Below are 72,089 nucleotides of genomic sequence, written 5' to 3' on the forward strand. Positions count from 1 at the left end.
CCATAGAGTGTACTCCATTATCAAAAAATGAACAAGGACAAGGTGATTATCCACAATATCGTGGACAAAGGCATCGGTCTCCATTGCCAAAAAATGGACAGGGGGCCCCAATGCTCCAGGGCCCCAAACCACAAATATATGGAGCACTGGAGGAACCCAGCAACCCCAGCAACCCCACCAGGGTAGTGCCCAGGAAATCAGATGCCTCATCAGACAAACCAGAGGGACCGCTGGGTTGGACATCTGCGCCTCTGCCAAATCAGTACTAACTCCAGAGATGGGAGTTCAAATCATTCCCACAGGGGTAAAAGGACCTCTTCCCAAAGGAACAGTAGGCTCATTATTGAGACGCAGCTCTTCTACTCTAAAAGGACTTTTGATAAGTCCTGGGGTAATTGATCCTGATTATGAAGGTGAAATAAAAATTATAGCCAGTTCTCCAAAGGGTATATCAATAATTTCACCAAGAGATAGAATAGCACAGTTACTAATAATACCAAGCCTACATGATAAATTTTCCAGTCATGCTATAGAAAGAGGTTCCAAGGGATTAGGCTCCACAGGTGTAGATTGGGGATGCTTTCTTTAAATTTAGATTCTCGCCCCATGCTAAAACTAAATATTCAAGGACATGAATTTAATGGGCTACTGGATACAGGTGCAGACCTTAGCATAATCTCTCGTCAAGAATGGCCAAAACATTGGCCATTACAACAAGCCACTCAAACGCTTCGAGGCCTAGGAGTGGCGACTAAGCCCCATAGAAGTGCAATGGTATTAGATTGGAAGGATTCTGAAGGATGTGAAGGAACTATACAGCCATATGTATTGGATCATCTTCCTGTAAATTTATGGGGACGAGATGGCTTAGATCAATTAGGTTTGACATTAACAAATAATATCAATCAAAATGCACCCACTATTATGGCTAGACAAGGTTTTAGGAAAGGAAAAAGATTAGAAAAACAAGAACAAGGTATAGCAGCACCAATACAAATAAATCAAGGAACAGACAGACATGGGTTGGATTTTCACAAAGGGCCACTGAGACAATAAAAATTACATAGAAATCAGAAAGACCAGTATAGGTTCCTCAGTGGCCCTTAACTAAAAAAAAGATACAAGTAGCCCATGATCTGGTCAAACAACAATTAGTGGAAGGACATATACAACCTTCTGTATCTCCCCATAATACTCCCATTTTTGTCATCAAAAAAAAATCTGGTAAATGGAGATTATTGCAAGATTTAAGAGCCATTAATAATGAAATGGTCATTATGGGACCTTCTCAATCGGGGATTCCTCAGTTGTCTGCTTTGCCAAAAACTTGGTATGTTTTAGTTATAGATATTAAAGATTGTTTTTTTTTTCAATTCCAATTCATCCTGAGGATAGTCCACGTTTTGCATTTACTATCCCTACACTAAATCACGAAGGTCCTGATCAGAGATATGAATGGAAAGTACTCCCTCAAGGGATGGCTAACACCCCAACTATGTGTCAAATTTATGTTAACAAAGTAATCCAGCCACTTAGAAATCAAAATCCTGAGCTACAAATATTTCACTATATGGATGATATATTATTAGCACACAAAGCTAAAAACACATTGCTAGAATGTTATGCCACACTTACAAACTTATTAAAAAATTATAATCTAAAGATAGCAATGGATAAAGTACAATTAAATTTTCCAATTAATTATTTAGGAGTTCTATTATCCTCAACCATGGTCCATCCACCAAAAATTCAAATACGAGTACATCAACTCAAATCACTTAATGACTTTCAAAAGTTATTAGGAGACATAAATTGGATAAGGCCTTATCGAGGTATTCCAACAGGAGAATTGGGACCTTTATTTGACATCCTAAAAGGTCCATCAGATCCAAATTCACCCCGAATGTTAACGCCTGAAGCAAGAAAGGCATTAAAAATCATTGAAACATATATGGAAAATATGCATTTGGATAGAATTGATATAAGTTTGCCTTTATTATTTATTTTACTACCAACAAAAAATATTCCTACAGGAGTATTTTGGCAAGAAGGTCCATTATTATGGATACATTTATCTTATTCTCCTAACACTATTCTTACTAGGTATCCTGAGGCTGTAGGACAATTAATACTCAAAGGAATAAAAACAGCAAAGGCAGTGTTTGGAATTTCTCCCAATAAAATTATTACTCCATATACTATGAATCAAATTGATGAATTAGCTAATGAGTTAAATACTTGGGCAATAATCAAGTGCAAATCTAATGTTTCATTTGATAACCACTTACCATCTAATCCTTTATTGTCTTTTTGGTCATCGCATCCTGTAATTTTTCCAAAAATGACAAGAAAAACACCTATCATGAATGCTCCAAATATATTCACTGATGGGTCAAATAATGGTACAGCAGCAATAGTTACACCTGATCAAACTTTTACATTTTTAGTACCCAAACAATCATCTCAAAAGGTAGAGCTTAATGCAGTATTACAAGCTTTTGTGATGTTTAAAGATTCTGTATTTAATTTAAGTGGCAGGATATAAAATCAAAACGAATAAATCAAAGGCATTCCTGTATATCAGTGACAAATTCTCTGAAAAGAAAATGAGGACAACTACTCCATTCACAATATCCTCAAAAAAAAAAAATACCTGGGAATCAACAAAAGAGGTGAAAGAGCTATACAATGAAAACTACAGAACCCTGAAGAAAGAAATAGAAGAAGACCTTAGAAGATGGAAGGATTTATCTTGCTCATGGATTGGTAAAATTAATATTATTAAGATGGCCATATTACCAAAAGCACTTTACAGATTCAATGCAATTCCCATCAAAATCCCAATGACATTTCTTGCAGAAATAGAAAAAGCAATCATGAAATTCACCTGGAAAAACAAGAGACCCAGAATAGCTAACAGAATTCTAAGCAGAAAGAATTAAATTGGTGGTATCGTGATTCTAGATTTTAAACTGTACTATAAAGCAATAGTAACAAAAACAGCATGGTACTGGCACCAAAACAGGCTGGTAGACCAGTAGTACAAAATAGAGGACACAGAGACAATCCACAAAATTACAACTACCTTATATTAGACAAAGGTGCTAAAACCATGCAATGGAGAAAGGATAGCATCTTCAACAAATGGTGCTGGGAAAACTGGAAATCCATATGCAACAAAATGAAATTGAATCCCTTTCTCTCACCATGCACAAAAGTCAACTCAAAATGGATCAAGGAGCTAGGAATCAGACCAGAGACTCTGTGTCTAATAGAAGATAAAGTTGGCCCTAATCTCCATCATGTAGGGGCAGGCCCCAAATTTCTTAATAAGACACCTATAGCACAAGAGTTAAAATCAAGAATCAACAAATGGGATGAATTCAAACTAAAAGGTTTTTCTCAGCAAGAGAAATAATATGTGAGGTGAATAGGGAGCCTACATCCTAGGAACAAATTTTTACCCCTCAAACATCAGATAGAGCTCTAATCTCTAGAGTATACAAAGAACTAAAAAAGTTAAACAACAAAAAAGCAAATAACCCAATCAACAAATGGGCCAAGGACTTGAACAGAAACTTCTCAGAAGAGGATATACAATGAATCAACAAATACATGAAAAAATGCTCACCATCTCTAGCAATCAGAGAAATGCAAATTAAAACTACTCTAAGTTACCATCTCACTCCAATAAGAATGGCAGCCATTATGAAGTCAAACAACAACAAGTGCTGGCGAGGATGTGGGGAAAAAGGTACACTCATACATTGCTGGTGGGACTGCAAATTGGTGCAGCCAATTTGGAAAGCAGTATGGAGATTTCTTGGAAAGCTGGGAATGGAACCACCATTTGACCCAGCTATTCCCCTTCTCAGACTATACCCAAAAGACCTAAAAAGAGCATACTACAGGGACACAGCCACATCAATGTTTATAGCAGCACAATTCACAATAGATAGAATGTGGAACCAACCTAGATGTCCTTCAATAGATGAATGGATTAAAAAATGTGGCATTTATACACAATGAAATATTACTCAGCACTAAAAAATAACAAGATCATGGCATTTGCAGGCAAATGGATGGCATTAGAGCAGATTATGCTAAGTGAAGTTAGCCAATCCCTAAAAAACAAATGCCAAATGTCTTCTCGGATATAAGGGGGAGGGGGTGACTCAAAATGGGACAGGGAGGAAGAGCATGAAAAGAAGACTACCACTAAATAGGGAAGAGAGTTGGGAGGGGAAAAGAGGGAGAAGGGGAGTTGCACGGAAGATGGAAGGAGAACCTCACAGAATACATATATGATGTTGTAATGAGAAAAAGAAAAAAAAAGTGTGTCACATTAGATTGTATAGAGAGAAGTGATGGGAGAGGAAGGGAGGAGTAGGGAGGATAGAAAGGGAAGCAGAATAGGATAGACAATATGATTGATGGTATGTACATTCCATGTATATATTATATGTCAAAACACATTCTGCTGTCATGTATGACTAAAAAAAATAAAAATAAATTGTATGGTAAAAATAAATAAATAAGGCTAAAGTAGCCAATTAAATAATCTTATCATGAAGATAATGATTTTCTACTTGGCCAGGAAAATTATCAAAAGCTACTTGCCAAGAATTTGAAGATTGCAAAAGCCAATTTTTTTTGTTGCACTGAAAATAGTGCCACAAAGGTAATAAATCTACAGTGGATAATTTTAGACTGGCCCTCAGGCAATTGATGTCCCCAAACAAATTTTGAAAATCATTAAGGTTATGTAAAACATCAGTTCTGATTTGTAAATTCTGTGAATGAATCATGCATCCTTCAATTAAGCTGCCTAAATACTGAAAATGAGTAGTAGCCTTTTGTACTTTTTCAGTTGCTATGCATAAACTCTCTGTGATAAGTGAGGTTTCTAAGGGAGCAAACATTTTTTAAAAGCATATCTGAATTAGGATGTGCCAAAAGTATGTCATTCATATTAATAATAATATTAATAATATTACTCTTTCACTGGAGCAATGTCTTGAGCTACAGAAGTCTGACATAAAGTAGTACTATTGGCCATTCCCTGTGGCAAAACCTTCCAACAATATCTTTTAACTGGCTACTTAAAATTAATAACTGGAACACTAATGCAAAGCTCTTACAAACGGCTGGGCGTAAAGGTATGGTGAAAAAACAACCTTTTAAGTCTATAATTATTAAATGATAATTAAAAGAAATAATTGCAGGATAAAAAAAAGTGCAGGCTGCAAAGCACCCATTAACTCCATTGTCCAATTAATTTTTCTGAGATCTTGTAACAATCTTCATTTAGCAGATTTTTTTCTTTATTACAAAAATGAGTATTTCATGGGCTAAAAGTAGGTTCAATATGACCAACTTGAAGCTGTTCTTACATTAGCATAAGAACCACTTGAAGTTTCACCCTTATAAGGGGCCATTGATCAACCCAGACACAATCATCTGACAGCCAATTAATTTTTTCTGCTATCTTCTGGGACAGAGAAAAAAATTAATGCCCCTACCAAAAATATGGATTAGGTAAATACTCCAATCCATATCATCCTTGTCAAAAGGATTGTGCCACAGGTAAATAACTTCCTTGTTGGTTTTTTTCCCAACCCCCTAATGGGGCTAGATCCTTGATTAAGCATTTGAGAAGTAACCATTGTGGTAGGACACATCAGTAAAACTCCCATGCTGCTTACTACATCACAGCTCCATAAATTTACTGGAGGATATATCTCAAGGATATAATGTTTGAAAGAGCCTTTGTTACTTTCAGCATCCTGCCATTAAAGATACTGAGCACTATCTTCAGGTTTAGAAATATGACCCTGCCTTCTAAGTCAGCAGGGGCCCTGTGTAATACCATCTTTTAGGTCAAGGCCTTGTGAAAATAACAGACACATCTGATCCTGTATCAATCACACCCTTAATTATCATTCAATTTATTTTAAAATCCAGATGGGACTGCTCTTGCTTAACCAATTGAGTCCAGTATGCCCTGTCTGACAACCCAGATCTTTATCACCTATTGGTTTATCTGGTAAATTTTTTCTTTACATTTACACCCATCTGTTTGTAAGTGCTTTACATTAGTGTAAATTAGCTATTAATTTGAATAATAAGGCAAAAGAAGAATTTGAGCTATGGTAATAATCTCTGGATGTACTTGAACAATGGAACTATTTGAGTTATAATTTTATCTCTCTGGTAAAATCTGAATTGATCAACTTGAAATCCTTTCATAGTCAAACTACTTTTTCCCAATATAAGTCCCACTGTGCCAGAGGGCAAAGGGCCACAAATTCCCATAGGAATGGCCTGAGGCCCCATCTCCAAGTTAATACACATATTTGATGATGGAACAGAGGTCCAATGCCATGCTCCCACTTGTGGCCCTGTAAAGGTCTCAGATGAAGAGACATGAGGCTAGGCTGTAATGTATGGCAGCTCTGAAATGATACCCCATTGTCTGAGGGGCCCTGGGTAGGCCCCTTTTCCCATTTCCCAACTGAAGGATCAAAGATCCTCCTTTCACATATGACTGTAATTTGCATTCACTGACCCAATTCTTGCCACCACAACAATGCAGACTCAGCCCTGGTTTATTTCCTTATCCTGGCTTTTGCCTGCAATCTCTGGCCTCCTCTCCAAGCTTGCCAGAGTTTAAACACTCCCTTTTGGAATTTTTAGTCTTCCAGGGAGACTGAAATTTTTCTTTCAATGCTACAGCCATTACTATGCTTTGAGAATTTGCAATTTTTATATCTGCACAGAGGTGGATAAAATATGAGACTGTCCCTTTCTTTCTATGAGGGTAGACTGCCCCTTTGCAGGTCTTATTAGCATTTTCAAAAGCCAACTATTTAACTAATAATTCATCAGCATCAGGGTCTTCTATTAAGTGATTTACAGCTTGGTATAATCAAAGAACAAAATCTGTGTAAAGCTCATCAAGTCCTTTGCAGATCTGAGAGATGTTCATTTTTCTCTCCTTTAATAGGCAACTCTCTTCATGCCCTTTTAGCATGTTTGTAAACCAAAATTTAACTGATGCCACAAATCAGCAAATTGTCTGATTCCAGTGAACATCTCCAGAGTAACATCAATCCCCATGAGCTCGATTTCTTTCATGTGTTCTGCACTAAACTCCATCCAATTAGATTTCTACATTAAATACCACCTGAAAGACAAGCTTTAGCCAGCATAATCCAATAATTAGTCAGTAAGACTTCATTAGTAAGAGTTTCTAACAAACTCAGAACAAAGAGAACCTTGCCCACACATAGATCAGGCAGACTTAAGCTCCTTAAGACATTTAAAAGGAATGCTTCATATGATCTAAGTAGCTGTTTAGGATTGTTCCAATCAGCTCATTCAAAGAAATAACTGAAATCTCCAATGTTCTCTCCAGCTGACCTTATAGTCGAGGGATCCTGCTGAAGTGGTGCTAACTTTACAAATTTAGATAGATCTGATGAGGGAGGGAGAGGTGTGATTGGCTGAAGACTTTTTTGTTAGGTATTTAAAACCATTAACTGTATTCTTAAAGGCAAAAATCAGATCCGAAGCTGACCAATTTATGCTGTCCTGAGATGGATTGAGACAATCTCATATTAAAGACCATAAAGGAGAATTTCCACAGAAATCTTGTCCAAATCTTTGGCCACATTCCTAATAAGCACCTCTTTACCAAGTCTCTCCCAGATTTTTAAACCCGTGCTTCCTTCCTCCCATTTCAATAACAAGTTCTAAAAACTGTGTCAGCTGCACCTTCTTTATGGAGTTCCCCCACAATTTCAGCATACTTTTAAGCATTGTAACAAGGTTTTCTTTCTTTTGGGTTAGAATATCCCATTTTTTTTTCAACAAACTATATAAAAACTCACTCCTTCCCTTCTTTTCCAGAGTACTGCAATTAAGGTCAGAGCAAGCAGATACAGGCAAAAGGAGTCTCCCAGATTCTTCCCCCCAGGGAACTAAGGTCCTTCATGGAAGGGACAAAGACAGAGCCTGGGCAAAAAGAGAGAGTAGAATCAGTAAAAGAGGAGAAATTATTTTGAAGTATATAAGTTGTGGAAAACAGTACACAGAAAGGCTGATCTGGAGGATCAGATAGTATTGTGGCTTAGATATTGGGTGTCCCCTAATGAGCTCATATGATGGAGAATGTAGCCAGGCTCAGAGGTGAAATGATTAGATTATGGGAGTATAACCTACTCAGTAGATTAATTCATTTGATGGATTAAAAATTAAAACAGATGTTGATGCTGATTGTAGGCAGGTGAGGCATGGCTGGAGGAAGTAAGGAAGTGGGGAATGACATTGTGTCCTTGGCTCTAACATCTCTCTCTCTTCCTCTCTCCCTCTCCTTCTCTCCTTCCTGGCTGCCATGAGCTGAACAGCTTTCCTCTGCCATACCCTTACTCCATTATGTTCTGCTTCATCACGACCCAGAGCAACTGAGTCAGCTGACTGTGAACTGAGTTATCCTCTAAGTTTTTCTTGTTGGATATTTTGGTCACAGTGACAAAAAAAAGATTAATACATATAGATTAAGAAAGTTTCCTGAATAGAGCAAAAAGAAAACACCACATTTAAAACAGAATATGTAGATAAACATGATAACCAGAAATATATGAAACTAAGCTCGGATCCTGAGGTCAGAAAAGTTGAAAGAAGGCTTATAGTGTTACTGGCTTCCAAATCACTCTCAGGTGCCCTGGGTTTGTTATGATGTCTTTCAATTTTCCAGATGGCACCCTGAGGCCGGGGGGAGTAGGGGTTGGTCTCATAGCAGAAATATCTTGTTGATCATATGATGTATCATCTTGAAACCAAATATGTTACCAAATTTTAACCCCAGACTGGGTCTTTTTCCTTCTTGGAATTATGGAACAAATAATACTAAGTGTCAACTAAGCAGAAAAGCAGATTTTTGTTCTTAGCCAAAATAGGAGATGTGTAAAATAAGCTTCTGGATCAACTTTTCAACACCTGAACATCAAAGTAAATGAACAAGGAGAAAGGATTGGCTAATAAAGAAGAGAAATATTTGTGTCCTTCCTGGAAAGGGGTAGAAATTTCCTAGAAATTTGGGAGTCACCTATTTATGCTTCTTTTTTAATGTTTATTTTTTAGTTGTAGTTGGAATAAACACCTTTATTTTTTATTTATTTTTATGTGGTGCTAAGGATTGAACCCAGGGCCTCACATATGCTAGGTGAGCAATTTACCACTGAGTCACAACCCCAGCCCCCATTTATGCTTCTTTAATGGTTCCTTTCTTTTTTCTTTCTGAGATAGACAACTGAAGAGAGAATACAAATGGTGTGGCAAAATAAATATTTGATAAGATTAACAGGCCATGTAAGGTAAGTAAATTTGGGGAGGTAGGAATTCGGCTGGGTATTGTAGGCAGTATAAGATTAGGGTGGGGTAACATTATCAATAAACCCATGTGCTATCCTTCAGAATAATGGAATAACTCCTGAGAAAATTCAGAAATCAGGTCTGACATTCTCATCATAGGCCCAGAGTGCAAGGGCCTCATGGAACAGAACGGAGAAGCCACAAGTGACTGCTGCACTCTGTGTAGCACCACCACACATCACAGCCTGCACTTCCTTCACTCTGTTACCATGCTTCTGGGTGCAATTCAAATGGATCCAGTGCAGCAGAAGTTACAGTGATCATCATTCTAGAGGACATAGGCAGTAAACTTTGACAGTAACCATGTCACACTATCTCCAATTCAAAGAGTACTTGCAATGGGGATATGGATGTCTCATCCATTTCCAAGGACAAATATGTCTGGAGCTACCAAGACATAATCCAAGCCCAAGAGAAGTTTGGGGGTGGAGACTTGCCAGAAAGTGCCTGAGGCAACCTGCAGAGCTAACCTGTGGTGACATTGCCATTCCAATGAACCTAGAGGACAGAAAACATCAAGTCAATGAGAATTGTTCTCAAAACTTCAGATCTCATGGACTGAACTCACTGCTTTTTGTACTACAGGGGAACATGTAGCCCTTTTGTTTTTCCAATTTCTTCCCTTTGGAATGGAAATGTGTGTCCTATGCCAGTTCCATTGTGGTATTTTGGAAGCACATGACTTGTTTGGTTATACAAGTTCACAACTGAAGACTTATTTGCCTCAGGATTTGTATCTTACACACATCTCGTGTAATTGATTTTTAGTGGGAACTTTGAATGTCAGATTTAGGAGTTGATTCCAGAACTAGGTAAGACTGTGGAAGCTGCTGAGATGGAATTAATATATTTTAGAATAATATGAATATTTTAACAATATCATTCTTCTAATTCATAACAAGGAACTTGTTTTTCATTTGTGTGTTTGTATGTGTCCTCTTTAATTTCTTTCTTTCTTCTTCTTCTTCTTCTTCTTCTTTTTCTTTCTCTCTCTCTCTCTCTCTCTCTCTCTCTCTCTCTCTCTCTCTCTCTCTCTCTCTCTCTCTCTCTCCCCACCCCCATTTATCTTTTTTTTTCTAGCACTGGGGATTCAACTTATTGTGCATGCTAGACAGTTACCATACAACTGAGCTACATTCCCAAATCTTTTGTATTTGAAGCAGGGTCTTGCTCAAGTGCTGACACTGGCCTTGAGTTTGCAATCAGCCTACCTCAGACTTCTGAGTAGCTGAGATTGCCAAGTGTGTACATCTGGTTCATTTCATTTATTCATTTTTGAATAGTTTTCACTGTAGAGATTTTTGGTTGAATTTATTCCTGTTTTGTGTTTTGTAGCTATTATAATAGCTATAAAAATTATTATAATAACTACAAAAAATATTATAATAAGAGATTTTTTTAAATTTCATTTTCAGAGAGTTTGCTATTGGCATATAGAAATGTCACTGGTTTTATATGCCACAGTATACTAAAACTCATGGATCTGGCAAGGGGCAAAGAGCAATTACAAAAATAAAGATGCAGATTCTGAAGATAAATCTGGGGTTAGGTGGAGTGCTGCTCTCTGATGGAGAAGCAGATCTCAAGACTTACACAAGCAATCTTTATTTATATATGTCTCGTTATCAGGTTAAAGACTATGCAAGCATTATTTTTGTATTCAGAAATGTTACAGAACTAGAAACATCTATACAGCTTGTCCATAATTGTAATCCACAGTTGCAATGTGCAATGTTAGAAGATTTGTGTAGCACTCAAGAAGGCCCTTTGTTTACAGTTACTGTTAAACAGGCAGGCTCAGGAGTGGCAGAGTTAGTGAAACATTGTGGTTATATGGCATGAGAATTCATCTATTCCCAGGGAAATATGTGCCTGAGATCAAGGTTGAAGCTGACAAGACTCTTGCACAAATCCTCCTTAGGCAGGCTATTACCGTAGCAACTGGGAATCCTATGTTCTGGCACAGAAACATTCCCAGAAATCAGGCATGCCCCAGCCATGAGGTCATCAGAGACCCCCAATCTCAGTCACTGCTTTCCCATTCTCTGTCACCACTGTGTGTGTGTGTGTGTGTGTGTGTGTGTGTGTGTATAAAATAATATCACTTTACAGAACTGCTTTATCACAAGCAACTTGGGAGGCTGAGTCAGTAGGATCACAAGTTCAAAGCCAGTCTCAGCAACTTAGCAAAGCCCTAATCAACTTAGTGAAACCCTGTCTCAAAATAAAATTTTAAATAAAAACAGTCTGAGTTTGAAGCTTAGTGGTTAAGTGCCCCTGGGTTCTATCCCCAGTACCAAAACAAAACAAAACACAAAATTGGGTTATCAATTCTAAGAGTCTTTTGGTGGAGACTTTAGGTTTTGCTATATATTAGTTTACATTCTTATAAACAGGCACATTTTGAATTTTTCTTTCCAATTTATATGCTCCTTATTTTTATGACTATAAATTTGAATACTATGTTAAATAAAAGTGTTGGAATTGGACAGCCTTTTATTTCTTCATGTCTTAGAGAAAAAGTTTCAACTTTTTCTAATTCAGTCTGATCTAAGTAGTTGGTTTGTACACATGGACCTTATTGTGTTGGGGTAAGTTCAAGATATACCTACTTTGTTGAGAGTTTTTATTATGAAGAGATATTGGCATCAAAAAACAGGCAAGAAGACCAATTGGTATGGTTTAGATATTATTGGCTCCCCAAAGCTCATTGTGAGATAATGCAACAATGTTTAGAGGAAAAATGATTGTATATTGAGAGCCTTTACATAGTCAGTGAATTAATATCCTAATGGGATTACTGAGTGGAAATTGAAGCTGGGTGGAGTGTGGCTGGAGGAGGTGTGTCATTGGGAGGCATGCTTTGGGGGTATATATTGTGTATCTGGCAAGTGGAGTCTCTCTGCTTTCTTATTATCATGTGATCTATTTACTTCCACCCCACTCTTTTACCATGATATTCTCCCTCACTTTGAACCCTGAGGAATGGAGCCTGCTGTCTTTGGATTGAGACCTCTGAAACTATAAGCCCCCAAAAAAACTTTTTCTCTTTCAAAATTGTTCTTGTCAGGTCTCTAGCTGAATAACACAGAATTTGGTACTGAGAAGTGGAGTCTTTGCTGTGACCATGTGGTTCAGAAGCTTTTGGACCTTTTTGGAATTTAAGGGAAGAATTTTGAGATGTTTAGCATTGCAAGCAGGAACTGTTTTAGATTGTTGTAAGCAGAGATTAATGGCTAATTCTAGTGAGAGTTCAGATGACCAGAATGTCAATAGGACCATTGACAGTAAAGACAGGGCTTAAGAGGGTTCAGAAAAAGAAGACTTTATGGGAGTTTGGAATAGAGGCCATTTGTGTTGTGTTCTGGCTGAGAAGTTGTCTGCATTTTGCTCATGCCCTGAGACTATTAGGCTGATTTTAAAGTGAGGATTCCTTTAGCTGGTAGAAGAAATGTCTAGGCAGCATAGTATTCAGGAAATGGCATGGATGTTACTGGAAGTTTTCAGATGAAATTATTGTGATAGGATCAGAAAGCAGAACAGAAAGATTTGAAAACCTTGAATTTTTAAGGCAGGGGTGAAATGGCCTAAGAAAGTTGTCATTGTTGAAGACATTATATCCACTAAAGAAATGCTAGACTATTTCCAGAGACAATAAGAAAGATGGCTTGAATACATCTCAGAAATTGGCAAGGTCATATCCATCTCAGACTCAAGGAAGTAAAAGTGAAAATTCTCTTGAGGAGAGACCAGTGGGGTGCCTTTCTTGAAAAAGGAGGCCTAGGAAGTTTTTTCAACATGCTTAGCTACTCAGGCACTCATAGGCTGCTCCAACCAGGGTCCCTGGAGGCTTGACTACTGCTCAAGATGGTGACAGACCTTGGTGTCCATCACTGTGTTCTGCAGAAATGCAACAGACTGGAGTTCAGGAGTCATGGAGGCTTCCACCAAGATTTCAAAGAAAGGTATGGGTGGAAGGAAAATTTTGAGCAGGGTCAGAGTCTCTCCAGACACCCACTGTATGCAATGCATAGAGATATAAAAAGGAAGCCAAAGCTGCAATGGACACCCTCAAGTATAAGGAATGCCAATACCATGAAACATTCACTGAAGAAGCCTGCAGCAATCAAGGCGAGTCAAACCAACAGAAAGGCCACTTGGGCTGCAACCAACAAGGCCACAAGAGCGGAACTGAACAAGCCCTTTGGACAGAACATCACGCCATGTGCTCCAGATGCCAGGTGTGGAACTACAGAACTTGTTTGCTAAGCAAAATTTCAGTCATGCTGAATTCTCTGTACATTTATATATTGGATACTTATACATCAGTTTTGATTTTTACAGGAGCTCATGATGCAAGTTTGTCCTGACTATCAAGAGATTTTGGACTTGGGCTTTTGGGAACTCTTCAACTTTTGTGACTGTGGAGACTCTTAGAAATAGACTAAATGTATTTTACATTGTGAGATAAGAATGAGCTTTTGAGGGCCAGGGATGGAATGGCATAATTTAGATATTAGGTGTCCCCAAAAAACTCACGTGTGAAACAATAAAAGCAAACTGGAGCAGGTAGGATGCGGCTTCAGGAGGTGGGTCATTGGGGGTGTGTCTTTGGGGTATATATTTTGTATCTGGCAAGTGGAGTCTCTCTCTGCTTCCTGATTATCATATGAGCTGCTTCCCTCTACCACACTTTTCCACCATGATGTTGAGCTCCCCGCCCCCAAAACACAAAATTTCCTCTTATAAAATTGTTCTTATCAGGTCTTTTAGTCACATTAGCAAAAAAAGTTAACAAAAAAAAAACAATAGAACAGAATAGAAGATATAAAACCAAAACCACAAAGATATACAATCATCTGATACTCAAAAAGGTGCAAAAAACATAGGTTAAAGAAATGATGATCTTTTCAACAAACACTGCTGGGGAAACTGGATATCTATATGTAGAATAGTGAAACTAGATTCCTACTTTTCACCCTGACAAAAGTCAACTCAAAGTGTATCAGATGCCTAGGAATTAGACCAGACACTGCAACTGCTAGAGGAAAATATAAAGTCAACACTCCTATACTGAAGCAGGCACCAATTTCCTTGACAAAACCTCTAAGACTCAAAAAATAAATCTAAGAATCAATAAGTAGGATGGCATCAAATTAAAAATTTATGCAAAAAAGGAACAATTAAGAGCATAAAAAGAGAGCCTATAGAATGGGAGAAAATGTTTGCCAGCTACTCCTCAGACAAGGGATTAATGTCCAAAATATATAAAGAACTCAAAAAACTTATCACAAAGGAAAAATCCCAATCAATAAGTGGATAAAAGAACTAAACACATGTTTTTCAAAAGAAGAAATATAAAAGGCCAACAAATACATGAAAAAAAAATGTTCAACATCTCTTGCAAAAAGGAGAATAGAAATCAAAGCAACATTGAGATTTTATTTTACTCAATTTATAATTACAATCATCAAGAATGCAAATAATAATAAATGCTGGAAAGAATGGTACACTCAAGTCAGATTTGCCTCACCAACCTGCACAGGAACCAGGGCCCAGGGTAGGTCTGAGTCCATCCCGACATTGACAGAGCCCCACCAAAGCTCATGCCCAACCCAGGACTACCTCCACCCACTGGCAGACCCCCCACCAAAGCTCAGGCCTTGCCTGGATCGGCCTTGCCAACCTTCATAGGAGCCAATAGACTTGAGTCCACCCCACCACCACCACCACCTGGGAGCCCAGGTCTAAAAGTTAGCCCAAAATGCTATTTCAATGAATCAATAAATCTGATTAAATAAACTATGGCATAAAAGTACTGTTTCCTTCTTCCCTGCACCTTATTTCTTATTTCCCTATTTCAAAAACTTCAAAATCACTGTCACTATTTAAACTGAATCAGAATCTCAGATACCCACAGTTAGCCTTTACATTCAATATTCCACTTTCCTTTATTATAACCAAAGATATTTTTCAGTAACTTAGCAAAAATTCAGTTCTAACCAAGAAAAAGCAATGGTCTGTTTATACATTAATATCATAAACATGTTTACATTTGAGATTTCAGTATTCCTTTTCTGAAAAGGACAGATCATGGAAAGCTATATTTAGGGTCATGTGGAGATTACACCCACTGAAAGTCCACTGTTGACTTCTCAGAAAACTCAAAGATCAGAATCATTCACAGAGTAATCTTTTAAGCAGGTTCAGTTGTCTGCAAGTAGAATTCTCTTTGCCAAATATTTCTGTAACTTTACTGAATTTGTCTCCCTATCTAAACCCAAAGACTCTGAGGAGATCTTTCCATTATTTTGCAGCAGTAGACAGAACCCCTCAAGGAGAAAATTGAATGGGGATCAACACCACATTATAGGTCTTGGTGAAAGGAAGCATTTTCTCTTTCTGAATCTACCTCCATAAATTTATTCCTTTAGGTGATCCCCTGTTCAGCCTCAATGTCCTTTGATGAGCTCTTGGATCAAGCTGGAGGCCTGGGAAGATTCCAAATCTTTCAGCTAGTTTTCTTTTGTATCACCAACATCCTAACATACCCTCATTTTGTACTGGAGAACTTCACTGCTGCAATTCCTGATCATCGCTGCTGGGTTCAGATTCTGGACAATGACACTATCTCTGGTAATGACACTGGGACCCTCAGCCAAGATGCCCTCCTGAGGATTTCCATTCCACTGGACTCAAACTTAAAACCAGAGAAGTGCCATCGCTTCATCCATCCCCAGTGGCAGCTCCTTCACCTGAATGAAACTGTCACCAATACAACTGAGGCAGACACGGAGCCCTGTGTCAATGGCTGAGTATATGACAGAAGCTATTTCCCCTCCACCATCATAACTGAGGTAAGGTGCTTCATCCAAATATACTGTTTGTATGATCAAAGAGTTTGGAGGTAATACCAAGAAGGGACTTGCTTTATACATTTAGTCCCAAGATGTGTACTGTAATTAAAACTTTCTTCCTTCCTTCTGCAGGTAGCAATTGCTTATCTACACTACAATGCTGTTGAGAATATATAGTATTGGAGTTAATGAATTTAACCTATAATTATCATTTAATCTAGTGAAGAATATCTATGATTTTAAAAGTGATCAAATATTTTACTAAGTCAGTGGTTCTCAATACTTGCTGAAAAACTGACACTGAGCAAATAAATCAGAATCTCTGGGCACAGGCAAGCACTCGTGTTTTTTATTTTCTTTAAGTATTCAATGTGTGGCCAAGGATGAGAGATACTGTAGTAATTGAAGTATGGACTGCTAAGAAAATCAAAGGCAGGACCCTAAGTCACTTAGATGATGAAAAAAAATAAACTTTCATATTTTTGGTATCTGAAATTTCTTAAAATGTGTTTTTATATGTTTTAAATTGTAGTAGCCAAAGAATGTGTATAAGTTAATAGAATAAAGGGAATTGGTGACCTGAAGGTAAAAATGAATAAAGACATGTAGAAAAAAAGGTGCAGAATATTGGAAAGTTATGAGGCAAGAGAGAGGCAAGTGCACTTGAAGGGCTGAAATAAGTGGAGGACGGGCGACCAGGGGAGAGTGACTGTTGGCGAAGCTGGGGATCGGGGCAGGATCCACAAAGCAGAGGATCACATACATCATATGTGGAAGTTTTTCCACGGAGGGCAAAGATTTTAAAGACTTAAAATCTAAAACTCCACTGTGCTTTTTTGATTCTCTTCCAGTGGGACCTGGTTTGTGAATCCCAGTCATTAAAACCAATGGTTCAAACTCTGTTTATGACTGGGTCACTGTTGGGAAGTCTGATATATAGCCTTCTTTCAGACAAGTGAGTGTCACCTCACTTTCTTTTGGACTGTTGGTCAGATTAAGTTTTCAGTAAGTATTCATTCCTTTATTTAAGAAATCTTGCTGAGCTCTGTCGGCTTTGTTCTGAATTGTGTACTGGCCTCACTTTCTGACTCTAGGAAACTACAATCAAATACTAGTGCTTGATACATAAACTGGAAGTTACAATTTGTTGTGAGAAATTCACTGTGCTACATTAAGGAGAATAGAAAAGGTCATGTAAATCATATCAGTTTCAGGAAGTAATTTGCAGAGCCAATGCAGAATGTGAGGTGTATGAGTAAGAGTTAATTCAACAAAGGGAGAGGAAAGAGAGTTGCATGTTTAAAAGTATGTTCCTGGTCTTGGCAATATTCTGAACCACCTAGACCCTATAAATGAGTACAGATATTTTTATACTGTTCATCATTTCACACATGCAGTCTAGGCACACATACAGAGAATAATCACCATTATAAAATCTGAGAGTTGAGTAGCACCGTGGGCCTGATAAGATGGTAAATCACTGGACCTTTAACCTGGATGATGGTCCTTGTGAAATGACTTTAATAGGTAATGTTTGTAACCAGTAAAGGTAATTATTAAGAATTTAGGAGGATGCAACTTGGAGATGAGAAATTTGTGGCTTCTCGCATCCTGGCAGAGCTTCTAGAGAAGGCAATCAACCATGGCTCTCACCCAAGCATGTCTCCCACAAGAACATTGATGGGAATGCAGATGTTCAAAGCCACCTAGTAGTCTTAGTTTAAAATTATAACTTAGTGCCTGACACAGTTAATTGTTGCCTGTACAGATTTCTGAGTCAGCAAATTTATTTCCTCTAATTTTCAGGCCTCTGTACTACCAATCTGAATTGTAGAAAGAATTAACAAAACAGTTGAACGAATAGGTAGGTTTTTTGAGCATACATTCACATTAATATCTATAAACAGTAGAATTAAAAATATAGTATATTTATATAAATTCCTATTGAGCCATGAGAAAGAACAAACTATTGCCATATGCAATAACATGGGGAAAACATTACATGACACAGAACTACATAATACATAATTTCAACTTTTAAAAAGATCCAAGCATACAGACTAATATATGGTGATAAAGCTCATGATATTAGATATGTTTGGTGGGAATGGTGTCCAGGAAAGAGTCTGAGAAGGGTTTCTTAAAAATGATGTTCTATTGATTGAGGACTGATTACAAAGGTACAGTGGTTTTGTGGAAATAATTAAACTTGTAAACATTTGAGATCTGCATATTTGTGTGTTATGTAAAGCTCAAAGAAATGCTTAATAAGAGATTTAACAATGGTGGGGATGTGACTACTGGATTATGAGTATAATTTGATAGAAGGCAGTAGTAGCAGCCAGGAGATAAGTTTAAGAGGATTGATTTCAGTACTCATAACAGAGATTTGTAAGATGGCCCTATCAGATCTAGGAAAATAGGAAATTATTGAAGATAGTAAAGAAACATTATATTAATTATTTTAGTTGTAAAAATTTATGGAGTGCATAAATTTGATGTATTTATATACATTGAATACATACAAATAGTGTGTAATGATCAAAACATTGTGGTTAACATTTCGATCACCTTAAGCATTTAAAAAAATTATAAACACATAATAATTATAATTGAAGTACTATGTGATATTTATTAATAAAATGAGGTTAATGAACATTTCCATCTCCCTGTATACAATATATACTGATAAATATAAATGCATACAATATATACTGAGAAAATCAGAATAATGAACATTTCCATCTCATTATTATTATTTTGGTTTGCAACATTCAAGCTCCTCTTTTCTGGTGATTCATAATATATACTAAAGTGTATTGTGAAATATGGTCCTCAGCCAGGAACATAGCACCAGAAAGCAGAGAAAGAGAGCTTGCCTCACCAGGACAAAATATAAACTCCAAAGGGACCTATCTCTCCCAGGCTTACCCTCCTCAACTGTGGTTACCACCCAGTTAATTCATTCAACTGGATTAATGTACTGATTAAGTAATACTCTCATAATCCAATCATTTCACCTCTGAACTTTCTTGCATTATCTCACACATACCAACTTTGGGGGGAACAGCTCACGTCTAAACCATAATGGACATACATGTGGAGACTCAGGTAGCCAGCTGTATATGTGAACATTTAGGTCACAGAAGAGTTCAAGGATGTGGACAACTTGAAATTTGCTAGCATAAGAATATTTGTATAGTGAGAGGAGTGAGGACAGTAAAGAAATATCAATACAGCCCTGTGAAATCAAGTAGTTTAAACCTGCCTATAGTAATAACTCATCATGTGTGCCATTCTATATCACTGTAACTGAATGCGTGTTGTTCTCTCACAAGATCACTCAAGTTTTCCAGTCTTGATATCTTTCTTTTTCAGATTTCAAACACACCCAAATTTATTTATTATGTTCAATGCAATATCCATCTATGTCTTTATACCTTTTTTAATAGCATTTACTTTTACCCTAAGATAGGTCTTTTCTTTCTACCCATCTACAATATCTTTAATGGCTTTGGCAAAGACTCTTTTCCCTGTGTATCCCCATTCATGTTCATGAATTCCCATTAGTCTTCATTCCCATCCTTCACCACAGAGAAATGTTTCATGTGTGTACTATTTACATGTGTACATGCCAGAAAATATGTAATAGGTTTGAGTATGCTGGTATTTAAATCTATATAAAATATACCACGTTCTTTGGCCAATCTCTTTCTTACTTTTTATTGATTCACCACTAAGTTCTTTTATGTCTATTTGTATATCCATGTATCTAGTCTTTTGTTTCAAACTACTCTGAAGCTCTCCATAATGAGCCCACAACACTTTTTCCTATTCTCTTTTCCAGTGCTAGTTATTTTGATTCCCACAGCATTCCTAAAACCACATCTAATTCTAATATTAACACTGCAACGTATGTCCTCTTTACTCTGAAAATTTTTTTCATAATAAGCTTTAATTTTTGTGGTACTTGGAATTGAACCCAGGAGCACTCCACCACTGAGGATTCCAGCCTTTTTAAAAAAAAATGGTTTTTTTGAGACAGGGTCTTGCTAACTTGAGGCTGACCTTTAACCTCAGCCTCTTGAGTCACTGGAATTACAGCCAGGAACCACCATGCCTGGCAATAAGCTTTAATTTTTTTACACCAGTTTTTGGTATAAAGAAATATTGAGTGTGAAGTACAGAGAGTTCCCAATAACCCCTCCCACAAACAAACTCACATATTATTAACATCTTACATTAGTGTAATATATTCATTATAACTGATAGACCAATATTTATATGGTATTGACAAAAGTACATAGGTTACCATAGGTTACAGAACCTTTGTGTTACCTGGCTTTAGTTGTTTGGGCAAAAGTATAACATCAAGTAGGCACCCTCTGAGTATCTCCCTAAAAATTCTCTGTGCTCTACCTGGTCATATCTGCTTCTGACGCTCCAGTAACCATTACCATGAGAATTTATTTATTTTACTTATTGTGTTTTCATTTCTCAGTTTTCCATGTTTCATCATGTCCTCAATCATGGCTTGTAAAAAGACAGTTCTATTCTGAATTCTATCATACAAGTTTAGTAACAATGTATGTTGCATGAACCTACATTTGTTACAGAAGGTAACATATTTCATAAGATTTTTATGACTTAGACTGCTAAAGTAACAAATATTATACACAAATATTCAAAACTGAATTTTTGTCCATATATTAATGTTTTAGTCAGCTTTTTTGCTGCTGTGATTAAAGGACTGAACCAGAACAACTGTAGGGAAGTAAAAGTATATTTGAAGGCTCATGGTTTCAGAGGTCTTATTTCATAGAAAGCAGGCTCCATTCCTCAGGGCTTGACATGAGGCAGAATATCATCGCCGAAGAGTGTGGCTCAGGGAAGCAGCTCACATGGTGATCAGAAAGCAGAGAGAGACTCCACTCACCAGATAAAAATATATATACTCCATAGCCATGCCCATAATAAACCACTTCCTCCAGCCACACTCTGCCTGCCTCCCGTTATCACCCAGTTAATCCTACCAGGGATTATTTTAATTAGGTCATTTCTCCTCTGAACCTCCTTACATTGTCTCACAAATGAACTTTTGAGGGACACCACATCTAAACCATAACAATTAATATTGCTGAAAATTTTGTATCAGCTCATGGAACTTTGTCCAAGTTAACTCCACAATGAGCCCATTCCCTGCAGCTCCATGACACAAATATTTCTCATTATTTTTGTGTAATCTGCCCTTCTGTTTCTTATTCTCTATCTCTCCTCTTTCTCTCCTCTGTGGACCTCTTATCACTTCCTGTAGTAAAGAGAATGGTTGCCAAGTTGCCTTCTGAAACACATTTCCTAAGACCTTTGGACACCTCCCATATTTTCTCTTCTTGATATGGCTCCACATGGCATCAAGGTCCTCTTATGCCATGTGCTTTCATGCTCATTCTGGCATCACTTGAAGATGAACCGACAGGGATGCTTACATCTGTAATTTTCGTTGTTGACTAGTATTATGATTCTACCAGACCTCAAGTATAATGTCCTACTTGTTAAACATTTACACTAAATCTCAAGTTATTTTCTTTTGTTGTTTTCTCCATATTATTTTTGTTCTGAAATAAGCTTAGCTGTTTTCCAATCTTTCTTAGGTTTGGGCGGAAGGTGGTCTACCTGTGGTGCTTACTCCAGCTGGGCATCGTTGACACCGTGGCAGCCTTTGCCCCCACCTTCCTCATTTACTGCATATTACGCTTCTGGGCTGGGTTGTGTGTCACGACTATTATGGCAAATGCTTTTTCTCTTAGTAAGTCGATAATTTGAGACCTTCATTTTCTCCATGCCTGAATTGACCGTTAAATCAATTATGTACATGTTTTCTTCCAGTGTCAGAATGGTCAACATCCCAAAGGAAGTCTGTGGGAATAGTCCTGATGATGTCTTCCTACAGTATCGGGCAGATGTTCCTCAGAAGACTGGCTTTTGCCATTCGAAAGTGGTACACACTCCACCTAGTTGTGTCCATACCCTTGCTTGTCCTCCTCTTGCCCTTCAGGTATGAACAGTCTCCACATTCTTTCCAAGGGAGGCCAACATGAGAACATAAGAGTTGTGTCACTGGGAATTTATATGTTCCCAATACTGGTCCTAAGCCATGTCCCCATTAACACCCATTTTGCCATTCAAGATGGAAGAGATGAAATAGAAAGGAAGTTTAAATGGAGATTGGCAATTTGCAGTCACCATTTTTGCATACTAGGCACAAAATTATCATGAAATAATTGCAATAGAAAAAAATCAAAAATTTTATTATACTTTCATGAGTGCAGAATAATGATACATAAGAGTGGGGATCATTGTGACATACTCAAAAATGCACATAACATAAAATTCATTTCCCAGAGCCTCTCTTTCCCCTGCCCTCCTACCTCCCTCTGAATGTCTTCCTCTACTCGTCTGGTCTCTCTTCTACATGTTTACTTTCTTAATTGGTGCACTATGATTATATATAAAAGTGGGATTCATTGTGATTTGTTCATACATACACATAGCACAATTTGGTTAATTTCCATACCCAGTATTTCTCCTTGGCATCTCTTCCTCCCTCACCCTAAACTCGTCCTTTACAATACTGTTCACCCTTCTATTCTCATGAGCTCCTTTCATTTTATTCCTTTTATCTCTCTACCTTCCACATATGAGAGAAAACATTCAGTCTTTGACTTTCTGAGCCTGGCTTATATCACTTAGCATTATGCTGTCCATTTACCTGCAAATAACATAATTTCATTCTTCTTTATGGCTAAATAAAACTCCTTTGTGTATATGTTCCATGTTTTCTTCATCTGTTCATCTGTTGATGGACACCAACAATGGTTGCATAACTTGGCTATTGTGAATTGCCCTGGTATAAACATTGAAATGCATGTATCATTATAGTATATGTGAAGACTGAACAGCTGATCATATGGCGTTTCCATTCCTAGTCTGTTGAGGAATCTCCGTAATGCTTTCCAAAGTGATTTTACCAATTTGCAGTCCCACCAATGGTGAACATTATTTTAGTCAACTTTTTCACTGCATTTCACTTTTAGTCATTTTCACTGTGACTAAAAGACCCACCAGAAAAATTGTAGAGGAGGAAAAGTTTATTTGCGCGCTTACAGTTTTAGAGTTCTTAGTCCATAGAAGGCTAGATTCATCCCTCAGGGTTCAAGGTGAGGCAAAACATCATGGAAGGAGAGTGTGATGGAGGCACGTGGCTCACATGATGATCAGAAAGCATAGAGATACTCCACTCTCCAGATAAAAAATATATACCCCATAGCCACACTCCCCATGGACCACTTCCTCCAGCCACACCCACTTGCCTCCAATTATTATTCAGTTGATTCCATCAGGGATTAATTTATTGATTAGTTTAAAGCTATAACCCAATCATTTCTCCTCCAAACCTTCTTTGTCTCACATGTCAGCTTTTGGGGGACATCATATCTAAAGCATAACAAATAAAATGCATCATGTTCTTTGACCAATCTGTTTCTTAACTTTTTGTCATTCACCACTAAGTTCTTTTAGGTCTACTTATATATCCATGTATCTAGTCTTTTGTTTCAGACTACTCCAGAGCTCTCCATGATGAGCCCACAACACTTTTTCCTATTCTTTTTTCTAAACATAACAAACATATTCCTTTCTCCCCATGACATTGCAAGTGTTTATTATTATATTCCTGATGCTTGACAATCTTACTGGGGTGAAATGAAATCTCAGTACAGTTTTGATTTGCAAGTCCATAGTTGTTAAGGATGTTGAACATTTTTTCACATATTTAATTGCCAGTTTGTATTTCTTCTTTTGAGAAATGTCTATTTAGTTCTTTTGTCCAAAGTTTGATTTGGCTATTTGTTGAGGTTTTTTTAAGTTTTTTGAGTTCTTTATATATTTCTTATATTAATGCCATGTTGAAAGAGTAACTGGCAAAGATTCTTCTCCCATCTCTAGGATCTGTCTTCATGCTTTTATTTCATTAGCTCATTATTTTATTCCTCTTTCCTCCATAGCTTCCACATATGAAAGAAAACATTCAATCATTTACTTTCTAAGGCAATTCTGTAGGCTCTTTCTTCATTTATTTTTTTAAAGGAGAGAGAGAGAGAGAAAAAAAAATCTTTTTTGTAGATGGACACAACACAATGCCTTTATTTTTATGTGGTGCTGAGAATCGAACCTGGGTCCCACCCATGGTAGGCGAGCACTCTAATGCTGAGCCACAATCCCAGCCCCTTTCTTCATTTCTTGACAAAGATTTCCACATCTGGAAAAAATGTATACAAATAAATATCTTTTCAAGTACTTGTATACATCCTTTGGATAAATGCCTACTCCAATTTTGGCCCTTTTTTGAATTGTTTGATTTTTGTTGTTGCTACTGACTTTTGGGTGTCCTCTATATATATTCTGAATTTTAATCCCTTTCAAATATATAATCCCTAAGTATCTTACTCATCCTTTATATTACCTTTTTAAATATGATGAGAATTTCTTTTGGTACAAAACTTTAATACTTTTTCATGGTCAAATTTGCTTCCCATTTTGGTGGTGTATCCTGTGCTTTTGACGTCCTATCCAAGATATCATGCCCAAAGACAATGCCATGAGTATTTGTCCTGTTTTGTTATAATTTTGTTTTAGTATTGGGTTTCACATTTAGGTCTTTCATTCAATTTGAGTTAATTTTTCTATATGGCATTAGGCAATAATCCATCTTCATTCTTCTTTATGTAGATATCAAGTTTTCCCGGCCTCATTGTTTAAAAGACTGTCATTTCTGACCACTCCCCATTGAACTGTCTTTACATTCTTGTCAAAAATCATTTGCCCATACATGTGAATATTTGTTTCAAGGTTCTCTACCCTATCTTACTAGTATGTCTTTATGTATGCCTGTACCATGTTGTTTTGATTACTGATGCTTTATAGTAAATTTTGAAATCAGAAAGTGTGCGTCCTATAACTCTACCCATTTTCAAGAATATTTTGGCCATTCACAGTCCTTTGAGATATCATACAAATTTTAGAATATGTTTTTCTATTGCTACAAAAATCATCATTAGTGTTCTGAAAGGGAGAGCATTAAATTTGTAGATCACTTTCTATAGTATTGCTATCATAATGACTTATAATCCATAAACATGAGATGAATAGCCATTAGTTTTATCTTTTCTTTCTTGTTTTCAGCCACTTTTTGCAGTTTTTGTTTTATAAGTCCTTGGTTAACTTGTAATATTTTATTCTGATTGTTGATATTGTAAATGGAATTGTTTGTAATTTTCTCTTCACGTTGTTCACTGTTATTGTATATAAATGCAACTGACATTCTATGTTGACTTTGTATTCTGCTATTTTGCTGCATTTCCTATTCACTATTTAAAATAGCTTTTTTCTGGAATCTTCAGGATTTTTCACATGGAAGACCATATAATCTGCAAACAGATAATTGTACTTCTACCTTTTTTACTTAGATGCCTTTTATTTCTTTTCCTTGCCTAATTAATCAGTCTGTAACTTTCAGTACTATGTTGATAATAAGTGGTGAAAGTGAACACACCTGCCTTTTTTCTGATGAGAGAAAAAGCTTTTAGTTTTTACCATTGGGTCTGATGCTCACTGAATAGGGCTCTATAAAAACATTAATTTATGATATTTGAATTATATATCAAAACAAAAATTGAAGTGCAAATGAATGATTTATGCCATTTGATTCTTGTTTATTGATCTCTATAATTATTTTAACACACTAATGGCCAGATATGTCCCTTATCTTAGTGAAAGCCCAGGCCAGTTGAAGAGGAAAATTTGGTTAGAAATTACACTGCCATATAAGAAAGTATGTATAAATGAAAGGGTAAAGAAATCTCAAATTAAAGGTTGTATAGAAAATAAGTAGTTGAGCATTTACTGTACCTTCCTTGTCTTCATTAATCAGGAAGCTGGTGGAGTCCTTCCGGTGGCTGACTGTCAGAAATCATCTAGAAAAGGGTGTAAAGGAACTTAGAAGAGTTGCACACATAAATGGAATAAAGAATGCTGAAGAGACCCTGACCATAGAGGTGATCTGGAAGGGGGACTGGGATGAAATGACATGACCTCATAATCACACTAGGCTGCATCTCTGTGTCCCTGGGGTGACTACAGGCCCTAAATGGGAATTCTGTGAGTGAGATCTTAACATCTCTGTCCTGGTTCTCCATGGATTCATCCTTGTAGAGAGGCAGCATTGAAAAAATGTATCTTTGCTTTCGTCATGTATTTGGACATAGATGTTGCAATTTGCTGATGGAAGTTCACTAATTCAACACTAATTCATTTCTCATTATTTAAATAAACATGATCCATTTTAAGGGAAATCAGAAAGCCAATAATAGAGTAATTGAACATGCAAAAGATAGCATTAAAATTATTACTTTAATTCCATCCATTTATTCAGTAACTCAATAAATATTTAGTGTGCAACAAATATGACTCATATGCTCTTCTACAAAATACAGGCATGACAGTAAAATATAAAAAAGTTCTCCCCCACTTCTGTTGATATTAAATATTGTTCTCATTAGAAAGTGCTAACATTGCACCTCTGGGAAAACTCTCCCTCCCACCTCGAAGTTTCCTTCCTCATGACTAGGAGCCACATTCTTATGTGGCTCATTCAAGAATACTCTCATTAACTCATTTAAAAATACTTAGGCATCTATTGTGTGCCAGCATGCTAATATATATTAATGGAAATGAAACAGAATCTTTGCCTTTGAGTACTTACATTTTAATATAGGACCCCAAAATTAAGAGGCAATTACAAAAAGGGTGTTATGGCAAGTCACATCAAAAGAATTTTTGAGAGAACAGTGAGAAAGTAATCACATTAACTTTAATGGGCCAAAAAATATTAGGGGTTAACTGATAAAAAAAGAAGCTAAAAAACATTTCAGGCATCATACAAACTGCTTGTTGGAGGGACAACTGATAGACTCTCGCACATTAGCCCTGAAAGAAAGCAAATGCCCTATAGGATAAAATGTTGATAAAGAAAAACACAAAGAATAGCTTCTCTGACTACAACATTATTCCATCCTTCTGATCCACTAAATAAATTGACACATGCTCAATGTCCCCAAAAGTCTTATTTTATTATAGCATGTGCTTGAAGTCCATTATAATTGTTTTTACTGCTAGAAATTAAACCAAGGGCTTCAAACTTGATAGGAGATAATATAACTAAATATTATAATACTAGGACAAATAAAACATTAAAAAGAAAGATCAAATCTCAATCAAACAATAGGACTTCTGGGATACTTAGATGTATTTTCTCTCAGCCATTTCAGGAATCCAAAGTAGAGAAGAACTTATGTCAATTGTGTGTTACAAATTTTTTTTTGCAAACCCCAGTGAATTCATAGCAAGTCCACAATATTTTTTAGCGATATTTGTCAGAAAAAAAAACATTGCCAACTTGACTGAAGGGAACAGAAATAGTATCAAATGAGAAAGGCTCCCCAAAATGCTACCACTGAGAAGTTAGCTGGGAACACATTTTAGAGGCAAATATGTTTGTATCCTTCATGAAAGAAAAGAAAATTCAGTTGGAGCCAAGATGCAAGAGGTTGTGAGTGAGAGCCAAATTGTTTCAATTTTCCAAGCCTTGAGACCTACTTGCAGAATTTCTAACCTTTGCCTAGCTTGATTTCATAATTGCTATGGAATATTTTTTGTCTCAAATCTCCTTTTTGAACAGGAATGCCTACAGTAGTTATTCTATGCTTGTATCATCAGTATATGTTGGATAAGTTTGGGACAAGTGTTGTCTCTTTAGTTTCATGTATTTACAAATACAGGTTCTAGGATTAGAGAACAACACATTAGTAGTCTCATCCACACTTGGGCCTCATTTAAGTGTTAAGGTTCTGGGGGTCAGGGTATAGCTCCATGTGATGATACAAGCATGGTGGGCAGGAGCAGTTCTCTGAATTTGGATCTTCCTGAGATCTTGAGAAACTTTGCACCTGAGGTGATGTGTATGTTAATTATTGAATTTTTCCATGTATACAAAACATACATTGTACTCCATAAATATGTAAAATTATTATGTCAATTAAAGTTATAATTAATTATTAAAATACTATTCTCTCATATGCTGGACCATATCTCTAAATTAGGCCTTATTTTCAGCCATATTTTCCTGAATTCTCAAAACTATTCCTCTATTTGCTTTTGGAGGGGTTGTTTGTTTAGTACTGGGGATTGAACCCAGGGCACTTAACATGCTAAGTTGCTTAGGGTCTCACTAAGTGGCTGAAGCTGGCTTTGAACTTGTGATCTTGCTGCCTCAGCCTCCTGAGCAGCTGGGATTACAGGCACATTCCACAGTGCCCAACTCAGTATGGCTTTATTATCAGAAATAAAATATTATTATTTTGAAAATTATTAAGAGACTTCTCTTGTATTGAATACATTTGATATTTACATGTATGACATTGAGTAAACTTTAGATGACCCCTGTAAGAAAAAGAGCAGCTACTTTCACTTTTTAACTGATGCACAATAAATTTATATATTTGGGGATATTATGTGGCATTCTTATGCACAAATTCATTATGTAATGTTCACCTCAGAGTAAGCATATTTATTCCTTGTAGCAAGAACATTAAAAATTCTTTATTCTAGCTTTTCTTGAAATACATATGTGTTACATTATCAATAGACACCCTGCTGTACAATAGATGCCAGAATTGATTTCTCCTATCTAACTGTAACTAAGTACCTGTTGACCAACTTTCCCAAAAATATTAAGTAACATAGTAGTGGCAGAGATAAAAAGTTCTAACTCTAAAACCAAATGTCTTTGCAACTATTATATTTCACCTGTCATTTCACCAAATTTTATCTGCTATAACATCTGGTCAATGCCACAGTCTGGCTGGGCACAAAATCACGAGCCACTCACAGCTTTGTAAATTCAAACAGCAATTCTTTATTCCCGAACTCACACCGGCTCTCTACAAACACATTCTGGGGAAATCCATGTTCTGCCGCAAAATTCACATACTCCACCAGGCTTTGAATCCCAAATACTTTCTGAATCCCACGAGAACCCGACGGGAACTCAAGAATTGGGCGTGCCTGATTCCTAGCAGGGTACACCTTAAACCTGAAACCGCCCTAAACCCAAGGAGCGGGATGCTCCCTAAAACCTGATCCGTCCTAATCCAGTAGGATCCTCCTTAAACCCGGATCCACCTTGGTCCTTGAGCAGGGTCACCTTTCTCAAATATAAATGCAATGTCACTTCAAATGTCCAAGGCAAGTCCATTTCCATGAGTCCTTCCTCTAAGCAACATGGGATACGCTGGCAAGGAAATTTTGATGCGTCATTCCTACTTGGCAATGGCTCTCAACAGGGTACAAATCACACTCCATAATAGATCCCCTGCTCTTTTCTTCCCTTTAACTCTGTAAATTCAATCATGAGTGAAGGCTGCATGCCTATAATCCTAGAAAATGTTTACTCAACACCAAACCATAAAGTGGACCTAGCTTTCATAAATTCTATTGATTTTCAGAGATAAACTCTAATTCTATCACTGGAGGGACAAGTCTCATTTCCAGTCAACAGAAAAGAAACTTTAAACCCTTAAACATGTACCTTTCATTGTTTTTGATTTACAGTGCAAATCTTTTGGCCAATGCTTTTTCCCTCTCATAAGCTCAGTATTTAAACTGGCTTTATTCATATATAGTTCCTATTTCTCCCCACAGTTTTCGTAGCTCTCCCTACAAGAGATAGATCACTTAACATCCACATTCCCCATGAGGCAGAGATTTCAAGGATGGTGAACATACTTATCTCATCCTCTAGTACTTACCACTATACCTGCCCATTGCTGACACATTATAAATGCCTGTTGTTTTTGTTGTTTCAGTATGTGAAATCCACCATACAGAAGGAGTTGGATGCAGTCCAGATCAAACCATCAATTTTTCAATTGTTCCATGCACCCAAAGTGATTATGACAACCTGCTGCTTTAGCTTTTTCAGGTAAGTTCCATTTGGTGCTTAGTAACTTTAAAATATTGAAGATGCAACTACATTTTTTCTCTCAAAAATATTAACCATGAGGAACAAATATGGTAAAGCAGAAAAAGGCTGCACTTTCCAATTTATCTGTGGCTTAGAATTGAAGCAATGGAATACTGCTTCTCAGTAATCAATCAGAAAAGATAAAGAAGGCTATTACCTACTTATAAAGGGAACAATCCAATAAGAATTATAATAATATCAATATTTATTTCAAAAATACATATTGGTGTACCTAAGTACATAAAACAAACTCTTCATGACAGTTTACCTAAGATAAACCTAAATGCAATAATACTAGTGATTTCAACATATCCTCTCATTGACAGATAAGTAATCCAAATATAAAATCAATAGCTTCTCTTTTGCTGAGTCTGGCTTTGAAGTTGTAATACTCTTGCCTCAGTCTCCAGAGCTGCTGAGATTACAGGCATGTGCCACCACACCCAACTGGATTAATAATTAATCAATAATTTGAATGGACTAACTGGGGTAACTATAGGCAGATGGACCATGGCTGGAGGAAGTAGATTTATGAGAATGTGACTTTGGAGATTATATCTTGTCCCCCTGGCTCCTCTTTCTTTTTCTGTGTTTTCTGACTATGATGAGGTAACCAATATTCCACTGCCATGCTGCTCTTTCTGCTCTTGGGCCCAGAGCAATGGAGACAGCTGACCATGGATTGAACCTCTGAAACCATGGGACTAAGTAAACTTTTTCTCCTCTAAATTGTCCTAGTCAGGGTTTTGGTCACAGAAAAAAAAATAACACTTATGATCTAAAGAATACCATAAATAAAATGTATCTGACAGTTATAGGCTATTTCATCCAATAACAGTTCACTCTCTTCTCAATAGCTCACAAACCTTCTCCAAAATAAACCAAACTTTACGTCATAAAGCAAGTCTTTGCAAACACAAATGATCAGTATATTTTCTTACATCTTATCAGATCATAATGGAATTAAATTAAAAATAATCAACAAGAAAAATATACAAATCACATAAACACATGGGGAATAAACAATTATCTTTTGAAAAGGAATGGGTCATAGATGAAATGAGAGGAGAAACTAAAAATTCCTAATCAAACAAGAATAGTAATACAACATTAAAAAATCTCTGGGACATATATTGAGGTATTGATAAGAAGAGATTTTACAGAAGTAGAGGCCTACATTTACAAAAAGAAAAAAACAGATACCAAATAAACAATCTTACTGTGGAATATAATGTTCCACAATAATTTATGGTAATTTAAGATCACTGCCTAAAAAACAATTGTTCCATTATTCTATTCTATAATTATCATTACCACACTCCATCTTGGGCCGATATTATCATCAGTTGTAGGAGTCCTCTTCAAAATCTTAGGGAATGTTCCTTAGGCTCTAAATGTTATTAAATGTCTCTTCTCCTTTCACTTCAGATTTTCAAATGCTGTATCCTTTTATGGCCTCATACTCAACCTTCAGCAAATGGGGAGCCATATCTTCCTGTTCCAGGTTCTCTTTGGAGCCATCATGCTCACAGCCAGATTCATTTCCCTTTGGACTCTGAAATACATGGGTCGTCAGACAAACCAGACACTGTTCTCCTTCCTGGCAGGAGTTTTCATTCTGGTCAACACATTTATGCCCCAAAGTGAGAGAGAACAAGGTTTGGGAAATTTCCTTAGGAATTACATTATCTTACCTTCCTGATGCCACAAGAATATCATTAAAAGCCAAAGATTCTTTGCAGTTAATATGAAGGTTTGAATTGGCAAACTCTTAGCAGGACTTAGATTCTGACTGTGACTATATCCTTATGGAATTGTTCAGACACAAAGCTGTCCTGACCACATCCATGATGAATCTGAACATCAGTTCCAATGGTATGAAGAATTTCTTTAGAAGAGGAACTAACCACATGCCTCTGGCTAATTACACTTTTTTAAATTTCTTATATATGACAGCAGAATGCATTACAATTCATATTACACACATAGAGCACAATTTTTCATATCTCTGGTTGTACACAAAGAGTCACACCATTTGTGTCTTTATACATGTACTTAGAGAAATGATGTCCATCTCATTCCACCAACTTTCCTACCCTCATGTCCTTTCCCTTTCCCTCCCACCCCTTTGCTCTATCTAGAGTTCATCTAATCCTCCCATGCCCCTCCCAATTACACTTTTCATAACAATCATGGAGGTGGTAGGCCTTGCAATTACATCTCCAAGTGGGCATGTGATACTCTCCCTGGGACTCTTCCTGGTTTTTAAAGCCTCTCAAACTCAATATATTTTTAGGAAAGCCTTCTTGAATTCAATGAAATAAAAATCCTGTGTCTTCAGGCAGAAAGCAAGAGCACAGGAGGAATAAAGCAAGAGTATAATCTTAATGTCTTCTAATAGTTTTTTAATTTGTCCCTAGGCAAGAAACAAATAATGAATTCCACTTTTATGTATAATTAAAATGTACCAATTAAAATCAAAAAATAAATAAAAGACCAATAAAGTAGAGAAAGGGATCAGAGGGATGGAGAAGGTGACTGAAAGGTGAAGTTTAGGGATTGAAATGGAGCAAGTTATGTCATATACACTTATGAATGAATCAAAATGAACCCCACTATTATGTGCAGTAATAATGCACTAATAAAAACACTAGAAACAGATTAAGAAGCTAGCCAACTTACTTTCCATGGTCTCCATGCTCCACCACGTTCACATAGCAGACACATATTTTCTAGGATTTCAGACTAGAAGTCTTCACTCTTACCCCCAACAGGAGAACAATCTCTATTTTTTAAAGTCCTATTTAGAATATTTTACTGAATTAAAAATAAACCATTTAACCTTAGTCAATTCAGTTATTCAAAAGTATGTGATTAATTCCCAATATGACACTATTCATTTCTGAATAGGATTCCTAATGTAAGGCTTTAAAATCCTGAATTGTTTCCTAATTTTTTGCCTCTCTTCACATTGTCCAATCCCTTTGTCACTGTGTGGAGGAGGACCTACCCCACATCACACATTGCTCCCATACTCTTAGTTCTAAGCTGTTCAAGACACAGGTCATAAACTCCTCAGTTTTCGTTCACATATAGTTCTAGGCCCTCCAGAAAAAAGCCCTGAAAAAAAAATTGACAGAGTAAATAAAAACAAATATTTCCTGATTTCTCTATTCCCACCATTATGAGCAATACTCAAATGTTCAAAGAAAATTGAAGCAAGAGATTTAGATCCTTTGGTTCAGTGTTTCAGCCCAGCATTCAGCAGCTCATCAACCTCTCCGTCATCTCTGAGGCGTTGCATTTTGTCTGTCATTTGTTTCTCACCTGCAAACCCTACATCAGAATCACCTCACAATTAGTTAGGGAAAGACAGATTTCTTCAACCAAGATTTTTTTATTCTCCCTGGTCTCTTCTCTCCAGAAATGCAGACTCTGCGTGTGGTTTTAGCAACTTTGGGAATTGGAGCTGTTTCTGCTGCCGGCACTGGTTCTGCTCTCCACCAAATTGAGCTCCTCCCCACTGTATTCAGGTACAAGAGCTAAACGACTTTCTGTCTGCTTTCTAGACAGGACTTTCTGAACTAATTGACACTTACTGCAGGGAGAAAACTGAGACTATTTATGTATCCAAGACATGAATTGTAATGTAAACTTTAAAAGCAACTAATAACCCACAATTATTTAAAACAAACTTTATGCCCCACAATGTACCACATCCTTTTCTGCAGCATTTTGTTTAGTCTTAAGAGCCACTCTACAGGGTCGGTGCTATGGATATTCTTATTTTAATAATAATGAAACTGATTAATTAGGAATCAATAGAAGTCAATGCCACAATTAAAAGCTGGTTGCCAAAGCATTATACTCTGCTGTATTATCTCCCAAAATAAAATGGAGTTGACAAGTGAGAACATATATGTATATACAGATTTCTACAAGATTTTCTTTGTATTGCTATTTTCATCCTAAGGTCAACACTGGAAGGCATCATTACAGTATTCCAGAGAACAGGGGCAATACTGGCTCCTCTCCTGATGACCTTCCTGGGGTATTCTCTCCATCTGCCCTGGATCATCTATGGAGTCATCACCCTCCTTGCTGGCCTTGTTATCTTGCCCCTTCCAGAAACCAGGAATCAACCTCTTGTTAACACCCTCCAGGATGTGGAAAATAAGTAAGCAGATGCCCTGGTCTTCTTCTAAATAGGAAGTGGCTTTGTTCTATAGCTCAGTGATGAGGAAACAAATGACCATTTGCAGCCATCTGTCCTTCACATAGGCTCAGATCTAAACTATTTCTGCTTGACCCCATGTCTTTTATTGACTGGCAGCTCTCCTCTACCCACAAAGCTGTATCACTCCTCTTGAGACTAGATCGCATAGACCATCTAGCACTAGTCCTTTAGCAGTGAAAAGGTCAAAATTAGTCCTATTGCGAATGGCACACATTCTCTACCCTTATGGGAAGCACACTGCTGGTGTTTTCCTATAAATATGTGAAGGCTCAAATACTTAATTCTCATACCATGGTATTATCAGGCATCAGTCCAACCAGTGCTGGATATGTAATGGGGAGGAAATAAATAAGTTTGCATCAAAGATACAAACTTGATTACTGCTTCAGTCAGAAAGGATTATGAGACTAAAACAGAACAACCTTACTTACAAAAATGATAATGTATTGAAATGAAGTGGATCCAATTGCCATGGGTAGTAGAAATTTGGGGGAGAGAGAAACTGAGGAAATGGGATGACAGAATTTGAAATGAGGAAAAATACCCCTAGAAATTTCCATTTTCCCTTTGAATTTTCCAAAGATGTCATTGGTCAAATGTCTAAAAAGACAAGGGTAAGAGTAGCAATACTCAACACTGTCTTCTCAGGTATTCTTAGGTATCAAGGCACAATGGTGTCTAGGGAGTCTTGGATACAAAGCTATCAAAAAGAGCTTGTGGGTTGGAGTTGTGACTCCGTGGCAGAGCACTTGCCTCACACGTATGAGGCACTGGATCTGATCTTCAGCACCACATAAAATAAATAAATAAAATAAAGGTACTGTGTCCATCAAAACTAAAAAAAGAAAAGAAAAAAATTTTAAAAGAAGAGCTTGTTACAAAGCTTGTTATGTAGCATGCAGGGTCTGTGCATTTATCCTACATCTCTGTTCCTTTTATTATTTCTTCTTTCCAGCACAAAATATTCAAGAAAAGTAAAGCAGGAAGATACTTCCGCAAAAGTAACACAGTTTTAAGAAGTCCCCAAGAGTTGATCCAAAGAAGAGCAAAGTAAGGGGGGAAAAGTCAAGATTATTTCTTACATCTATAAAACCAGCCAAAAATATAATGGACAAATGGATGCCAACTACAATCACTAAATACACAAATTTTTTTCAAAATAATTCATGAGTTCATGTAATTTCACCAATTGGTTTGTCCTAAAACATTGTAAAAATAGTTTCAAATTATTCTTGAAATGAGCAATAGAAAAAGGAACTTTGTTTCTGTAATCCAGGAAATCCCATTACTTAATATACATCCAAAAGAGATAGATAGAGTTTGTATGCCAAAGAGATACCTACATTTTCATGTTAAATGTAGCACTCCTCAGTGTCCATCAAAAGGTGAATGGATAAAGAAAGTGTATTGTATTACTGAAATGAAACACTACTCAATCATAAAAATGAAGAAAATTCTGCCATTTGCAATAATACAAATGGACCTGGAGGACCTTATGTTAAGTGAAGTACACACAGAGAATAACAAATACTGTGTAACTCACTCATATGTAAAACCTGGAAATATTGATCTCAGAACAGAATGGTGATCTCTAGAGACTGGGGCAATTGGGTAATGGTAGTAGATGAAGGATGATCAAAGGTCACAAAATTACAATTAGGTAAGAAAACTAAATTCAAGAGATCTGTTGTACAACATAGTGACTATAGTTAAAGACAGCATATTGTACTCTTGAAAAATGCTAAGAAGATGGTTAAGTGCTATCACCACAAACAAATGACAGTTATCATTTCATGTGAGGTAATGCATGGGTTAATTAGCTATATTTAACTATTACACAATGACTATGTACTTCAAAACATCATATTGTACATAATAAACACATATAATTTTATATGTCACTGTAAATAAATAAATTTGAACACAAGAAAAGAAAAAGGAGTAACAAAAGGGCTGGCTCATATATCATGAAATGTGTGCTACATTTTATAAAATTACAGTTATCCAGACAGTAGCAGCATATGCCACCATAAATCATAGTAATTCCAAAAACATATTCCTGAATGAATAGACACTTAATATATGAAATTTAGGGCACCAAAAATCACTTATCAATTGAAATATTATGTAATAAATAATATTAATGAGCTCTCTGGAAATAAATTCACAAAAAATTTTGCAATGACTCTTTTGGTAGTAATATTTTATTGCTTTCCTCTGGATTCTTTCTGGATTCATATTTTAAACAAATAATATGAATAATTTTGAAATATTGTTAATATTATAAATATTGTTAACTGGGAGATGTACAATTCTTATTACATATATTACAATTCTTATTACAATTCTTATTACAATTCTTATTACACATATAGAGCACAATTTTTCATAGTACTTCCAGGGACAGGGCCCCAGTGGGCTAAGGACCTTCTACTCAGTCCTTAAAGGGTCCAAAACCTCCCACTACTACAACCAAGTTCCTAACAGATGAACCTCTGGGAGACAGACAACACCCAAACCATAATAAAATCTATTGCCAGTTTTCTATCAGTTTTGTACTACTTGTTTGTTTGTTTGTTTGTTTTACTCTTGAGTTGTTTGAGTTCCTTCTGTGGTATAGATATCAGCCCCTTGTCCAGTGTATAGCTTGAAAAGACTTTCTCCCATTCTGTAGGTTGTCTTCAGTCTGTTGACAGATTGTTCCATTTGCTGTGCTGAAACTTTATAGTTTGATGCAATGCCATTTGTCTAGTTTTGCTTTTGTTGCCTGTGCTTTGGGGATCATATCCAAAAATTTCTTCTCCCGTCCATCATACCTAAGTATTTCATGTATGTTTTTCTCTATAAACTTCCTAGTCTTAGGTATTACATTTATTTCTTGTTTCATTTTGAGTTGATTTTTGTGTGTGACAGGAGATAGAGATCTGGTTTCATTCCTCTACATGTAGATGTCTAATTTTCTTATCATTTATTGAAGAAATGAATTTTATTAATGTGTGTTCTTGGCACATTTGTCAAAGATCAGCTGATTGTTGATGCATTGGTTTATTTCTGAGCTCTTTATTCTGTTCCATTGATCATTGTGTCTGTTTTTGTGCCAGTAATATGCTATTTTGCAATTGAGGAGCTTCTGTGTAACTTGATATTTAAAGAACTGTCTAATAGAATTCTTTAAATTACTTCCAGGCAATGCATATGGTAATGGATTAATATCAGTATTTAGCAGTACCTGCCTTCATGAAAAGACAATTGCAAAGATTAAATATGCACAAGTTCATTATGGATCACTGTGGGAGGCTGCTATGCCATGTGACCAGCATTTTCCTTCCTGATTGGCTGGGGCTCTGTCAGTCATTTCCCATGATCTGGCCACATTAATGTGGCCCTAGAGGGCCGGGGCTGTAGCTGTGGCAAAGCACTTGCCTAGCATGTGTGAGGCACTGGGTTTGATCCTCAGCACCACATAAAAATTAACAAATAAAATAAAGGCATTCTGTCCATCTATAACTATAAAAATTTTTTTTAAGTGGCTCTAGACAGTGGCCCTGATCCTGGAAGTCATAAAAATGTTGCAAAATGTGTCTTCATGCATAGGCTTGCCTTTCTACAGCCCCAGGAGTTGAGTTACCTTACCTGTCATTGAAACCTTTGTTTTGTTATGTAAATACTTACAAAATAGCTTCAACTTTGCACCTTGGGCTACAAATCTTAAACTGTTTATTATCTAAATGTACATGTCTTATACTTTACAGGAAACATTTGCTAATCCATTATATAAGATTCTTCAAGTCAGTTTTGAGCTCCTGTCTCAAGACCACTTCCAGAAAAGAATCTCACTTTCACTTCCTCAATGTGCAGTTATTAAGCAACTGAGTAATGAAAACATCTGATCTGCAAGATCATTCTTTTGAAATCTCTTCTCCAGTTATGCACCCTCTGTTGAAGTACTGAGACTTGATCATGTAATAATTAATAAAAAATACTATTCAGATGAGATTAGAATATTGCTTAAAACCTAGTAGGTGAGAGAGAAGCTGGAGAAGTTCAAAAACTGATAGAAGTTCAGTAATTTTTAAGTTTAGTATTCTGAGGAAAAGCAGCCAAAGATAAGGATAGAAAGAAATGGTGCCATATTAGTTTCCTACGGCTGTCATAAAGTACTACAAGCTTAGTGAATTTAAAAATGTAAATTTATTCTTTCAGAATTTTGGAGTCCAGAAGTTCAAAGCCAGGGATTCATCATGGCTATGCTCCCTTTAAAAGCTCTTAAGGGAGGATCACTCAATTCCTCTTCATAGCTGAAAAATCTTGGATTTCTTTGGCTAATTAAAAAAAACTCAAATCTCTACCTCCATCATATCAGTGTCCAAAGCTCTCTTCCAATAAGGACACCAGTCATTGGAGGGGCACACTCTGATCAGTATTAACTTCTTGATTACATCTGCAAAGACCCTGTTTCCAAATAAGGTCACATTCATGGGTCCCAAGGTTTAGGATTCATCATATACCTTTAGGTGACATGGTGGAACTCATAGGAGCCAACCCTCTGGCATCCCAAAACTCACTCTTCCCATGTTAATTCACCCCCAAAATCTTAACCCATTACAGAATCAACTCTAAGTCCAAAATTTTAACTAATCATCAACTCAAAAAGTCCCAAAACTTATCATTTAATCATCTATATTAGGAATGGGTGAGAAACCTGAAAACCCAGGGAAAAAGTTATCTGCTTTCTAAATACAATGGCGGAACAGATACAGGGTAGATATTCTCATTCCAAAAGGAAGAGATTGAGGGACTGGGGTTGTAGCTCAGTGGTATAGCATTTCCTTAGCCTGTATGAGACATGGGATTCAATTCTCATAACTACATATATGTAAGTTAAATAAAGGTTCATCAACAACTAAAATATTTTTTAAAAACCCAAGGAAGGGAATGAGAGAAATGAAGGATTACTAGCATCAGGTATATTTGGGATACAGCAGAACAAATTCTACTATATTTTAAGACTTGAGAATAATGCTCTGGGACTCAGTCCTCTGTCCACTGAGCCCTCCATTATCACAGTCAAACCCCTGGCTTTCACATCAGTGGCTCTGCATTTGAGAGAGAAGGTGGAGCAGTTCAAAAACTGATAGAAGTTCAGTAATTTTTAAGTTTAGTATTCTGAGGAAAAGCAGCCAAAGATCATTTCTCTTTTGTTTTCTGTTCCTGTTCCTTTCCAACCTGACAGTATTCCTGCTGGTAAAATTCCCCAAAAAAACCTTGTGTTTTTTCCACAGGTGTCAAGGAGATTTACTCAATTAGACAAGAGGGTTATCCACAAATCCTACCAGATAACCCCATCTCTATGCCTGGCTTGTGCTGAATGGTTGATTCTATCAACAAGTCACATATTTATTCTCTTTAGCAAATGGCTGTTCAGCCACATCCTGGGTTCTCTTTCCAGAACATGCTATCTGAACATCTGAACAAGCTCAGAATTTTTCTAAATATAAAGTGTTGGTTCCATTTTGGATAAAAGTTTTTCTGCCACTTTATAAAAAGGATTGCCTTGTAATAGTTCAGAACAATTGTGACTAATGGATCTATTAACCATTCAGCAGAAGCCAGAAATAGAAAAGACATTATCTAAACAGAGATATGGATCTCCTTGATACCTATGGAGAACAAACAAAGTTTGGGCTAGGTGGGGAGTGTTTCTTTTTTTTCTTGTTTTGAGGGGGAGTACTTGGGTTTGAACTCAGGGGACCTAAACCACTGAACCACATCTCCAGCCCCATTTTGTATTTTATTTAGAGACAGGGTCTCACTGAGCTACTTAGCACCTTGCGTTTGCTGAGGCTGGTTTTGAATTTGTGATCCTCCCAGCAACATGGTTTTTGATAATTTCACCAGCAGGAACACTGCATGACTGAACTTTAAGGGAGAGATACCTCACCATCAGCACTTTTACTATTCATATTCTAGATACCAACATTCTGGTTATGGAGATGGAAGCTTTCTGTGTTATCCTATGTCTGTCTGAGACTTCATTGGAATAAGCTTTAATATCTGTTTTTTTCTCTCCAAGGGAATTTAGACTTTTTCTACTATATACCACAAAACTCTTACATCCTCTACTTCTCCTTGAATTCCAGTTCCACTTCCTCATTTTTAGGCATTTCTTATAACAGCATTCTCAATACTAAATATTAATTCCCTAAGTGCTAACATAAAGAGCACCACTAACTTCATAGCTTAAAACAACATAAACTGCTTCTCTCAGATATCTTGGAACTAGATATCTAAAATCAATGCATATTCTGCTCCATGTTCCAATAAATCCTCTAGGAAATAAATGATCATTGCTGGCATATTCCTAACACTTTATGATTGCCAACAATTCTTGGCTTCCTTAGGTTGTAGATGCATTCATTACCCAAGCCCCTGCCTCCATTATTACATGAACTAGGGCACAAACCAACCCAGTATGAGCCCATTTTAACTTTACTACATCTTCAAATACCCTATTTCCAAACAAGGCCTCCTTCACAGGTACCTGAGGTTAGAACTTCTAATATCTCTGAGAAGGAAAAGTCAACTCACAGGACCTCATTGCAAACAACCTTACAAGGTGTGTTAGGGACATTGTAGTTAATTAATATTTTAAGTACTTAAACTTGTTTGGGTCATATTTTTTATCTATGACCAAAAGACCTTATAGAACAATGTAGGGGAGGAAAGGTTGATTTTGGCTTACAGTTTCACAGGTCATGGTTTTTGGACATTCTACTTTGTAGCTTTGTGCCCAGGGTGAGGCAGAACATCATGGAAGAAGGACATTGCAGAGAAAAGCAGATTAGGACATAGCGCTCTCTCTCTCTCTCTCTCTCGCTCTCTCTCGCTCTCGCTCTCTCTCTCTCTCTCTCTCTCTCTCTCTCTCTCTCTCTCTCTCTCTCTCCCCTTCTCTCTCTCCCTCCCTCCCTCCATGTCTCTCTCTGTCCCTCTCCCTCCCTCTTCTTTCTTCCTTATACCTCTTTCTTAACTCATATAACAAATGTTATTGAAGACAAACTTGTGCTTGGATTATAAATTTGAATAATCAAATTATTTTTCTTCCAGTGAGCTTGTGGCCCAGAAAAACAAATGGTTAAGGTCAATTATCACTGAGCAGTATGAAAATAATTGGATATACATATGTACATGTAAAGACTCCCTGAAATTATTGCCCTGGGAATTCAGAAAGGAATAATATGGGTTTTCTGCTCTCCTGTAGATTATATTTTAGTTGGATGAGTCAGTCAAGAAGCAGGTAAACAAAGAACAAAGAAAAAGTCTGATAGTGATAAATACTCTAAAGAAAATACATAGGCTAATGAGACTAAGAGCGGCTTGGATCAGGCATGGACCTTCTTCAGATAGATTGGTCAGGGAAGTTTCTGAAGAAGAGGCATTTGAACCAAGACATGAAAGATGATGGTGAGGATATTGTGGAATGGGAGATGATCAAGGGTTCAAGGGGAAAAGGGAACAGCACATGGACATTCTCCAAGGAAAGGACCAGCTTCATGACACAGGCAGAGGAGGAAAGTGTGAACAAAGGAGTGGGGAAGAGGAGATGGTGAGACAAATGAAGGTAGAGTCCAGATGCACAAATACGAAGGCCTGGTCAGACTGGAATGCCAAAAGATTTCTGCTGCAATGTTTATGATTTAATGTTTTAAGCATTACTCTGACTGCTTTACGAAGAATAAAGAGAAAGAGAGTCCACCAGGCGACCAGCACGCTGGTTTCATTAAAGAGGTTCATGGCACAGAAGTTAAGTAGTGAGATCAAAATAAAACACACAGACTCAATTACCTTTTTCTATGACCAGGTCCGAGACGGCTCTCACCTCTCTGGCTCTCACCTCGAACCACCCAGTGGGGCAGCAAGGCTTACTCAGGGCTAGCAGGACAGAGAGAGAGAACAACCAGGGAGTGGCCTTTTATTGGGGAACAAGAAATTCAGGGGAAAATTCCATCCAATGAAGGTCGAGGGAGCAGCATTCCAAGGTCAGGGTCAGTGATTGGCCTCAGGGTCAGTGGTCAGTCACACCCCCACACAGACAGGCTGTCACACCTAGAGAGGGTGGGGATAGCTCCGACATAGTTTGGCCAGAATGCCTCACACCCAATCCAGGAGGTGCCCAATCACATGCGAGAATGGCTTCCCACATATTCTCCCTTTTTTCTCTTAAAAATGAGGCGGTGGGGATTCCAACATGGTGGCTGACGCGGAGAGATCAAGTCTCTGACCTCTCCAGCTGTGCGGGCATAGGGAGTCGTAAACAATCTAAATTCGGTTTGCTCAGGATCACTAGGCAATGCTGAGCTGACATGGATCTGGGGCGATCAGTCTGGACCTCTCAGAACACACACGGAGCCCAGATCGGCTGAATTCAAGCTCCTGTTTGCCTGCTTCCTGCAGACAAACAGCTGTGACTCAGCACTAATCCATCCAGCTGAAACAACTGGTCAGCCCTTCTGATCCTTTGGAGGTAAATGCCTACCGAGCCTTCATAGGTCCTTCATAGGTAGTGGCCACAGGTTTGAAACGGGGCTTGGGAGAGACAGTAAGGACCCACCTGTTGCATTGGTCACCCAGCAAAGGGAAATGAACTGTCGCCATTTGCAAGAGATACCACCATGGCAGAGAACTGACGTCACCAGACTGCGGCGGAGGAGATAACTTCATTGAAACCTGCGGCTAAAGGTGTATAATCCCCTAGCCTTCCCTCTCCACACATTGGGGAAACCTTAAGGGCCCCTTCCAGCTCTCCCGTAAGGGCCCCTCCCAGCTCTCCCGTGAGCGCGATACCAGACCGAGGGAATCAGACGTGGCATGGGACCCGCGGCGCAGAACGCCCAGCTACCGCTCCCACCAGTGCTGACACCTGAGGTCTCTTGCACCAGCTACCGGGGGCGTGGCTACTGGAGGGCAAGTAAAATTCGCTGAGGATTCTCAGCCCCAAGCTCCAGGTCTGAGGGAATGGCAGACAGAGAGAGTGTGCCCAGTCGTTCTTGAAAACAGGGTTCCTGGGAGCAGCAGACCTGGTGTGTAGCCAGTATTGTGGTGAGCAGCACCCATGAGGGGGCCTGGCTAAAGGAAAAGTGGGGAAGTGACTAGACACAAGAGGAGGACCTAGGCACTCAGGATTGGAGACTCACCCAGTCTGGGAGGAAGAGCTGCTACACAATTCTCTGCATATTGACAGGAGAAACTTGACCTGGAGGGCACAGCGCCACCTACTGGAAGAGAAGTTAATCAAACTCTAAGACTGCATTTATTAGTTTTTTTTTCTCTTTTTTTTTTGATTTGGGTTTTTTCTTTCATTTTCATTTTTCTTTCTTGTTGTTTTTTAAATTTTTTTCAATTTTTTTCTTCTAATTTTAATTTTTATTTTTTTATTATTATTATGTTTAAAAATTTTTTTTCTTTTTTTATTTCATATTTTTTTCTTCTTTTGTCTTTTCATTTATTTTCAATTTTCTTATTCCCCCTTTTTTGAATTCTACCTGCTTACTCTCATTCGCCTTAGTGACTTCTTCCCTTCCCTTCTAATACCTTTCCTCCCAAGCATCAAATAAATTTATAGGAGTAAAGAGTAACTTAGCAGTCAAACAGAACAAGAAGTAACATGAGCAGCTTAAAAAACCAAGGAAGAAAAGAAGTACAAACAATGCAAGACAGCCTAAATATTCAGGAGGACCTAGAGTCATCAGAAAAATGGTCATATAAAGAACTCAAGGAACACCTTAGACAGATGGAATGCAACCTTAAAGAGGACATGAGATAGCAAATTCAAGCAGTGAAAGAACACATTGAGAATGAATTATATAAATAGATGAAAGAAGAAGTTAAGCATCTTTATCAGGAGATAGAGATTATAAAAGATAATCAAACAATAATTCTAGAAATGAAGGAAATGATAAACCAAATTAAAAACTCAATTGAGAGTATCACTAACAGAGTGGAGCAAGTAGAAACCAGAACCTCAGATAATGAAGACAAAATATATCATCTTGAAAAGAGTCTAGCCAACTCAAAAAGGCTGGTAAAAAATCACGAGAAAAACATGCAAGAGTTATGGGATAACATAAAAAAACCAAACTTATGAGTCATCGGGATAGAAGATGGTACAGAGTTTCAAACCAAGGGAATGAGTACTTGCTGAATGAAATAATTACAGAAAACTTTCCAGAAATAAAAAAGAAAACAGATATACAAATTGAAGATGCATACAGGACACTGAGCACACAAAATAACAGTAGACCACCGCCAAGACACATTGTTATGAAGATATCCAATATACAGAACAAAGAGAAAATATTAAAAGCTACAAGAGAAAAGAGGCAGATTACATTCAGGGGTAAACCAATAAGGTTAACAATGGATTTTTCATCACAGACGCTGAAAACAAAAAGGTCATGGAACAATGTATTTCAAACACTGAAAGACAATGGATGCCAACCAAGAATTCTGTATCCAGCAAAATTAAGTTTCAGGTATGACAATGAAATAAAAATCTTTCATGATAAACAAAAGTTAAAAGAATTTGCAGCCAGAAAACCAGCATTGCAAAGAATTTTGAGCAAAACACTACACGAGGAAGAAATGAAAAACAATAACCAAAACCATCAGTTGGAAGTGCCTTGGTAAAGACAGAGGGCGAGGAGAAAGATAATCATGGAGAAACAAACTAATTTTTTTTAAAAAAAAGGATAAATAATCAAACATGGCTGGAAGTACAAACCATATATCAATAGTTACTCTAAATGTTAATGGCATAAACTCTCCAATAAAGCGACATAGGCTGGTATCATGGATTTAAAAAACAAATCCAACAATATGCTGCCTCCAGGAGACACATCTGACTGGAAAAGACATACACAGGCTGAAGGTGAAAGGATGGGAAAAATATACCACGCACACGGTCCTCGTAAGCAAGCAGGGGTGTCCATCCTCATATCGAATAAAATCGACTTCAAGACTAAGTTAATCAAAACGGATAAGGAAGGACATTATATACTGTTAAAAGGAACCATTCACCAACAAGACATAACAATTATCAATATTTATGCACCAAATAATGGTGCTGCGACATTCATAAAACAAATTATCCTCAAGTTCAAGAATCAAGTAGACCACAACACAATAATTATGGGTGACTTCAACACACCTCTCTCACCATTGGACAGATCCTCCAAACAAAAGTTGAATAAGGAAACTATAGAACTCAATACCACAATCAATAACCTAGACTTAACTGACATATATAGAATATATCAACCATCATCAAATAGATATACTTTTTTCTCAGCAGCACATGGATCCTTCTCAAAAACAGACCATATATTATGCCATGGGGCAACCCTCAGTAAATGTAAAAAAGTGGAGATAATACCATGCATTTTATCTGATCATAATGGAATGAAACTGGAAATCAATTTAAAAGAAGGAAGGAAAAATCCTACATCACATGGAAAATGAACAATATGTTACTGAATGATCAATGGGTTACAGAAGACATAAAGGAGGAAATAAAAATATTCTTAGAGATAAATGAAAATACAGACACAACATATCGGAATCTATGGGACACAATGAAAGCAGTTTTAAGAGGGAAATTCATCGCCTGGAGGTCATTCTTCAAAAAAAGAAAAAAGCAACAAACAAATGAGCTCACACTTCATCTCAAAGCCCTAGAAAAGGAAGAGCAAAACAACAGCAAATGTAGCAGAAGGCAAGAAATAATTAAAATCAGAGCAGAAATGAATGAAATAGAAACAAAAGAAACTATTGAAAAAATTAACAAAACTAAAAGTTGTTTTTTCGAAAAAATAAATAAGATCGACAGACCTTTAGCCATGCTAACGAAGAGAAGAAGAGAGAGAACTCAAATTACTAACATATTGGATGAAAAAGGCAATATCACAACAGATGATACAGAAATACAGAAGACAATTAGAAATTATTTTGAAAACCTATATTCCAATAAAATAGAAGATAGTGAAGACATCGATAAATTTCTTAAGTCATATGATTTTCCCAGACTGAGTCAGGAGGATACACACAATTTGAACAGACCAATATCAATGGATGAAACCGAAGAAGCCATCAAAAGACTACCAACCAAGAAAAGCCCAGGACCGGATGGATGTACAGCGGAGTTTTACAAAACCTTTAAAGAAGAATTAATACCAATACTTTTCAAGTTATTTCAGGAAATAGAAAAAGAGGGAGCTCTTCCAAATTCATTCTATGAGGCCAACATCACCCTGATTCTGAAACCAGACAAAGATACCTCAAAGAAAGAAAACTACAGACCAATATCTCTAATGAATCTAGATGCAAAAATCCTCAATAAAATTCTGGCGAATCAGATTCAAAAACATATCAAAAAACTTGTGCACCATGATCAAGTAGGATTCATCCCTGGGATGCAAGGCTGGTTCAATATACGGAAATCAATAAATGTTATTCACCACATCAATAGACTTAAAAATAAGAACCATATGATCATCTCAATAGACGTAGAGAAAGCATTGGACAAAGTACAGCATCCCTTTATGTTCAAAACTCGAGAAAAACTAGGGATAACAGGAACATACCTCAACATTGTAAAAGCAATCTATGCTAAGCCTCAGGCTAGCATCATTCTGAATGGAGAAAAATTGAAGGCATCCCCTCTAAAATCTGGAACAAGACATGGATGCCCTCTCTCACCACTTCTGTTTGATATAATTCTTGAGACACTGGCCAGAGCAATTAGACAGACAAAAGAAATTAAAGGCATAAAAATAGGAAAAGAAGAACTTAAATTATCACTATTTGCGGAAGACATGATTCTATACCTAGAAGACCCAAAAGGGTCTACAAAGAAACTACTAGAACTAATAAATGAATTCAGCAAAGTGGCAGGATATAAAATCAACACGCATAAATCAAAGGCATTTCTGTATATCAGCGACAAAACTTCTGAAACGGAAATGAGGAAAAACACTCCATTCACAATATCCTTGAAAAAAATAAAATACTTGGGAATCAACCTAACAAAAGAGGTGAAAGATTTATATAATGAAAACTACAGAGCCCTAAAGAGAGAAGTAGAAGAAGATCTTAGAAGATGAAAAAATATACCATGTTCATGGATAGGCAGAACTAACATTATCAAAATGGCGATATTACCAAAAGTTCTCTATAGGTTTAATGCAATGCCAATCAAAATCCCAACAGCATTTCTTGAAGAAATAGAGAAAGCAATCATGAAATTCATATGGAAAAATAAAAGACCCAGAATAGCAAAAGCAATTCTAAGCAGGAAGTGTGAATCAGGCAGTATAGCGATACCAGATTTCAAACTATATTACAGAGCAATAGTGACAAAAACAGCACGGTACTGGTACCAAAACAGGCGCGTGGACCAATGGTATAGAATAGAGGACACAGAGACTAATCCACAAAGTTACAACGATCTTATATTTGATAAAGGGGCTAAAAGCATGCAATGGAGGAAGGATAGCATCTTCAACAAATGGTGCTGGGAAAACTGGAAATCCATATGCAACAAAATGAATCTGAATCCCTTTCTCTCGCCATGCACAAAAGTTAACTCAAAATGGATCAAGGAGCTTGATATCAAATCAAAGACTCTGCGTATGATAGAAGAAAAAGTTGGCTCCGATCTACATATTGTGGGGTCGGGCTCCAAATTCCTTAATCGGACACCCATAGCACAAGAGTTAATAACTAGAATCAACAAATGGGACTTACTCAAACTATAAAGTTTTTTCTCAGCAAGAGAAACAATAAGAGAGGTAAATAGGGAGCCTACATCCTGGGAACAAATTTTTACTCCTCACACTTCAGATAGAGCCCTAATACCCAGAGTATACAAAGAACTCAAAAAAATTAGACAATAAGATAAAAAATAACCCAATCAACAAATGGGCCAAGGACCTGAACAGACACTTCTCACAGGAGAATATACAATCAATCAACAAGTACATGAAAAAATGCTCACCATCTCTAGCAGTCAGAGAAATGCAAATCAAAACCACCCTAAGATACCATCTCACTCCAGTAAGATTGGCAGCCACTATAAAGTCAAACAACAACAAGTGCTGGCGAGGATGTGGAGAAAAGGGTACACTTGTACATTGCTGGTGGGACTGCAAATTGGTGCGGCCAATTTGGAAAGCAGTATGGAGATTTCTGGGAAAGCTGGGAATGGAACCACCATTTGACCCTGCTATTGCCCTTCTTGGACTATTCCCTGAAGACCTCAAAAGAGCGTACTACAGGGATACTGCCACATCGATGTTCATAGCAGCACAATTCACAATAGCTAGACTGTGGAACCAACCCAGATGCCGTTCAATAGATGAATGGATAAAAAAAATGTGGCATTTATACACCATGGAATATTACACAGCACTTAAAAATGACAAAATCATGGAATTTGCAGGGAAATGGATGGCACTAGAGCAGATTATGCTTAGTGAAGCTAGCCAATCCCTAAAAAACAAATACCAAATGACTTCTTTGATATAATGAGAACAACTATGAACAGAGCAAGGAGGAAGAGCAGGAAGAAAAGATTAACATTAAACAGAGACATGAGATGGGTGGGAAAGGGAGAGAAAAGGGAAATTGCATGGAAATGAAGGGAGACCCTCATTGCTATACAAAATTACATATAGGAGGTTGTGAGGGGAATGGGAAAATAAAGAAGGAGAGAAATGAATTACAGTAGATGGGGTAGAGAGAAGATGTGAGGGAAGGGGAGGGGGGATAATAGGGGGTAGGAAAGGTAGCAGAATACAACAATTACTAATAGGGCATTATGTAAAATTGTGGATGTGTAACTGACGTGATTCTGCAATCTGCATTTGGGGTAAAATTGAGAGTTCATAACCCACTACAATCTAATGTATAAATATGATATGTCAAGAGCTTTGTAATGTTGTGAACAACCAATAAAAAAAAGAAAAAAAATAAATAAAACAGAACATTAAAAAAAATGAGGCGGTGGTTCACTCTTTCGAGTTTCTGCATTCTTGTTCCGAAGACTCGCCATCCTATAATTACAACACAAAAGAGAATTGAGAGCAAAGAGAACAATCCAATAATGTACCAGGCTGAGTGTTTAAGAAAATTTCCAGGGTTAAATCCATTTAACTCCTTCAATATTTGGTTAGCAAAAGAAGAAGGATCCTAAAAATCAGCTCTATTATTTTGAATGTCTTGGATATGGTGATGAAGTTCCAGAAGATCCAAAATATTATTATTATTTTGCCAAATACCTAAAAAAATGCTTTTTAACTTTCTTCCAATCCCAGAGAGAAGCACTGTACTTGGCAGCTGTAACACAAACATATTTATAATTTGCATGGCATTTAAGTCTTTCTTTAAATTGTAAAGCTGAAAGTTCATTACCTATGTCTATAATTCTATAACAGTCACCTCTAAGGAGTTTAATTCAGTCTCAATCCTTTTATCAATATTTACTTGATTATGCAGAGCCTTGGAAGTATTTTGAGCTAAATTATTAAGAAATTTTGCATGCTGAATATTTTGAGACAATGTCAGAGATGCAGAAACAATGGAGGCAATGAAAGAGACTAACGCAAAAACACCAACAATTATAATTCCAATAGCCGTTTAGGTCTTGCTACTTGGGCATTAATTTGCTGCAAAACTTATAAACCAGTATCAGTATGCCATGGCTCTGAAATATTAGCAGGTAATAAAACAAAAGAGGGCTGATGAAATATCAGCACTCCTTTTCCTCCATTATACCTAGTAATACAATTGGTTAGGTTACATTTGTTACATGTAACAATATATCTGTCATCTATCCATTTAAATTTTATATTTCCAATAATTAAAACATAAAGAGATTAGACTCAGGCTCATAATCCATAGCACGATCCCTCCTTACATTTCTTGCCAACAAATTTTGGTAAAGGCTTGTCTGTAAAATATAAAAATTCTGAGGCAGCAATTAAGCACCAAACATCCTTTTGAATACCACCCTCACTGTAAGTCAAAATATTACTAACAAATCCTGCAGGTGTCGTAACAGAATTTTTTCGTAATTGTCTCTTATCAATTTTTGGAGACCAGTCTAAAATATACCCACTATCTTTAGACACCTTATGTTGTACAGGAAAAGTATTTACACAATCCATCCATCTAGGAAAGGTGCCAATCTCAATTGTAGAACTATTTGGACAGTGGGGTATCCGTGGAGGTTTTGCAGAAATGACTGGCTTGTTATGTGAAAGTCCCATCTTAATTAATGATCTAGTATAAGGTTTTAAGTCTCCATAAATAGAATTATTTCTCAGTATAGGTCTACCAATCACTGTCTTTTTCTCGAATGATACTTTCAGACAGCCAGCATGTTTATTATGGGACCAACACAAAGGTAATTGGGCACTGTAGCCAGAAGAATTAAATCTAGTCACATGATTGGGAGTAATATGAGTATCTGTAAATCCTCCCATCATGAATGAGTCATTAGTAAACACTGGAATAGATTCTCCAGTCCACACAGCTGGGTGTACCAGGGGTGGATCTGGGAAATATGTCCAGTAAGTGTCTATCTGATTCCCCTTTACATGACAGCCCAGCAGGGCAATTACTGTTGCTACCATCAAGACTGGGGTCCTATTCTTTCCTAGAAGTTGAATTATTTGGGAAGCCTGTGTTGTTAGCTTCTTTACATCTTCCCATGAAATCAGCTTTTCGGCTGGGTCAGTCTGGTTTTTCCTCGTCTTTTTCTGATATCCCTTCCTTTTGGATGGGGGCTTCTCCGGGTCAATCTTTAGTCGCTTGAATCTTGGTTCTATCTCTTCCATGTCTGATTGCGTGTTCAGGCACCCAGATAGGACGAAAAGCACCTTCTGGAAAAATATAAGCATGACCTCTGCCCCACATAATCACTGGGTCTGGGCCTTTTCATTGACCAGTCTGTAAATCTTTCCACAAAACTCTGCCTAAAGGGCCTGTTACTAAGAGAGACATTTGCCTCTCAGTGGCTGTGTGACCTTCTGCGTCACAGTTTAAAAAATTTAAAATGAACAAAGCATGATTGAGGCTATTTTGGGGAGTCATAACCCTATTCCTCCCTTTTAATTTTTGTAATTGAAGCTTAATAGATAAATGAGCTCGTTCCACAATGGCTTGACCTTAGGGGTTATAAGGAATTCCTGTTTTATGATTAATTTGAAACTCTTGGCAAAATTGTTGAAAAGAAGAACTTACATAAGATGGTGCATTATCTGTTTTAATCTGCATAGGGCATCCTAACACAGAAAAAGCTGCTAGGCAATGAGAAATTACATATTAAGTATTTTCCTTAGTACGTGCTGTCCACTATGACATGCACATAACATTGCTTACCAAATAGAGGAATATGAATTACATTCATTTGCCATATTTGATTTGGTTTTAATCCACGGGGATTTACCCCTGATGGTGGAGATGGAGTGTGAATAACACACTTAGGGCATTGGCTTACATTTTGACGAGCTTGTTCTCTGGTAATATTAAATTTTTTACGTAAGCTAGAAGCATTTTGATGATGCAAGGAATGGGAAGCTTGTTCACAGTTATATGAAGACATCTGTTGACAAAAAGCTACTAATTTATCAATTTGGTCATTGCCTGAAATTAAAGGTCCTGGAAGATTAGTATGAGCTCATATGTGTCCTATGAAACATGGGTATTTTCGCATTAGCACTGCCTTCTTTAAATTATGAAATAATTCAAATAACTCTTGTGATGATGTATACACAATAACTGAAGTTTCAATATTTTTGGTAACTCCAACTGCATATAAGCTGTCAGAATAAATAGTAATAGGCTCATTTGAAAAGTAATTTAAGGCACAAATCAGAGCTTTAAGCTCTGCTCTTTGGACAGAAGTGTATGAAGTTTGCATTACCTCTGTGTGAACACAACTATAAAAACCTGCTTAACCTGAGCTTAAACCATCAGTGAACAACGAGAAAGCTTCATCTATAGGGCGTACATGCACAATCTTTGGAAAAATAAGTGACATTAATGATGCAAATTGGATAATCTTATCACGAGGGTAATGGCTATCTATCTGGCTAGGAAAATCAGCAAGAGCTATCTGTCATAAGCTACAAGTTTGAAAAAGACAATTACTCTGTTGAACAGAAAATGGAATAATTATAATATCAGGCTCAGATCCAATTAATTATAAAATCCTAGTTCTACCTTTAATTACTAATTGAGCAATAGAGTCATGAAAAGGAATTAATGTCTTTTGAGGGGAGTGGGATAAATAAATCCACTCAATAACTCCTAATCTTTGCCATATGGCTCCTGTTGGGATATGCTCAGTTGGAAATATTAATAAATACACTATTTCTTTAGGATCAACTCTAGTAAATTGTGCATTTTTAATTGCATTTTCAACCCTTTTTTGCTAAGAGCCACAGACAAGTAATATGATGCATGGCATTTTTGGTTGAAAGGTGATGCCAGCGAGCCATTGAGATGATATGATTATGTTAAGATCTGCATTCATATGGATATTGGACTCCTGCTGTCCACCTCGCCCTGTTACGGGACTCCTGGAGGGTTCCCATTGGTTGGGGAAGTGTGCTAGGAGGGAATTCCAGAGGAGGGATGTTCTGTGGGGGTTTGGGAGAATGCCGCGTAGGTCGGTCGGCAATCATCCCGGGAGCGTACAGGGCATTGGCGGCAGCTTCAAAAATAAAGTTTGTTTCTGCTTGAGTGGCTCGTGATTTTGTGCCCAGACAGACTGCGACAATTGGTGGCCCATGCGGGGGACGCCTGAAGCTTGCAGGTGAGTAAAATTGTTCGCCCCTGAGGGAAGGGGAGAGAATGGGTGACCATTTCAAAAAACAATGTGTTCTTGTTTTGATTTATTTTGTTTTTGTTCCAAGCTGTCTGTCCCTAGAACTTTGTCTGGCAAACTGGGGAAAATGGTTGGCTCAAGATTTGAAGTTATTCAGCCCTGAGAAAGAGAAAATTGATACAACGATTTTTGTTCCGTTTTTGTTTCATTCTGTTTCGGATTATTTTATGCTATCTTACTGGGTTGCGTTACCTTTATATTAGATTAGAAATTAATAAAAAACAAACCGAAAGACTGTTAAGTAAATTGTTAGAGGTCCAGACTATGGTAGAAAACATGTTAGGTCAAGCAAAAGAGAAGGTCTCTCGAGCTAGTCAGACAGAGGAAAATTTAACGGAAGAAAGCTTAAAAGACAAACAATCATCGGGGGGGACCTACAACAGGAGGCTGCTACTAACTCCATTCTATCACCAGAGGGCGTAATTCAACCAACAGCTCCATCTACAGCTGAGTGGCCCTCAACTCCCGTAGTTGATGAACGAAATCCTGCGGCAGGACCCCAAAGATTAGCATGCCCTGTACTTGAGCAGGCAGGAGGGCAACGAATTCACCATGCTTTAGATTTCAAAACAGTGAAGCAATTAAAGGAAGCTGTAACAACCTATGGCCCACAAGCACCCTTCACTGTGAGCATGGTCAAATCCATTACCAACATGGACATGACGCCAGCAGATTGGGCTAACGTGTGTCAATCTGTGCTAAATGGAGGACAATATTTGTTATGGAAGGTTGCCAATGAGGAATTTTGCATGGAGACAGCTAGGCGAAATGCAGCAGCTGGTTACCCTCAAAGAAATCTAGATATATTGTTAGGAAAAGGACTTTATGAGGGTCAAGGGCAACAAATTAAATATGATCCTGGCATATACACACAAACTACTGTAGATGCGGTTAGGGCATGGAAAACTTTACAGGGACATGGAGATTTACAAGGACAATTATCTAAGGTAATACAAGGAACTAATGAACCTTATGCTGAATTTGTAGACAGGCTTATTCAAACAGCTTCCAGAATTTTGGGGGATACAGAACAAGCAATACCATTTATAAAACAACTGGCTTATGACCAAGGAAATCGTTGCTGCAGAGAGGTCATTAGACCATGGAGACATGAAGATTTAAACACATATATTAAATTATGTAGAGACATTAATGATCAAGGACAAGTCTTGGCAGCAGTACAACAGGCTTTAGATGCCAGGACAAAAACATGCTACAATTGTGAACAAACAGGACATTTTAAAAGGAGTTGCCCCATAGGAGGAGAGTTTAACAAAGCTAGGTATCAAAGGAATAGAATACCAGGTATTTGCCCACGATACCATAGAGGGAGACATTGGGCTAATGAATGCCATTCTCAAACCACCATTGAGGGTACTCCGTTATCAAAAAATGGACAAGGACCAAGTGTTTACCCACGATATCGTGGAGAAAGGCATTGGGCTCCATTACCAAAAAACGCTCCAATGCTCTGGGGCCCACAACCACAAATATACGGGGCAATGGAGGAACCCAGCAACACCATCAGGGTAGTGCCCAGGACACATTATCCATTAAATCCCTCATCAGGCAAACTAGAGGGAGCGCAGGGTTGGACATGTGCGCCTCCGTCAGAGCAGTACTAACTCCAGAGATGGGACTTCAAATCATTCCCACAGGAGTAAAAGGACCTCTTCCCCAAGGAACAGTAGGCTTATTATTGGGACACAGTTCTTCTACACTAAAAGGACTTATGATAAGTCCTGGAGTAATAGATCCCGATTATGAAGATGAAATAAAAATTATAGCTAGTTCTCCAAGAGGTATATCAGTAACTACACCAGGAGATAGAATAGCACAGTTATTAATAATACCCAGCCTGCATGATGAATCTTCCAGTCGTTCTGTAGAAAGAGGTTCCAGGGGATTAGGCTCCACAGGTGTGGATTAGGCTATGCTGTCTTTAAATTTAAATTCTTGCCCAATGCTAAAAACTAAATATTCAAGGACTTGAATTTAATGGGCTACTGGACACAGGTACTGACCTTAGCATCATATCTAATCAAGAATGGCCAAAAAATTGGCCATTACAACAAGCCATTCAAACGATTCGAGGCCTAGGAGTGACAACTAATCCCCATAGAAGTGCAATGGTATTAGATTGGAAGGATCCTGAAGGATGTGAAGGAACTATACAGCCCTATGTATTGGATCATCTTCCCATAAATTTATGGGGACGAGATGTCCTAGATCAATTAGGTTTGACATTAATAAATAACATCAATCCTAATGCTCCCACTATTAAGGCTAGACAAGGCTTTAGGGAAGAAAAAAGATTAAGAGAACAAGAACAAGGTATGACAGCACTAATTCAAATAGAACAAGGAATAAATAGACATGGATTGGGTTCTCAGAAAGGACCACTGAGACAATCAAAATTACTTGGAAATCAGAAAGACCATTGTAGGTTCCTCAGTGGCCCCTGACTAAAGAAAAGATACAAGTAGCCCATGACCTGGTCAAACAACAATCAGCGGAGGGACATATACAACCTTCCGTATCTCCCCATAGTACTCCCATTTTTTAATTGGTTGTTCACAACATTACAAAGCTCTTGACATATCATATTTCATACATTAGATTCATGTGGATTATGAACTCCCAATTTTTACCCCAATGCAGATTGCAGAATCACATCGGTTACACATCCACAATTTTACATAATGCCCTATTAGTAACTGTTGTATTCTACTACCTTTCCTATCCTCTACTATCCCCCCCTCCCCTCCAATAATCCCATTTTTGTCATTAAAAAGAAACCTGGTAAATGGAGATTATTGCAAGATTTAAGAGCCATTAATAATGAGATGGTTATTATGGGACCCGCTCAATCAGGGGTTCCCCAATTGTCTGCTTTACCAAAAACCTGGTATGTTTAAGCTATAGATATTAAATATTGTTTTTTTTTCAATTCCAATTCATCCTGAAGATAGTCCACATTTTGCATTTACTATCACTGCACTAAATCATGAAGGTCCTGATCAGAGATATGAATGGAAAGTACTCCCTCAAGGGATGGCTAATAGTCCAACTATGTGTCAAATTTATGTTAACAAAGCAATCCAGCCACTTAGAAATCAAAATCCTGAACTACAAATATTTCACTATATGGATGATGTGTTATTGGCATATAAAGATAAAAACACATTGCTAGAATGTTATGCCACACTTACAAACTTATTAAAAAATTATAATCTAGAGATAGCAATAGATAAAGTACAATTAAATCTTCCAATTAATTATTTAGGATTTCTATTATCCTCAACCATGGTCCATCCACCAAAAATTCAAATACGAGTAGATCAACTCAAATCACTTAACAACTTTCAAAAGTTATTGGGAGACATAAATTGGATAAGGCCTTATTTAGGCATACCAACAGAAAAGCTAGGACCTTCATTTGATATCCTAAAAGGTCCATCAGATCCAAATTCACCCCGCATGTTAACGCCTGAAGCAAGAAAAGCATTAAAAATCATTGAAACATATATGGAAAATATGCATTTGGATAGAATTGATATAAGTTTGCCTTTATTATTTATTGTACTACCAACAAAAAATATTCCTTCAGGAGTATTTTGGCAAGAAGGTCCATTATTGTGGATACATTTATCTTATTCTCCTAACACTATTCTTACTAGGTATCCTGAGGCTGTAGGACAATTAATACTCAAAGGAATAAAAGCAGCAAAGGCAGTGTTTGGAATTTCTCCCAATAAAATTATTACTCCATATACTATGGATCAAATTGATGAGTTAGCTAATGAGTTAAATACTAGGACAATAATCATGTGTAAATCTAATGTTTCATTTGATAATCACTTACCATCTAATCTTTTGCTGTCTTTTTGGTCTTTGCATCCTGTAGTTTTTCCAAAAATGACAAGAAAAACACCTATCATGAATGCTCCAAATATATTCACTGATGGGTCAAATAATGGTGCAGCAGCAATAGTTACACCTGATCAAACTTTTACATTTTTAGTACCCAAACAATCAGCTCAAAAGGTAGAGCTTAATGCAGTATTACAAACTTTTGTGATGTTTAAAGATTCTGTATTTAATTTATTTTCTGATAGTCAGTATATAGTTAATGCTATAGTATCCCTTGAAGATGATGGTAGAATCTCCCCTTCCTCTACTAATTTTTCTTTGTTTTCCACTATACAAAGTCTAATCTGGGACAGAAAAGATCCATTCCTTATAGGACATATCAGGGCACATACAGGTTTGCCTGGAGCCCTTAGTTTGGGCAATGATTTAGCAGATAAAACTATACATGACATACATATTTTTTCTATGCTAGAAGAAGCTACAAATTTTCATAAAAGATTCCATGTCAATGCTAATACTTTACAAAAGCGTTTTAAAAATAACTAAAGAACTAGCCAGACATATAATAAAACAATGTCAAAATTGTGTGACATTTTTACCACAAGTTAGTCTTGGAGTCAATCCTAGAGGATTGATACCTAACCGTATTTGGCAGATGGACATCACACACTTGCCAGAATTTGGAAAATTAAAATATTTGCATGTTACAGTTGATACTTCTTCTGGATTTTTGATGGGCTCCCTTCATGCCGGAGAAAAAAACTAAAGATGTTAGAGCTCATTGCTTACAAAATTTTGCCACTGTGGGCATTCCAAAACAGTTAAAAACAGATAATGGTCCTGGTTATACTTCTACCTCTTTTAAACAATTTTGCTCATCATTTGGCATTACTCACATAACAGGAATTCCATACAATCCACAGGGACAAGGCATAGATGAAAGAGCTCATCAAACTATTAAAATGTACTTATTAAAACAAAAGGAGGGAATTGGAAAGGGGTATATATCCCCCAAAGACAAACTTAAAATAACCCTTTTTACTCTAAACTTTTTGAATTTGGATTCATCAGGACTTAGTGCTGCGGAAAGACATTTGTATCCAAAAAATGTACATAAGCCTAAGGTACTTTGGAAGGATATTCTAACAGGACAATGGAAAGGTCCTGACCCAGTGATTTTCTGGAGTCAGGGTTCTGTTTGTGTGTTTCCACAGGGAGGATAGCAGCTGATTTGGATTCCAGAGAGACTAATCAAAACAATTTCTACAGACCAAAAAGACTCAAATCCGTAACAGCTGATATCCAGAACTCCAGCTTGGCTATTCTTACAACTGTGACAGTGATTAACCAGGATGCTTTTTTTAATATCTATTTTATTATTGCTTTTTCCCACATCATAAAGTTCTATTTTATTTTTGAGCTCATACAGACCTAGGTTAATGTTTTTCTGATCAGTTTTATTTTTTGACTGTTGAGTTTTTAAACATTGCAATGGAGATTTCACCTAGGTAAAGCTACAAGGCCTTTACAATTGTTTTATGTGTTGTATGTTATGTGTGCACACTTCTGTTTTGTGTTGTATGTCTGCATGTGCGTATGTCCATATATCATGTATGAGGAGTGCTCATGAATAAATGGATCCGAATTTTTTTTATTATTCACGTGATTTTTATGGTTTAAGTTAAATTGGGTAAACAGCTGTTGAGAAATTTTTTAATATGTGTACAAATAAGCAGGTTAACAGATCTGTTTGTTTACTTTCACCTTTCCTTTTCACTATATTTAAAAATTCTGTTCAGGAAAATGTAAATTGTTCAAAAAATTGTTTTCTTAGTACCTGTTGGAATGTTACATAATTTTTTAGCATCATTGTCAGAATTCCTATCTTCATACCAGTGCCAGTAAAGACAAAGATGAAACCAAACTACAGTTTCTTCGATAGTTATCCCAACAAACTGTATAAACTGATGCATCAATGAATAACTCAACAAGTAATGCTCATTCAAGGAGTCGATTTATTTGGGGAGGAAATGGACATATTGATAGATTCCTCTGCTTTGAACTGCTTGCAGATCTTGCCAGGACTATGTGTCACTTGTATGCATTGTGATCTATCTGTTGATGCAGTGAATGATGGTAGTGCTGGCGTATCTTTGCTGATGTGTCACCAGTGATACAATTTTTCCTAAGGAGCTGTCAATTGGCTTGGTGTCGTGGCATTTCTATATCCTCCTCCCTTCTACTAGTGATGGTCTAATTTGGGGGCCAACAGAGGTGAGGCAAAGAACCTCACCCCCCCACCAGCACAAGGCCAAATTTGGGGGCCAAAAGAGGTGAGGCAAAGAACCTCACCCCCCCCACACTGGTGCATAGGCCTATCCACAAGTATGGCTATATTCTGGACCAGTAGTCAGTGACGGGTATGATCCAATTGCAGTGGTATCAACCTAAGACAGGAGGCTGACACCTAGAGGTCAGTTCATCCGATGACAGGTAAGAACCATATGTTGAATTGGACAAACCTAACAGGCCCGGTCCCTAGCCATATTGCTTGTTGCTTAATTAAACAGAAGGGGAGAGATGCTAAGAGCCACAGCCAAGTAATATAATGCATGGCATTTTTGGTTGAAAGGTGACACCAGCAAGCCATTGAGATGATGTGATTATGTTAAGATCTGCATTCATATGGATATTGGACTCCTACTGTCCACCTCGGCCTGCTATGGGACTCCTGGAGAGTTCCCATTGGTTGGGGGACTGAAGTAGGAGGGAATTCCGGAGGAGGGACTTCCTGTTGGTGTCTGGGAGAACGCCACGTGGGTCAGTCGGCAATCGTCCCAGGAGCATACAGGGCATTGGCGGTAGTTTCAAAAATAAAGTTTGTTCCTGCTTGAGTGGCTCGTGATTTTGTGCCCAGCCAGACTGCGGCACTTTTTAAGGCTGTTCTAGCCTCTAAGGTCAGCTGACATGGAGAGATTGGAGAAGGATTTCCTTGTAATATCTAAAATAAAGGACTTAACTCAGAAGTAGTTAGTTTTAAGAATAGCCTCAGCCAATTAATATCTCCTAATAGCTTTTGAAAATCATTAAGGGTATGTAACTCCTTAACTCTTATCTGAAGATTTTGAGGACAGATTGTGTGTCCTTGAATTATCTGACCTAGATATTGAAAGGGAGGCATCTTTTGAATTTTTTGAGGAGCAATGCATAAACCCATTGCTGTAAGTGAAGCCTCTAACTGAGTAAAAATTTCTGAAAGTACCTCTGGATTAGCATGAGCCAATAATATATCATCCATAAAATGAATAATATACGCATCAGGAAAGCTATTTCTTATAGGATCTATCGCCTGATCTACATATTTTTGGCATAATTTAGGACTATTACGCATTCCCTGGGGGAGTACTTTCCCAGCAATATCTTTTAACATGTTCCTTAAAATTAATTGCTGGGACAGTGAAGGCAAATTTTTCACAATCTCTAGGATGTAACCTTATAGAGAAAAAACAATCTTTTAAATCTATTACCATCAAGATATAGTTTAAAGGGATGGCTGTGGGGGAAGGAAGTCCTGGCTGTAATGATCCCATAGGCTGAATTGCATGATTTATCGCCCTTAAATCCTGTAGAAATCTCCAATTTCTTGACTTTTCTTAATAACAAAAATAGGTGTGTTCCAAGGACTGTGTGTTGGTTCTATATGACCAGACTGAAGTTATTCCTCAACTAACCTATGAATTATTTTAAGTTTTTCCCCTGAGATGGGCCACTGAGAAATCCATAGAGGCTCCTCTGTGAGCCAGTTAATTTTTTCAGCTTTCTTTAGGATCGGGGGAAACATTCAGGGCCCCTAGTAAAAATTTTGGCTTGGAGCATTTACTAATCTTTGTCGTGGAAACTGGTTTGTAAACAGATACTCTCCCTGAAAGGTCTCTTTATCATCTCCAAGAAAATACCTCTGATTAGCTTCCTCAATTGACCTTACAGAATTTGGAGTAACTAATAACAATCCCATTTTTGCTAAAATATCCCTTCCCCATAGGTTTGCTGGTAAAGACTCTAACACATAAGTTTTAAAAACTCCACTGTTCCCATCAGAATCTTCCCAAGGGAGATAATTTTCACTTTGAGCAGGCTGTGAAATTTGTCCAATTACCTCTAGGTTAGCTGGTGCTACATGTAAGGGCCAATTCCTAGGCCAGAATCTACTAGAAAAGACAGAAATTTAAGCCCCTGTATCAAGAATTCCTTTGAAATTTTTATGATGAATTTTATGTTCCAATAAAGGGCGTTCTTGTCGAACTAATTTCGACCAGTACACTCTGTCTGGCGGTTTAGAAACTGAATTTACTTTCAGGTGTTTATCCGAATCACAGGGCAATAAAATCAATTGGGCAAATGCGTCCTTTGGAGTAAGCCTTAGGGCATAATCAGACCTTACAGTAACATTTAATTGTCCTTTAAAATTTGAATCTATCACACCAGGTATTACCTCAATGGCTCCTTTTAAATTATTAGGTCCCAAAATTAAACCTATAGTATTATCAGGAAGCGACCCAAAAATCCTAGTAGGGATTTGTTTTGGCCCTGATTCAGGATTCAATTCAATTGTCATTGAGGGTCCTAAGGAAACTGTCTGTGATCTACGTTCCAGTAAAAATTGCCCGCCGTCCTGGTCGGCGCCACTGACGTCACACTGTGCGACCCCTCCTTGAATTCTCCGTATTTTTGCTCGGCCCAGGGAGGGGCCCACTGGAAGTTTTTTGTTCTCCTGCTAGGAGGAAATGACAGCGAGAAGGCGGGCTGATCCACGCCATCTTAATCCGCCACGTGGGGTTGAGTCCTGCAATATCTAATATCAACAGTAGATGGAGCCCTGAACTTAAAATTTCGCATGTGACATTCGCACGCAAAATGATTATTTCTCCTGCAGAGATAGGATCTTTCTTGGGGTTTCCATACTAATTCCTGTGACTTTAGGGTTTCTTTCAGTGCCGCAGCTAAGGTTACTGTCTGCAAATGAGTGGAATCTATCTCAGAACACAAGCGGATAAACTCAGAAACTGTTCCTTTTTTACAGTGTGGTCCAAGAACATCCTGACAATATTTATTTGCATTTTCAAACGCCAATTGCTTATCAATAAACTTGCACGCTTCCGGGTCTCCGATAGACCTATTTGCTGTCTGATACATTCGAGCTACAAAATCTGAATACGGTTCACTCGCACCCTGCTGGACTCTGGTAAGAACTAAATTGGACTGGTCCTTGGAGACTATTTGTTTCCAGGCACGTTTAGCACAGTCACTTATCTGATCATACACCACAAATTCATAATTTAACTGTCTTTCCAAATCAGCAAATACACCCGTTCCTAAAAACATCTCTATTGGGGTCTGTAAATTGTGTTTTCTATTTTTTTCTGCTTGTTCAGTACAAAAATCAGACCAATAGGAATGCCAAAGTAAGAAATCCCCTTCACTCAAACAAGATCTGGCTAATGAAATCCAATCACTAGGTGGGAGTGATTGTGAGGAAATATTATCAATTAAGTTCTGTACAAAAGGCGTATTTGGACCATACATCTCACAAGCACTTTTCAATTCTTTAATAGTTTTAAATGGGATTACAGCATGAACTTGAACTCTCTGGTCCTGTTCATTAACTTGTTCAAAAACTGGGAAAAGTTGAAAACTGCTAATATCTTCCCCTGCTTCCTGTGCCTTCTTAATACCTCGCTGGAACGGGGTAAGAAAAGTCATTGTTAATTCAGAGTACCCACTAAATTTTGTCCTTTTAGCAGATAATGGCCGAATTCTAATAGCCTGGGTAAGGGGTGTTAAACGCAGCCTGTTAAAATTTCTCTGTAAGTCCTGAATTTCAATGTCTGATTCTTCTCCCTCAGACTGGGACTCGTGGGTAGAATCTCTGCTGTCACCATTTTGAAATTGGGCTTCTAAGCCACGTGGTGGAGAAGGACTCTGTGCCTCTCTAAGAATCTCTTCCGGATTTTCCTCTCCGGGAGGATCGTCTATCTCTTCCAGAGGACCTTCTATGACTGCGGAGGTTTCTTCTCTATGATTTTCCTCTCTGTAATCTCCCTGCAGGCTAGCCTGATCATGCAAGTTTAAGGTCACATTCCTAACTTTCAGTTTAGCCCCTAGGGCTTTTGTTTTTAAACGGCTCAAGGGAAAAGAAATTAACTAAGCCTCAGGCGGATTTTCCATTTGAATAGACCTAATAGCTCTCTGAATGCCTTTCAATAGATCTTCGTGGGGCCACCAACTCTGTCCCATATATTCAAAAAGATAAATTTCCAGAGCTGTCCAAGATTTCTGTATATTTTCTATGCCTCCAGGTAATTCATTAGAAAGACAAACTTTTTGTAATTTCCTCCCTAGTTTCTCCCAAGTAAGTAAATTTGGGGATTCTTGTTCACAAAACCAAGGGCAAAACTTGCCTACAACCTTTAAGAATTATAATAACTGAGTTTTCTTTATCTGTTTTCCTTTCTGATTATTATGGTGTCTAGAATAGTCAGATACATCTCCTTATCTGTAGAAGTTGAATTTCCCATTTTAATTAATTTAACATCTCATTCCTTCAGTACCTCCAGGTACTTTTGTGATCCAAAATTGTCACCAATTCCTTTATCTTTATAGCCACTCCCACTCAATCTAATTAAGCTAGAATGCCCCCTCGTTAGGCGCCAATTCCACCAGGCAACCAGCACACTGGTTTCATTAAAGAGGTTCGTGGCATAGAAGTTAACTAGTGAGATCAAAATAAAACACACAGACTCAATTACCTTTTTCTATGACCAGGTCCGAGATGGCTCTCACCTCTCTGGCTCTCACCTCAAACCACCCAGTGGGGCAGCAAGGCTTACTCAGGGCTAGCAGGAGAGAGAGAGAGAGCACGCCAGGGAGTAGCCTTTTATTGGGGAACAAGAAATTCAGGGGAAAATTCCATCCAATGAAGGTCGAGGGGGGCAGCATTCCAAGGTCAGTGTCAGTGATTGGCCTCAGGGTCAGTGGTCAGTCACACCCCCACACGGACAGGCTCTCACACCTGGAGAGGGCGAGGATAGCTCCGACACAGTTTGGCCAGAACACCTCACACCCAATCCAGGAGGTGCCCAATCACGTGCGGGAATGACTTCCCACAAGAGAGTCAACAGGAAGAACATCTAGACTATTACTGAAATAACTGTGCTTGTTTATTTGTTAGCAATGCGCAGAAGTTGATGCTTAAGTGGTATTTTCTCCAGCTGGACATCTCTGAGACCTTTGTTTCCACATTTCACATTTACTTCTCTCTATGCTTCCTGAAAGAATTTTTGGACTTGACTAGCATGTCCAAGAGTAGTTAGCTCAGTAAGTCGACATCAACTGAAATTAATTTTGAAATTCCACCTTTGTCTGAAATGAAAATCATATATGAATATCTTTTCTGTGGTGGAGGGGACTGTGCCTCAATCCCAAGCTTTTGTGAGTTATGCTGCTAAAACATGAGTATTCAAGTATCACTATAATCTGCTAACTTTACTTCTTCTGGATAAATATCAAGTAGTATAGCTGATCATATGGTGGTTCCATTCCTAGTCTTTTGAGGAACATTCACAATGCTTGTACTAATTTAAAGTTCCATCAAGAGTGCATAGTTTTCCTTTTTCTCTGCATCCTCAATAGTATTATTTCTTGTAATCTTAATGATTGCTATTCTAACTGGAATAAGATGAAATTTCAGTGTACTTTTGATATACATTTCCCTGATTGCTACAGGTATTGAAAATTTTTCATTTATTTGTTGACCATTTATTTGTATTTCTTCTATTGCAAATTGTCTATTTAGTTTAACCATTTATTGATGGGTTGTATGGTTTCAGTTGCATTTTTTTAGGTCTTTTTATATCATAGATATTAGTCTCCTGTCAAAAGAGTGATTGGAAAAGACTTTTCCACCATTCTGTGAGTTCTCTCTTCACACTTCTGTGGTGGTGCTGTTGTTGTTGTTGTTTTTGGTTTGGTTTTTGGTTTGGGGGTTTTATTTGTTTGTTTTGGGTTGGTTTTGGTTTTTTGTTTTGTTTTTGTTTTTTGTTGTGCAGAACTTTTTAAATTTGATGCTGTCCCATTTATTACTCCTGGTATTTATTTTCCACGCTATTAAACTGAAAAGCTCCATGACAGGCATGGAATTTTTTCTCTTCATAGGGGCCACCCCAAATAGGCCATTTTCTCAGCACCTTCACACCAGAAATTCCCAAGGGAGGTGTCACCACTCTCCAGGACAGTTCAAAGCAATGATTCATTCACTGTTCCTGACAAGGAAGCCCTCTTTATTTAGAGTCCCATCATCTAAGCTTACTTCTTGGTGGATCAGACGCCCCTGAAATTTTGTATCTCAAGATTGAATGGCCTCCTCTTTTCACTGATCAATGGGCTCCCACCCCAAATGAAGTGAGTTTGGCCCAAGTCTGCTAAGAATTCTATGCAGTGGGAAGTCCAGTGTGCAATGTGGAGGGAAGCTGAAAACACTCCGCTTAAAATGAGCAGATCCGCCTTTCTGATGGGGATTGAGACTGTGATGAGACAGAAGTCTTGACTATAGTGACTTCATGTTGTTTAGTAACTCCATTTTGTGAAACAGCCATTCCAACTAGAAAGGTCATGACTGAGGCAAGTTGTTTTTCCTTTTGTTGTGGAAACGCACAATCTCCTGTTTCTGTTACTAGGGGTAATTGGGCTCTTGATTCTGTAACTAGGGTAACTGGGCTTATTCTGATTTGCTAAGCCTCCTGCCACCTGACTGCAATCTCCCACTTCTGTAACTTGGTTTTCTTGCATTGGCTAAACCCCCTAATGTCCCTTTTGTGGTTTTTTGGCTTAAATATGAGGCCAAACTGAAGATGGTGCGCCACTCTGATTATCTTACTTTTAGAGAGTAGAGTGTCTGCCACTGGCCAGCAATAAAGGCTTAATTGGAAAGACAATGTGTGGTCTGAGAGTTATTGAGGGACTCGGTATCAGTTTAACAAGACTAGTATGTGTGGATTTCAAGGTGGGTCTAGTCTATGATCCCCATGGCCTGAACTAGTGGATCAGTTGGTGCCTGTGGCTGGCTCAGCACAGATCATGTTGCTCAATCACTTCAACTGCTGCTCTGAAGCACTTAGATGAGATCCCACTGTGACTTGGATATTTGTGGCTTAGACTTGCAATGGTATGACTCATTTCAAAGGTGTGGAATGTAACAGAAAGCACCATTAATTGGGCTACATGAGCAAAAGCCCAGTGAAAGCCACTAGGTTGAAAGGGGAGGCTTGTTGTGTAAGGGACCGGCGAAACGTCGGAAGAAGAGACCACCAAGAGACTGCCTCATGCAACAGCAAAAGGATTTATTTACGGACCAGCATGCTGAGGCTCAGAGCTCACTAGAGAAAAGAGAGATAGAGCTCTGAGAACAGCTTAAGCAGAGCTTATATACTTTCCTTGGAGAGGGCAGGGAGAGAAGTTACATTTTGTAGTTTGGCAGTTGGGGACAGCTCATTCTGGGAACAAGATTAACAAACAGTTCACAGTTGGGGACAGCACATTCTGAGAACAAGATTAGCAAACAGTTCTTAAGATTTCAACAGTGTTTTGTTAAGCATATAGAAAAACGGAGTGACAAGTACCTATTTTATTAACCTTTCAGTTGGGCAACCCTGAGATCATGCCTTTCTCTATTTTAAAAGTTAACCCAAGGAGGAGAGGAAAGCAGGGAATTAATCATTGCTTTGAACTGTCCTGGATAGAGGTGACACCTCCCTTGGGAATTTCTGGTGTGAAGGAGCTGAGAAAATGGCCTATTTGGGGTGGCCCCTATGAAGAAGAAAAATTTCATGCCTGTCATGGATGAGTCAGAAGGTCATACTTTGGACAACTACCGAGTTGGTAAATCTTTTTAATCTTACATACTTTCTAATCAAATATAACCCTTCAGTGAATAAGGCAAATGACACTTCCTATACCCACCCATTCTTGGGATGCCTCTCTTGAGCTTTCTTTCCTGTTTTGATTTGTTACAGGTTTGGGGGTTATAGAAAGAACATCCTTTAAATTTCAAAATATTTCCCATTGCATCAAAATTTATATATATCCAGACAGACGTTCATACATATTTTATTGTTGTTGTTGTTGTTGTTGTTGCTGTTGTTACTCAAGGCCTCTAGTTTATCATGTAAGAAACCAATTTAGGAATATTCAACGTCCCCACCCATTTTCCTCAGTGAATAGAAAAAAAAAGCAGAAGGGAGAGAGAAATAGGTAGGTAAAGGGCTAAAAACTTTTACAAGCTAATTTTGCAATTTCAGTTGAAGAATTATTTTAAAGAAGCTCCCAAGAAGTATTTTAGCTCAAGCATGCCAGTCAAATAAGCACGAGGAACCCAAAGCAAATTCACCCAAAACACCATAACATGTTAATGAGCTCAATTACCATCGCTGCCATCTCCAGTGACATCGCTGTCGCCGCTGCCTCTGTGGGCCTCTCTGCCTCCTGCCCACAATGCGCACAACGCAGACCCCCAGTCCCAGAGCAGGAGCTGCACAGGTCAGTGGGGGCGGCCCTAGCAACCTCCTCTCGCTGCCACCCAGCAATGCTCATTATGGAGCCGCTCATGAGCTGTGGCCTGTTTGACAGCTTTTGCAGCAACTGCCTGGCTACGTGGACTCCAAACCACCTTACCAAAACTTGAGGCAAAAGTGGATAATTTCGTGTGGACACATCTGGACAAGCAGGAATGGAATCCTGCAATCAACAAGAACCAGTTCCAAAATGGGCTGAGGCAGAGCCTGGTTCTGTAGGGGATGCTAGAAGCAGCAGTAGACAGGATTATTGCTCAGGTGGTGGATCCAAAACTAACCACCTCTTCAGGCCACAGATTGAAGGAGCGATTCATGAATTCCTGGCTGCCCAGAAAAAAGAATCTGTGCCAGCACCCCATCCTGAGTCAGAGAGCCAGGACCTGCCAGCCCCATCCCAAGACATATTCCTAAGAATATTCCTGGCACCTTTTGAAAACTCCATTTAATTAATGGTGAAGAAATGGATCCCTGATCCAAGACAGCATGACTTCATTCGGCTGGGGAGGCCACTGAACTCAAGATTTCTACCTTGGCTGTGGGGCAGTGTCCAGACAGAACAGGAACAAGTTTGGCAGTGGGAACACTGTGTGTGTCCCCTGTGTTGGGCTGCCACTGGACCTACTTGTCCAAGGGTGTGACACCCAGTACGCACTACAGAGTATGAACACTACAGCTACGGGGTGGTTCTCAAGCAACTTTATACTTGAATATGGAGACTGCACATGGATTTTAGGGTTTGCGCTCTGGGATAAACAGAAGCTACCATGAAAGAACATAATCAGTCCCAAAGATAATTCAGAGAATAATGACAGTAAAACAGTGGGGAGTAGGTTTTTGACAGTACTCATCCAATATCTTTCTCAAAGTTCCAGACTAATTATGTAGAAGGCTTAGCATTAGATAGCCTTAAAGGTGGTTGTGACCTTCTTGTCCGTGACTTTTCTAGCTAGTTTCCTCCCCTTGTCAGAGTTGACAGAAGGTGGAAGCCTAGAGTGAACAAGGACGCGGAGACATCAGGTATAAGGAAAAATGTTTGCAGGTTCCCTGTCCAGGGCTTCTTCTGTCCTCCAAGGGCTGGTGAGCCTTGGATGCATTTGTTCTTTTCTTGTGTTTGTGTTTTTTAGAAAAGTGAATTATGGTGTAAATGGTGTTAAATTTTATAATAAAATAATTTGATACTCTTGCTTTGAAGAGAGAGAGAGAGAGAGACCTAGATAGATAAAGAAAAATACCTGCCAAAAGTGAAGTGGATACAGGAACTCCAGTCAAAAATATTCCTAGGAATTCTGAAACAATTTACCTTAGAGATGTTAATTCATTCATTAATTAAATTAGTACATAGTAATTGTACAAATTGGTGGATTTGCTTGAGACATTTTTATACATGCTTACAACATGTTCTTATTGTATTCACCCTTCCTACTGCCAATTCTTATACCACTCACCCACATCCACTCGAGCTATGAATTTTGGGTTTCCCTCCATGAAATGTGCTGGCTGAGAGATACAACGAAAAATGACACAACACAGAAATAATTCTTAAATCGAGGGCAGAATGGCTCTGTGAACTTAAGCATCCTGCTTCGACACTGGAAGGGGAGGGAGAGAGAGAGCCCAAGACCCTGCCTTTCCTTTAAAGGGAATTTATTTATTCCATAGAATGTTCTTCACCAAATAAGGCAGGGTGTGGGCTATCCAAGCCCCTATGGGTAACGCTCAGTTCCAGGGCTATGAGAAAGCACGTCTTGGCCCAGGGAAGGTAGAAGAAACATGCATCATGCAATCCATCAAGTGGGAGGAACCACCAAATAGTGTGCAACCAGCCCAAAATCTCCTTGGCTCAAGGCTGAGAGAAGAAGCTCTATAGCTCAGAAGTGGCCACACACACCCTACAATCTCTTCCTGCCTGCCTCCCCTTTGTCCCCTTCCTTTTCCATAAAAGTTCCTCTCCTTCTTCCAGGTCATTTCTTTTTTATTAGTTTCCACATATGAGAAAAAAACACATGATACTTGTCTTTGGGAGTCTGCCTTATTTCTCTTAATATGATTATTCCAGTTCCATTCATTTTCCTGAAAATGGCATGATTTTCTTCTTCATTAAAGAGTGATATTCCATTCTGTATTTATACTGCATATTATTTATCCACTCATTGGTGGGCATATATCTAGGTTGGTTCCATAACTTGCCTCTTGTGAATAGCACATACAAAAAAAAGAATTTACAGGCATCTCTTTTTTATCCTGATTCTTTTTGTATTTCAAAGAAATACCCTTGATATAGAAGGGGTATACCTAGGTCATATGTTCTATTTTTTCTTTTTTGAGGAACCACCATACTTTTTCCATGACTGTACTAATTTATAGCTTTGTGAACACTGTGTAAGTATTCCTTTATCCCCACATCCTCACCAGCATTCTGACTAGGGTGAGATGAAATCTCAATGTAGTTTTAATTTGCGTTTCCCTGATGGCTAATGATGTTGCACATATTCATTGGCCATTTATAATTCGTCTTTTGAGCAGTGTCTGATAGCTCATATGCCCATGTATTGACTGGATTATTGTTCATTTGGTGTTGGATTTTTGAATTCTTTATGTATTCTGGATGTGAGTATTCTCTCAGATGAATAACTGGCAAAGATTTTCTCCCATTTTATAGGCTGTGTCTTCACTCTGTTGGTTGTTGCCTTCGTTGAGCATTTTCTTTTTAATTTGATATAATCCTATTTGTCAATTCTTGCTATTAATTCCTGATCAATTGGAATCTTATTAATATAATTATTGCCTATATTAATATCTTTTTTAAAGAGAGTGAGAGAGGAGAGAGAGAGAGAGAGAGAGAGAGAGAATTTTTTAATATTTATTTTTTAGTTCTCGGCGGACACAACATCTTTGTTGGCATGTGGTGCTGAGGATCGAACCCGGGCTGCACGCATGCCAGGCGAGCGCGCTACCACTTGAGCCACATCCCCAGCCCTATATTAATATCTTGAAGTGTTCTGTATGCTTTCTTTCCTCTGGTAGGTATGTACTTTCAGGTCTTGAATTGAGGTTTTTCATTTTGAGTGGATTTTTATAGAGGATTAGAGATAGGGATCTAATTGCGATATTTTACCACTGGATGTCCAGATATCCCAGCACAGTTTTCTTTGATAGGCTGTCTTTTCTGGGCATGATGGCACATGCCTGTAATCCCAGCAGCTTGAGGGACTAAGGCAGGAGGATCTCAAGTTCGAGGGCAGCCTCAACAATTTAGGGAGGCCCATGTAACTTAGCAAGACCATGTCTCAAAATTTAAAAAAAAAAATAAGAAGGGCTGGGATATTGCTGAATGGTTAAGAAACCCTGGGTTCAGTCCCTGGTACCAAAAAAGAGGCTGTATATTCACCAATATATGATTTTCACAATTTTGGCAATAAATAAATGGCTACAGATGCATGGGTTGTCTGTACTATTCCACTGGTCTGTGTTGATTTTTATGCCAGTGCCATGCTTTTTTCTTACAATGGCTTTATAGTATATTTTGAAATTAGGTATTATGATTCCTTCCACATTATTCTTTTTTCTCAGGATTTCTTCGGCTATTCAAATTGTTTTGGTGCTTACATAAGACTTTTAAGGTTTTTCTAATTCTTTGAGGAATGTCATTGGTATTTTGATGGGGATTGCATTGAATGTGTAGATAGCTTTAGGTGGTATGATCACTTAAACAATATTAATTCTGCTGATCCATGAATATAAGTCTTTCCATCTCCTTCAATTTCATTCTTCAGTGTTATATTTATAGAGTTCTTTAACCTCCTTGGTTATCTCTACTCCTAGGTATTTTGTTTTTATTTTTTGAGGATATGTGAATGGGACTCTTTTCCTGATTTCTTTCTCAGCAAGGTCTGAAAGAAAAGTGGCACAGGACTGATCACACAGCACACCTTTTATAGGCCAGAATCATGGCTGCTGGTTATGGGTGAGTTTAGCCCTTTCT

The 72,089-nt window shown here is 37.8% G+C and overlaps 2 protein-coding genes across 2 annotated transcripts; both read left to right on the plus strand.

The window, feature by feature from the left end:
* Positions 1-15,666: 15,666 nt before the first annotated feature.
* On the plus strand, positions 15,667-22,115 carry LOC144364721 (steroid transmembrane transporter SLC22A24-like). Its single transcript, XM_078044861.1, is given in 3 exon segments — positions 15,667-16,292; positions 17,144-17,247; positions 21,944-22,115. Coding segments are annotated over 3 exon segments (678 nt in total). The 5' UTR covers positions 15,667-15,890.
* Positions 22,116-22,184: 69 nt separating this feature from the next.
* LOC101957066 (steroid transmembrane transporter SLC22A24-like) lies at positions 22,185-34,606 on the plus strand. The gene is made up of 5 exons (XM_078045822.1): positions 22,185-22,347; positions 26,281-26,404; positions 30,272-30,387; positions 33,854-33,962; positions 34,403-34,606. The coding sequence occupies exons 1-4, from the start codon at positions 22,226-22,228 to the stop codon at positions 33,939-33,941; spliced, it is 450 nt and encodes a 149-aa protein (XP_077901948.1). The 5' UTR covers positions 22,185-22,225; the 3' UTR covers positions 33,942-33,962; positions 34,403-34,606.
* The last annotated feature ends 37,483 nt before the right edge of the window (positions 34,607-72,089 follow it).

Source organism: Ictidomys tridecemlineatus, chromosome 4 (assembly GCF_052094955.1).
Source record: "Ictidomys tridecemlineatus isolate mIctTri1 chromosome 4, mIctTri1.hap1, whole genome shotgun sequence".
Lineage (NCBI taxonomy): Eukaryota > Metazoa > Chordata > Mammalia > Rodentia > Sciuridae > Ictidomys > Ictidomys tridecemlineatus.

Bases quoted from the DNA above. Each gene is read 5' to 3' on its own strand.
- LOC101957066 (XM_078045822.1), top strand. From the start codon at position 22,226: ATGATGTCTTCCTACAGTATCGGGCAGATGTTCCTCAGAAGACTGGCT. The intron at 22,348-26,280 runs GTATGAACAGTC...TTCATTAATCAG, and splicing joins GTCCTCCTCTTGCCCTTCAG to GAAGCTGGTGGAGTCCTTCC. The intron at 30,388-33,853 runs GTAAGTTCCATT...TCTTCTCTCCAG, and splicing joins TGCTGCTTTAGCTTTTTCAG to AAATGCAGACTCTGCGTGTG.